Source organism: Gorilla gorilla, chromosome 9 (assembly GCF_029281585.2).
Source record: "Gorilla gorilla gorilla isolate KB3781 chromosome 9, NHGRI_mGorGor1-v2.1_pri, whole genome shotgun sequence".
NCBI lineage: Eukaryota > Metazoa > Chordata > Mammalia > Primates > Hominidae > Gorilla > Gorilla gorilla.
Window position 1 is genome coordinate 97,637,350 of NC_073233.2, and position 72,089 is coordinate 97,709,438.

Genomic DNA, 72,089 nt, shown 5'->3' on the forward strand with positions numbered 1-72,089 from the left:
TAAAAATAAAATAAAATAAAATAAAGGAAATATAAATAAACATTTTAGTGTGTATTCAGCATTTCCGGATACATCTTGCAGTTCAACGTGCTGTATACCTAAGCTTGAAGCAATAGGATGGGAACAGAAGTACTGAGGAAAACACCATGTCATTTCCTTACATTCAGGTCCTCTTGCTCAGGATGTTTTTTCAGCTTTCTCACTGAACAGGAGATGGCAACAGATTGCACTTTCTTGCACGTACAGAGGAAATCCAGTTGATGAAAGTGTCAATCTTCGTTTTGATTACCTCCTCAATTTGGATAAGTAGGTGAGAAAAACATAGCCTCCCATTTATTTAAAATTGGAATATTGCTGCTCAACATTACCAGAGCCTGCAATCTGTAGGATCAGTCGAATATGGGTATTCAGCATGATGTGTTGGAAGAAAATTGCTTCTCGCATGATTGAATGCCTAAGGAGTAACTTTATATATACCTCATATTTGAGTAAAGAAGAAATTGCTTTCTCAGATCCCACTCCTGATGGAAAACTGTTTGCAACAGAGTACTGTGGTACTGGTCAGTTTCTGGTGTATAATTTTATAAACTGACAGAATAGCATGTAAAACAAATTCTTGCCTACACAACTAGCAGACATCTATTGAAGAAAATAGATTGGTTGCTGACTTTAACCAGGAACTAGGGCCATTTTTGTTACAATGAACTCAAGACTAGCAACAACCATATATTTGTTCCATTTTCATAAAATTGGAAATAATGCAGTAATAGCTTATTGTTTTGTTTTTTAAAGAAGATATTTTATTATCTTTTACAGAAATTTATGATTGATGTATTTTATCTATAGTTATTTAGACATGTTTACATGCAGCAGATAATTGTTCATAGCGTACTGAAAACTAATGCAAGGACTATGCTCTCAGCAATGAGGATATTGTGGAGTTCTTAAAATGGAAATATACCAGTGTAGCTTGGTACTGTATTTTTTATATTGATCTGCTGATACCAGTTATAAGCTTAAAGATTGTATTTTCACAGAGTGGAAACGAGTTTTTTTAGTTATTGTTCAAGGAGGGTGCAACATTAAGTGTTTTGGAATTTGAAGCTAATTTTTTTTTTTTTTTTTTTGAGATGGAGTCTCATCGTGTCACCAGACTGGAGTGCAGTGGCACGATCTCAGCTCACTGCAGCCTCTGCCTCCCAGGTTCACACTTTTCTCCTGCCTCAGCCTCCTGAGTAGCTGGGACTCTAGGTTAACAATGAGAATTCACAATCCATGTGAATGGGAAGTATAAACACATTTTAAAGTAGACAGTCTGCTCATCTGTTTATTTTTCCCTGGATGATGCTGTTTGCTTTATTAAACAGCTACAGAATTCAATGTGGGTTAAACCCTTTTGGTTCCTGCTGAGACATTGCTAGCAACTTCTCAGAGAAGCAATAGGCTGTACCATTTAGCTTATATCTGTAGATGGATATTCTATCTAGGTTTTTATGTGTGTTCTAATGTTCACACAATGATAAAATCGCCTAGTAATGCATTTCTCAGAATGTGTTTTTTTGCCATAGGATGCACGACTGTTAAATTCCTATTCCGGCCCAAAGATTCAGTGAAAACTTCTGTGTAAAATAAATTTTTCCGCCTAAAGCAATGAGGTGTAGAATTTACTGTATTAATAGGAGAGAGCACTCACACTTACAAGTGCATTGTACAAAATCCTGTCTGTCCATGATGTGCAAATTTTGTTCCTGCATGGGATAATTAAGTGGGAATCACACACCCACATATTTCCAGAATTCCATCCAATAAATTCACAAACACTTGAAAATCACAATACATATTTTAGGTAATGGGCCATAAGAGATTATTTTAATTGTAAGAAAATGTACAAAAATGTTTTGCATTTTACATATCTTCTATTTAATAGCAATAAAATGAAGTGACACTAAAGTAGAAAAAAGCCTGAAAAGTATGATTTCTTTGTATCAACAGTGAAGGGCTGGCTCCCCTGTATATGGAGTTCCCGAACAGTCAGGTTTCTTAATCCTTGTCATCTGTGGCCAGTGTAAAAGAAAGACCTGACAGGAAAATTTAAGGAGCCAGCCGGGTAATTCCATATGAGGGAACTCTTGGTGACATTCAAAAAACTCACACTTCCACTTTCAAAATCAAGAAACACACCAACTCAGCCCAGAGGTTTCTCTACATAGTGAGGAAACATTGGGGAGGTGGTCAAGAGACTGAAATGATTATCCACCTTCACACATAAAAGAAGAAATATGTCCTTAGATTTAAACATTGTGCTATTCTTCCTTATCCAGGAGTCCTTACAGACTCCCAGAGCCCAGTCCCAAGAGTTGTCCACATCCAGCTCCCAGTAGTGTTTGCCAGAGGAGAAGACCCAGGCTCCCCATGGAGCAAAATAGTCAGATCTGTCAGAATTCAAAGATCCACGTCTAAACATCAAACTTCTCACATCCTCAAACAGCCCAATATTGTAATTGGTTCCTTCCCAAGTGAAGGAAATTTCCACTGTAGAAAAAAGAGAATGTTCCAGTGAAAAGCAGTTTATAAATTCTTATGTTCAGATAAGAAAGAGATTCTCACTAGAAAACACAGGTCAAGATTAGAAAGTAACTTCTGCCTGGAAAAATGTTGGAATCAAAGGGTGTTAGGATATCTGCACAAGTAAATGGCTCAACTTCAATGATCACAATTTCTATAAACTCAAAAATTATAAAGGGGAGGAAGGTCATGTCTATGTCTAGTTAGCGACCTTTCATAACAACTGAAAAACTGGAATCTCTTGCACTGCAGCCAAGTCCATAGCAATAAAATTAACCTCCATTGCCTCTTCTCTGTCAGGGCAGAGCAGGAGGCTGGGGACAGGAGATGAGGTGGGGAGCCATCCTTAGACCCAAATAAAAAAGTTATCGCTTTCCAGAAATATTATAATCTGCCACTTAAACTAGAAAATTCATACTTAAAGAGAAAATCTGAATCTGCCTTCTGAAAAGTGCAGATTCCTTGCCAGAATTATCTGACTTTCATGCCAGATTCAGGCACAGACATCTTTTATCTGCTGGATTTATCATGATCTATCCTGGAGTTCTATCTAAGGCCTCATCAACCACCAAATCACGTACCTATTGTTCACAGATTCTCAGTGTTTGCATTGTTATATAAGTTACTCATGTATGCTTTAGTTGATTAAAATGCACGTGATTAAAATTATAAATGCTATGAAACTTCACCTGAAATGTATTTAAAAAAACACTGTCACTCAAATCAGTCATTAACTGCACTGAATTTGAAATTGAAATGTCCTGAATTAATTCAGTTCTGTATACTTCATGTAATAATTGTATACATGAAATTGTATCACGGTTGAACCATACATGAATGGTCCTACATCCTAAAAAGCCCTTCTGCATGTTTTACTTTTCCAAGAAATGTGTTATATGGCTGATTCCACCATCTTTTATTTAGTTTTGTCTGTTCGATGATAGTGAAACTATAAATATAAATACCTATTCACAGACTATTCTCTTCTTCTAGATGAAAGATCATTACACTGGGAAGGCTGCCCATAGAAAACCATAACTGAAGGCATTGCATGTTGATCCCACCAAGAGGGCCACACTCACCTCGGAAGTGGTTGAGCCTGTCCACCGGTCCTGTGATGGGCCCTGTAGGGAACTCTGGATTCACAGGCTGGGGCATGTGCAGCAGCACGGACTCACTCCTACAAGGAAGTAGGTTGAGTTGGTTAAGTTTCTGATGTCTGTGTTTAAGAAATAGATTCCAACAGAAAATGCTTCATTCAAACCACTTCTGATATTGTAATGTACCTCCACAATCCTAGGATGGGTTTGTGGCTCTTAGGGAATCTTTCTAACTCTTCACTCCGTTTCTAACCTACTGCCACTGAAAGATAAATGCCTCTCTCCCTATCTGCCACCAAACAGTTGATCTCTAATTATGATTCTGAATCCTAAAAAGAGGCAATTGTATTCTAGCAACTTCTGCATTGAACGCTTCAAAACATAAACCCCTGAGTCACTTGGAAAAGTAAGAAAAGTTTAATGTCTGATAAGAGGCATAGGTAACATTCAACATACCACACAAACAACACACACAATCACATTGACACATTATGGTGTTAGTAAATTATGTTTTCCCTTTGTTGGAAACAACTTGATGTTTTTCACAGCATGCCTTGTGCTCCAGCTTGCACTGATGGCCATTAACATACCTTGCCACCATGTCTCCCAAATCCTGTAGAGAGAGAGAGAGAGAGAGAGAGAGAAAACGACTCCTTTAGAAAGTTGTTACTCTTGTTGGGTGAGGTGGCTCACACCTGTAATCCCACCACTTTGGGAGGCCAAGGTGGGTGGATCACCTGAGGTCAGGATTTCCAGACTAGCCTGGACAAAATGGCAAATCCCCATCCCTACTAAAAATACAAAAAAATTAGCCAGGTGTGGTGGTGTGTGCTTTTAGTCCCAGCTACTAGGGAGGCTGAGGCAGGAGAATAGCTTGAACTAAGGAGGCAGAAGTTGCAGTGAGCTGAGATTGGGCCACTGGACTTCAGCCTGGTTGACAGAAGACTCTGTCTCAAAACAAACAAACAAAGAATCAAAGAAACAAACAAGTTGTTATTCTGCCCATCTGCTCTTTAGGTTTTGAAAACTTTAGAATTACCACATACTATCACTGCAACACTTTTAAAATGTATTCTCATCTCTTACACTTATACCAGTAAGACCTATTGACAGAATCTATTTCTGACAAAGTAATGATGGCAGGGCTTCATCTGAATGCATTTATTCTACCGCTCATGGAGAGGAGTGTCATGCCATGTTAGACACATGAGAACATTCTCTGCCTAGTTACCAGTGGCTCTAGATCTTCCTGCAGTTATGGAAACCCATGCTACAGATTCTGGAGAAGCAACTCAGACCTCGTGCAGACAAGAGTTCTTCGAGAACCACCTTGGCTATGCAAAGACTCTCAGGCCCAGCAACAGTCTGAGCTGGATGAGAGATAGAGCAAAGGTCCCAGGAGCAGCAGAAGCTGTAAGGGAGGGAAAAGGGAAGAAGGAAACCCTAGATTTCAGGATATCCCCTTTACATCTGTGAGAATATCAGCACGCACAAGGCCACCATTCCTTTGTCTGGCTCCTCTTGGATCCAGGAGTTTTCCTGGGTTAAGCCATCCAGGGACAGGACACAAGATGCCATTTGGCTCTAGGAGCACAGGAGAGAGACTCAGCAGGAAGAGTGTCTCTATGGGAGGAAAATTCAGTTGAGCACGTTTGTAGGGTCACCGGGCTGGATATGGGTAGAGTCCAGTGTACATGTTTAGAAGCCACAGTTCCCCCAGATCTTCTGATTCTAACAAGTACACAGAGCCAATCAAATGAAGGAGGGGGTGGGTCAAGGGAGTTCAGGGACAAGGAGAATGAGGGATGATTAGTTGCAGGAGGATGCTGTCGAGGTCAATAGGCAGACATTCTCCCCTCCTCTGATACTGAGAAACAAGTAATGAAGCTTAAAAGTGTTGCTTGTCCTCTGTGCCAAAGGCAGCAGAGCACTTGTCTCTGGTCTCCATATACACTTGACATATTTACCTTCAGTATTCTGAGTAAGATTTTGATTCATTTCACACGGAATAACACTCACCTACCATGCTTAAATTACCGTACATATTATGAGACTTTATTGATCATAAATAAGTTACTCTCAACCTTGAGATCTGGCTTCAATTTTCTGTATTCTCATTCTTTCTCCTTTATATCAGAAGCTTCATAATAGACAGTGGGGGCAAATACGGTGTGGAGAAATAATCAGTTTATATTTAGATATTTTTAATGTAGTTATCGCTTCCTAAAAAGCTAGGAAAAAGCTGAAATACATGAAATAGCCACGCACCTTCATTTCTAGCCTCCTTTAGGTATCTGCCCAAATATATTCTATACTATGTCTTTTCTGACCATGGTATTAAAAATTCAATTTTGGGCCAGGCACGGTGGCTCACGCCTGTAATCCCAGCACTTTGGGAGGTCGAGGTGGGCTGATCACGAGGTCAGGAGATTGAGACCATCCTGGCTAACACGGTGAAACCCTGTCTCTACTAATAATACAAAAAAAAAAAATTAGCTGGGCGTGGTGGCGAGCGCCTGTAGTCCCAGCTACTTGGGAGGCTGTGGCAGGAGAATGGCGTGAACCCGGGAGGCGGAGCTTGCAGTGAGCCAAGATTGCGCCACTGCACTCCAGCCTGGGTGACAGAGCGAGACTCTGTCTCAAAAACAAAAACAAAAACAAAACAAAACAAAAATCAATTTTTGTCTATGATTCTTTATTTTCCTTTCCTGCTGTATTTTTCTCTAAAGCACTTATCACAATGCGTCACTCTATCAATTTTTTTTTTCTTTTCGAAACAGGGTCTTGTTCTGTCATCCAGGCTTAAGCGTGGTGCAATACCAGCTCAATGCAACCTTGACTTCCCAGGTTCAAGCAATCCTCTCACCTAAGCCAGTGTCTGAGAATACAGGGACATGCCACAACCCCAGCTAATTTTGTTTCTTTTCTTAGAGAAAAGAGCTCTCACTTTGTTGGTGAGGCTGGTCTTGAACTGCTAAGCACAAGTGATCCTCCTGCTTCAGAATCCTGAAGTGCTGGTATTACAGGCCACAGCCACTGTGCCAGCTTCACTTTTTCAATGTTGTATTTTGACTTGTTGTCTTGTGTTTCTCACCCTGCAACCTCATTAGCTCTTTAGGTGCAAGAAAATCCGTCTCATTTGTTCATTTCTGCATTGGCTTAGAATGTTTATTAAGACACAGTAGGCACTTGATATTTTGAAGAAAAAAGTATTGTAAGTACTATCCTTAAGGATATCATCTTTAAAGAATCAAAATGACTTATCAATAATTAAGCTCATGATACCTCTTCCTTTAACACAGAGCCAATTTCTTTCTTAGTGCTTAGGAGTGTCTTTAATATTATTTGTTTTACTTTTCCATCAGGAAATCTTTACTTCTTTCAGAATGTATATGTAATTTCATTTCATCTCTTCTCTTCATAGTATTCATTTTATGTTTGAATCAGTAAATGATCCATACAGATTCTTCAGCCATGCATGTCGGTCCCATCTTGAACTACCCTATGCTACCTTTTCTGCTACATCTCTAAGCACTGCCTCTCTCATTATATAAGTGTTAATCACATATGTGAATTATGTGGAAATCCAATAGTACAATGGTTTATCTAGTATATAGTTTCCAGCACCCCCGCCCCAATTTACCTGCCTGAAATTCCAAGAAATTTCCTATTAAATGTTTTTATGTAATGTAGTTTAATTTTATTTAGAAAATCAGAGAATATAGTTTTAAAGCTTTTGACCTATATTTACTGTTGACCCTTGAATAACACTGGTTGGAACTCTGTGAGTCACTTATAATTGGAGTTTCTTCTGCTTCTGACACCCCTGGGACAGCAAGACCAACCCCTCCTCTTTCTCCTCCTTCTCTGATTACTCAACATGAAAATGATGAGGATGAAAACCCTTATAATGATCCACTTCCACTAATTATATTTAGTTTTCCATTAATGAATATTAAATATATTTTCTTTTTATTTTCTTAATATTTTCTTTCCTTTAGCTAACTTTATTGTAAAAATACAGTATACATATAACATATAAAATATGCGTTAATCAACTGTGAATATTATCATTAAGGCTTCTAGTCAACAGTAGGCTATTGATAGCTAAGTTTTGAGAAAGACAAACATTATATGCTGATTTCTGACTACATGAGATCTTGACACCCCAACCACCATGGTGTTCAAGGGTCAACTCTAGGTTTATTAAATATTATTCAAATAATCTGAGAATCTCTTTGTGAACATTCAAAGACTTTATCTTTCTGTGAAACCCTGTGTTTATCTCATGCACTAATTATGGCATTCCATAGTGATAGTGTATTTTACCATGCTTATTGATATTTTATATCATTTCCCAGGAAATAAAATTTTTTTAGCTGAATATTTTGATATTAGCAAGAAATCCTAATAAGAAGTTTGCTTCCATGTTGAAATGATTAGATGGAACCCTTTTGCTATTGTTCTGCTGCTCACAGTAGCATAACAATTGACACCTTGGTTATGCCCATTGCTCTATCTGGTACACTGAAGCATACGCTCTCCATGGATTTCTGATAATATTGTGAATTATATTAATCTTTTTGAAAGTAATAGCTATATATTGCTAAAGTGTCCAAGAACTGTCACAAAGTTCTATATTTTGTCATAGTATTTTCATTTCTTCAATTATTTCTTAAGAAAAAGTCTCCAATTTGGAACAGAAAAACTGGTTTGAAAAAGACTTGAAGTCTAAAATGATAATAGCAGATCACCTGAGATCAGGAGTTCGAGTCCAGCCTGGCCAACTCAGTGAAACCTTATCTCTACTAAAAATACCAAAATTAGCCAGTCACGGTGGCAGACACCTGTAATCCCAGCTACTCGGGAGGCTGAGGCGGGAGAATCACTTGAACCTCGGAGGCAGAGGTTGCAGTGAGCTGAGATCATGCCATTGCACTCCAGCCTGGGTGACAGAGGGAGACTGCGTCTTAAAAAAAAGTAATAATAATAATTATTATTGTGTAAATAATTATTATATAATTTTAAAAATATGAATACATAACATTGTTATAGTTATGTACATATATATGTAAAGTATCACTTTTAAAATTATTCAAAAAGGTGGATGAATAAAAAATAGATGTTAGTTTCATACAAAACAATCATTAGGAAATAGTCATAAAATAGACTATAAGACATAAAATAGCCATAAAATAGACGATAAGAAAATCAGGCTGATACAACTAATTCTATCAACCATTATATATACAATTATGTGAAACACAATTGAGTTCCTTGCTATACTTTTTTAAACAACAGAGTTACACAGCACAGATGTTTTGGTAATCCCAATTAATGTTTTATCTTTGAACATATTCAGACAAATAACGGCTAGGCAGGTAAGCAACTACAATTTTAAAACAGAGTGAGAAACAAAATTTTAAAGTTAGCATGTGGCCCAGTGCAGTGGCTCACGCTTGTAATCCCAGCACTTTGGGAGGCCAAGGTGGGCAGATCACCTGAAGTCAGGAGTTCGAGACCAGCTTAAGCAACATGGTGAAACCCTGTCTCTAGTAAAAATACAAACTTAGCTGGGCTTAGTGGCAGGTGCCTGTAATCCCAGCTACTTGGGAGGCTGAGGCAGGAGAATCACTTGAACTGGAGAGGCAGAGGTTGCAGTGAGCTAAGACCAAGCCCTGGCACTCCAGCCTGGGCGACAGAGCGAGATACTGTCTCAAAAGAAAAAAAAAAGTTAGCAAGTGATAATATTTAATGAAATAATTGTTGTATTTAAAATATTTCTTTTTTTTTTTCTTTTGAGACAGAGTCTCGCTCTGTCACCCAGGCTGGAGTGCAGTGGTGCTATCTCGGCTCAGTGTAACCTCTGCCTCCCAGGTTCAAGTGATTCTCATGCCTCAGCCTCCCAAGTAGCTAGGACTACAAGTGCCTGCCACCGAACTCGGCTAATTTTTTGTATTTTTAGTACAGATGGAGTTTCACTATCTTGGCCAGGCTGGTCTTGAACTCCTGACCTCGTGATCCACCCTCCTGGGCCTCCCACAGTGCTGGGATTACAGGCATGAGCCACCCCGCCCAGCTACTTAAAATATTGCTTTGAATAAACTGTGTTAAGTCAACTTTCTTGCGTCTCATTCCAAACTTGTCTGTTGAGCTTTGAGCCCTCAAGTCTGGTTTTCAATACTTTATAAACCTAATCAGCCAATTTATCCCTTTCTATGCAATCCAATCCATCTCAGGAAGTGGGTGTGGTCTTCCCTGGGCCCATACACTTTAAAAGGATGCTTGTCCAGAGATTTCTCCCTCCTTCAGTGAGGACCCACTGGATTTGTGGCTGCTGGGCTTTGAAGAGCCAGGAGTGACTTCTAATCTGGATATCTACAGAGCTTCTAGACTGAGACCATTCATAGTAACCTTGTGAGTATAAAATTTGCAGTAAACCCATCATGCTCACTTTTTCTCTTCAAAATACCTTAAATTTACCTGGCAGCATGCTTGGGTCTTTTCTAAGCAAACAAGTAACTGTCTTAGTGATTTTACAGAAAATCAATATAAAGTATCTTCAATTTCTAAGGTATGGTTTGTGTTCCCTTGCTATTTGATTCCTTTTATGTGACTGTTTTCTGTATTGTTAGATTTTTCTTAAGTGTGAAAAGATATATTTCCATAGTTTCATGCAATGATAGAACCCATAAAATACCCAAAATGTTCACTAGAATGTGGGCATGTAGTAATGGTTGTAATGTACGCCAAAGGAAATGTTAAAAATGTTGAATTACTTTGAAAATTCTTGTTGCAAAGGTCTTATTTGCTGTCTCTTCAAAATTTGCAGTTTGCAGACTAGATTTGCAAGCTGTTGAAAATAGATTTAATCGGCTGGGCATGATGGCTCATGTTTGCAGCCTAGCACTTTGAGAGGCCAAGGCAGGCAGATCGCTTGAGGTCTAGAGTTAGACACCAGCCTGGCCAACATGGTGAAACCCGGTCTGTACTAAAAATCCAAACAAATCATCCTGGCGTGGTGGTGGGCACCTGTAATACCAGCTACTCGGGATGCTGCGGCAGGATAATTGCTTGAACCTGGGAAGTGGAGCTTGCAGTAAGCTGAGATCGCGCCACTGCACTCCAGCCTGCATAACAGAGTGAGACTGCATCTCAACAACAGCAACAAAAAAAAAAAAAAAGAAAAAAAGAAAAAGAAAGAAAGAAAATAGATCAATAGATCTAACCAACTGGCAAGGGCTCCCAAGAAGCTGCAACTTCCAAGTCACTAAGGGGAAAGGTGAATTGGCAGCCATGCTTCCATTAACGGCATTTCTGGATTTTCTAGTGTAGAGTGGAAAACCTAATACATATCTTCACTGTCTTTGTTATTTTAGAAGATAATTAGTTGTTGATTAATTCTTGTTAATTATAGTTGAAATATTGGCTATTTCAGAATGTGAAAGTGTTCTCTCTAATCATCAGAATTGACTATGGGAAAAAACTTTCCTAATTAAAAATAATAGATATTATTTACATTTAATGTATTGAAAGGAAGAGTTTTGATATTAAAGTTAAAAGGACAAATTTAATGATTGATAATTTTAGGAGTTGACAGTCCACTCTGATTACTCAATCTTAGATAAAAGCTACTTTATTTATAATTGTCTGAGCAAACTTCATAGGTGAGTTTGGAGGCAGGGAGTATAGAATAATACCATAGATACTAAGTGTCTTTCATATATTATCATCATGGAATTATTGAGAGAGATAGAATGACAGAGACAGGATGACATTCAGAATGTGCTTCTTCGTTAATTAGCTTACATAAGTGGCTCAGAAATCATCCCAGCTTTTACCCTCCACCCAGGCTTTAAGCTTGTCTAGGTAACTGGGAATGACTGAGAGCACGGCTTGTTTAACAAAAATGCCGTGAGGACTGTTGTCTCATTTTCTCATTTGTATCACGGTTGTTCATATCCATAAGTTTCATACCCGTGGATTCAACTAATCTCAAATAAAAAATATTTACCGGGAGAAAAAAGCAGCTGTACTGAACATGTACTTTTTTTTTTTTTTTTGAGACAGAGTCTCACTCCATTACCCATGCTGGAGTGCAGTGGTGCGATCTCGGCTCACTGCAACCTCCACCTCCTGGGTTCAAGTGATTCTCCTGCCTCAGCCTCCCGAATTGCTGGGACTACAGGCACGTGCCACCACGCCCTGCTAATTTTTTGTATTTTTAGTAGAAACAGGGTTTCACCGTGTTAGCCAGGATGGTCTCGATCTCCTGACCTCGTGATCTGCCCGCCTCGGCCTCCCGAAGTGCTGGGATTACAGGCATGAGTACCGCACCCTGCCAAACATGTACATATTTTTAATCTTCTTGCTGTTCCTAAACAGTATGGCATTACAAGTATTTATACAGCATTTACATTGTATTAGGCATTCAAAGTAATCTAGACATAAAGTATTCAGGAGGATAGGTTTAGGTTACATACAAATTCACACCATTTACTAATAAGAGACTTGAACATCTTAGGATCTTGGTTCTCAGGGAGTCCTTGACCGAATCTTCAATGGCTATTGAGGGAAAACTTTATAAATCCAGCATGTTTGAATTTACTATGTCTCAGTTTGTGCTGGAGCTAACTTATTAGACATACTGCACAGAGCTCAAGTTGACAAGGAAAATTGTCCACCGGCCTTTTTTTCCTTTTCATCGGGGCAAATAAAAATAAGAGAAAGAAATTCTCACTTTTTTTTTTTTTTAATTTCCAGAAACATGGATTCAGACGACCTGCAAGTCTTCCAGAATGAGCTCATTTGCTGCATTTGCGTGAACTACTTCATAGACCCAGTCACCATTGACTGTGGGCACAGTTTTTGCAGGCCCTGCCTCTGCCTCTGCTCAGAAGAAGGCAGAGCACCAATGCGCTGCCCTTCGTGCAGAAAAATCTCAGAGAAGCCCAACTTCAACACCAATGTGGTACTCAAAAAGCTGGCTTCCCTAGCCAGACAGACCAGACCTCAGAACATCAACAGCTCAGACAATATCTGTGTGCTCCATGAGGAGACTGAGGAGCTCTTCTGTGAGGCTGACAAGAGATTGCTCTGTGGGCCCTGCTCTGAGTCACCAGAGCACATGGCTCACAGCCACAGCCCAATAGGATGGGCTGCTGAGGAATGCAGGGTACGTGATGCCTCTAAGGCAGTTCGAATTATACAGAATCCCAAATAAGAATGATGAGGGCCTGTGATAATGATGGTGATGAGAATGCAGATGGTGGAGGTGGTGATTATTCCATGTCAATCATAACACATAAATGTGTCCTTTCAATGTTGCTGGCTAATTTGGCACTCTAATCACAGCTGTGTTGAGACTTCACTAAAGGAGGTATCCTTAGAAACATTGTTCAAACATATAGAATGGAGCTGTGGAGCTGGTGGCCAGCACCAAGAACACTTTTCAAAGTCAGGTTATGTAAAAGCCAGTTTCTCAGAAAATTGATGATATTATCTGAAGGGTCCCTTAAAACTCTCTATTATGTTTCTATCACTTTTCACATCCAAATTATTAGAATCATATTTGTTTAACTTGGAAAAATCTGACCACTTCACTCTAACTTAATTTATGTTTCTTTCAATTACAGCCTTTTTTTAATTGAAAAGGGGATGAAATCTACTGTCTTCATCATTGCTAAGCTTCTTGCTTCTTTTGCAGGAGAAACTTATAAAGGAAATGGACTATTTATGGAAAATCAATCAAGAGACACGAAACAATCTAAATCAGGAAACTAGCACATTTCATTCGTTAAAGGTAAGAATGAAAATGTTTTCTTTGTTTTCATGCAAATAAACACAATGTTAGCTTATTCTTTTTAGCTAAATTCAAACTACCCGTTAAAAGATAGTGATTTTATCCCAAGAAAATGTAGTGATTTCAATTGATATAATACGAGTTGCAAACAGAGAAGCCCACACAAGCTAGCCAAATGAATTCTAGTATATTGGATAAATGGCATGATGTGTATTCTAGTTCAAATTTGAAGGTTGGTATAAACCTTTTCAGACACTTTAGATGAGACAACATTTCACTAAGATTGGGTGTGAGGAAGACGAAAGAAATAGAATAGTATATAGAGTAAAAATATGGTAAAAGTAAAAAAAACTGCATAATATGGTGTATGGCTAAATGTTTTTTAACATGCAGGCGAAGCAGACATGGAAAAATCCTAAAAGAGAGATTAATAGAGGATACAATTGACTCAGTAACAACTGTGAAGAAGCATCACAGTGACAGAAACCAGGAGTCTTTATGTAGGTTTGATTTGAAGAGGGAGAGAGAATAGGAACATTGAAAAAGATGGACAGAAGAAGATAGCAAATATTCAAGACTCCTTGCAAGAGTGAGGCAGAAAGTTTATAAGTTGCTTGATTACACCCAGCATATAATTATTTGAAGTTTTCTATTGAGAGTGAGAACATGTAATCCTTTTAACCAAACGTCTCTGCAGGACTATGTGTCAGTAAGGAAGAGGATAATCACTATTCAATATCAAAAGATGCCTATATTTCTCGATGAGGAGGAACAACGGCATCTGCAGGCACTGGAAAGAGAAGCAGAAGAGCTTTTCCAACAACTACAAGACAGTCAAGTGAGAATGACCCAACATTTAGAAAGGATGAAAGACACGTACAGAGAGCTGTGGGAGACATGCCACATGCCTGACGTGGAGCTGCTCCAGGTGAGGAGGGAGGGTCCATCCTCAGAGACAGGAAGCCTTTGCTGGACAATGCTGCCAGGACATGCAAATATCACCTGCATATGTCACTGCTCTAAGCTAAGTGACACATGCTGTCTGACTTCCACCATTACATTTCTCCATTCATGTATTACTGCATACTTTGTTAATCTTTGGGAAATTTTTGCCATTTTAGCAGATAACATATAACAAAGTTCTCTTCAGTATAATTTGGAGTACTATCCACACAGAGAGATCATCTAAAATCGTTAGAACTCTAGGCCAGGGGAAGGTTAATAATACTCCATTTATATGCCCTAGTTCCTTCTCTCTCTGATGTCCCACACAGCAGTGATTTGCTGAAGACATTGAGGGGTTTCCCCTTGCCTGGGCAAGGTTTGTCAAAGCTGCTCATCAATGTCCATGTACTCTGTTTCTCATATGGTTCTCTGTTTTGTTTTAATCATTGTCATGTGTGGTCAGACCTTTCCTTGGAAGTAAGATTAGGAAATTAATGACACTGGAAACCTCGATATCTTTGCTTTACTCCACTGTCTCTTGCTGAGCTCCTTTCTTCTTAATGCCCACTGATGAAGCTTTTTATTGTTTAGTTGAGGTTCTGTTATTAATGTAGTCTTGAATGATTCCTTAGCAGGAAATAAAAAGATATACATTATTAAAACAGAAAGAAACAAGAGCATGAGAAAAGATGCAGAAGGAAAAATCTCTCATAATTAACATTATCTTTTTTTTTTGCAGGATGTGAGAAATGTATCAGCAAGGTGAGTTTACACTAAAAAAATGCTATTTCTGAAAAGTTTGTTCTCTTGTGAATGAAGGGGATGCATACATTTTGATTACTAACATCGTTATCGGTGGCTATTTCCAATTTTGTTTCAAAAGAGGGCCTGAGGTCTTCTTCTCTTTGGTCTGGAAGGTTTTCATCTTAAAATTTGTATGAATTAAAATATACATAAAAACAATTTGCCATTCGGAAGTTTGTTCTTCCCAATCCATCCATCCTGACCAACCATACCCCACAGATCTTTTTTTGTTTGTTTTTATTTTTGTGGGTTTTTTTGTTTTTTTTTGGTTTGTTTATTTATTTATTTATTTATTTATTTATTATACTTTAAGCTTTAGGGTACATGTGCACATTGTGCAGGTTAGTTACATATGTATACATGTGCCATGCTGGTGCGCTGCACCCACTAACTCGTCATCTAGCATTAGGTATATCTCCCAATGGTATCCCTCCCCCCTCCTCCCACCCCACCACAGTCCCCAGAGTGTGATATTCCCCTTCCTGTGTCCATGTGATCTCATTGTTCAATTCCCACCTATGAGTGAGAATATGCAGTGTTTGGTTTTTTGTTCTTGCGATAGTTTACTGAGAATGATGGTTTCCAATTTCATCCATGTCCCTACAAAGAAATGCAAATCAATACCCCACAGATCTTAATACAAAATTACTCTGAGGAATCATAGAGGCATCTTCTACTCTAGAGGGGTGGGAGGTTAAAAAAAAAAAGGAGAGAGAGGGAGGAGAGAGATTCCCTAAGGATGGGCTGAGGAGGGATGTTTTGTTCCTAAAAGCATCAATGACCCGGGCCTGCTCCATCACCACACACCCAGTTCTAGGAAAGACCTCAGGAAAATGGTTGCCTCGGGCCCCTCAGCAGCAGGGTTCTCAGGCTGGAATTAGACTCCTTTGTTTTGCACAAAAGATTAAAGCCTTTTGTCCCAGTGAACATTCTCTGTTAGACACTGACTAGCACTAGTGATAACTGCAGGCTGAGGTCCCAAAGGTTTTTGTCTGAGTTTTCTGCTCTCTGAAATATTTCCAGGATTTCTGCATACCCTCAAGGGGTGTGATGGGCAGAGGGAGGCAATGACTTTTAATGACTTTAGAAGTTGTATAATGTCTGAGAATAATGTATCTGGGGAAATTGGGTTTTTAAGGAAGTAAAGTTTAGAAAAAGTAACATCCTTATTGCCCCTAGAGTGTGGAATAAAATGTACACCCAGTTAACCAAAACTGGCAGAATTCTGAGGAAACATCTTATATGAAAATGTGATATCTTTGTATGACCGTGTGATTAGCTCTGGGCCTGGAAATATAACTGAGGCCATTTTTTTTGCAGAACTGATCTGGCACAGATGCAAAAGCCCCAGCCAGTGAACCCGGAGCTCACTTCATGGTGCATAACTGGAGTCCTAGTCATGCTCAACAACTTCAGAGGTAAGAGCCAGCTGCTTGGCAGTCCAGCCTCAAATTATTTCCTTATTGGGTCCCTTGGTTGAGGCTTTTCCCATTTAAGTTGTATTAGTTTTGACATGTAGGTAATACATAGTTTTCCAAAACATGTGCATCGTCTCTACCTTCATAGTAATATTACAATGATCAAAATTCAATTTCCTGACTTACAGTTTGATGAAAATGTAAAGCAAGATACATACTTTATCTGCAGAATAAGAGGACAAAATATTCAGATCATGTAGTTATGAAGACACTAGTTCTCATGGCGGCATCAGTATTTCATGTTTATTCAATTTAATTCAATTTTGAAGGCTTAGATTTGGCATAATGGTTTTTAATTATTTCTATTCTATGTGCATTTACATGCATTCTACAAGTAACCTTTATTATTTACAAAATCAGAACATTTTGATCAACAAAAGAAAATGGCTAAAATATCCATAATCAGGACAATTCTAATGCCATCAGATACACCTCGTAACAAGTGAAAGGTGAGGGATCTGTGAACATGGCTTAACCATGTTAGGCCCATTCTAGAGAGCAGGTCTAGGTAGCAGAGGGCAGGAACCCAGACTAGATTGAATCAGGAGCTAAACAGATAATGTAAAGCCAGAGTATTCTTTTCAGAAACTTATAAATTTTACATGTGTTAATTTCTACCAAATTTTTGATGTTTGAGACTGTAACAGGCATAACTTACATTCCAATAAATAATCACATCACAGCAAATTGATGTCTACCTGTTGATGATCTTAAAGACAAATAATACAAGAAGAGTTTTCTATTGAAGAAAAAAAAATTTTAGATATGTTCTGAAACAAACTATGCAGATGTAGACATTAAATCATTATTTCCCCAGTGATACGGTCACATTTTTTCTCTATTACTTAAGGAATAATACATAGTTGTATGTGCTGTAGAGGTGTAATAACATTTCATCTTCATGGATGCATGGGGCTGAACCCTCTTGGCTTCCTTTTTTCTGTATTTTCTTGCAAGAAGAGCAAATGAAGTGAATAATTGGGCCACAGAGCCTCTGTCCCTCATAACACTCACTAATATAATATTTTTTCCTTGTCAGTGGATAATGCTCTGAGCACGGAAATGATTCCTTGTTATATAAGCCTTTCTGAGGATGTGAGATATGTGATATTTGGAGATGACCATCTCAGTGCTCCCACGGATCCCCAGGGAGTGGACAGCTTTGCTGTGTGGGGAGCGCAAGCATTCACCTCCGGCAAGCATTACTGGGAGGTGGATGTGACCCTCTCCTCCAACTGGATTCTGGGAGTCTGTCGAGATTCCAGGACTGCAGATGCCGATTTCGTTATTGATTCTGATGAAAGATTTTTTTTAATTTCCTCAAAAACGAGCAATCACTATAGTCTCTCCACCAACTCTCCACCTTTAATTCAGTATGTGCAAAGGCCTCTGGGTCGGGTTGGGGTGTTTCTGGATTATGATAATGGATCTGTGAGTTTTTTTGATGTTTCTAAAGGTTCTCTTATCTATGGTTTTCCTCCTTCCTCCTTCTCGTCCCCTCTGAGGCCTTTCTTTTGCTTTGGTTGTACATGAAAAGTTGGTTTCATGATGATTTATTGTGACCTCCCACATATAACGCAAATGCTGTCCTAAGACACTATGTGTGAGAGCCTGTGAGCTCATTGTAACTTCATGGAATGTAATTACTATATGGTTATAAATGGGATAACCACCTTGAATGTGTACTTTTGTTAATTAAACTATTTTAATTAATAAGTTGTTGTGGAATCTTTACTAGAACTTCAATAATGGGTTTTTTTGTACTAGTTTTGTTGAGATTCATTCATTTACTGTGAAAGTCATGTTCTAATGTATTTAATTCAGAGATTGTTAGTATATCACACTTGAGCAGCCATCAGAGCTCTCTACTGCCTGTGCGCTTTTATCACTTCCAGAAGAATCCCAATACACATTAACATTAATTCTCCTTTCACCCTCCCCCATTCCTTCAGAACACTTAATCTACTTTTTATGTTTTTGCATTCAGTTAAATAAAATCATACAATGTAAGTTCTTTTTTTAATCTGATTTCTTTTTCAGAGAGTATGTTTTCAGTTTGTACACACTGTAAATCATTTGTCTTAGTTGTATATTTGAACCGGGCTGGGGTAGAATAATGAAGTGGTGGATATCTTATCTTACAAAGAATAAAAAGAGTGCTTATTTTCTTTTTAAGTCTGAGCAAGTTAAGTCGACCTCACAGACTTTATTATTTCTCAACATTCTAGTTATTAATCACATTTCAGTTCATACAACAGTTTTTCAGTGCTGGGTTGCTCTGCTATTACATCTTCTCTGAATATATTATATCAGGTTATAATACTGAGAAAACTCTTATACTTATTACTACCAGATTGAAAATTCCAAGGGGGCAATGGCAGTATTTGTCTTCTTTGCTAATATATTACAATTATTCAATGCAATTTTTATAATGGATTACACAGTAAATAAGATGAGTAAATGGACAAGTAGAGGAGTTAATACGTATAAATACTATTCTAACATTAAGAAACTTTTCCAAAATATAAGTAACAAAATAGGACAGAACATACTAATGAATATCTATCAAAAGATAAGAAATAAATTGATTTTCAGATTCATATCAAAGATAACACTATTATGTTAGGGTTTAAAATAATTGTAGCATAATTTTTACAGGGTTGATTTCAATTGTCTTAGGTTTTTTCATATAAACTATCGAAAGAGGAAGGTTCCTATATAAGATGATGGGGAACAGGAACAGGACTTAGAATAATGGAGGCTGTCCTTATTTAAACTGACATATAAATTTAATTACTTGCTAAGCATAAAGTGGTATAAACCTTCTTATGCAGTAGAAAGAACAAACTTTGGTTACATTTTAAATAAGAATCCAGATGATAGAGAATGGAAAATTCTATAATAGAATGTAATAGCTACATCTCCTAGGGCACCGGCTTATGTGCTCTAACAAAGACCATGAATTTGAAATGATTCAGAAGGTGCATTTCTCTCACATGTCTGTACCAATATAGGAGTTGGTCAAGAAGAAGACTGACATCTTCAACAAGTGAATTTTACCTCTGTGTGCAGGAAACTCCCATTTATTGCCATGTCCCATGCAGCAGGAAAGCCAGAAGAAAAGTAGGAGGGACAAGAGTATTTGGCTTTAAGGAAAGCACCTGGTGTTCCTCACAATGCTTTTATTCCCGTCCTATAGCTACAAAATTAGGCAGATGGGACACCAAGTTGTAATGTATCTGGGAATGCTGTTTACACTCTAAACCATATTTATTCTTATCATTTGATTCAGAAAACAAATTAAATGACTGGCACAACTGAAAATAACCCAAGAGATTTGTTCAATGAAACAAAGCTGAACCTCAACCAAATAGATAAGCTGCTGCCTAAGGTTAGCACCAGTTCTTAGTTATTCAAGAGTGAGTAAACCCTGCTTTTTACCACTGTCGAGGTGTCCAGTGTTGTCCTTTTTAGAGCCTGGCTAGCTGGGGGTTATGTGGCAAGAAACATCTTATTTGTATTTTAGTCCCTTAAATGAATGATTTGGATAGGAATGATTCTCCAAATTTTGAAAATACTTATCAGAAATATTCTCTTATTCCTTCACTCTATACCATGTAGACTATAATAAACTGTCTCTCTTCTGCCTCCACATATTTCATGCAGAACATTAGGGGTTAGCAGACAGAAGGCTTATCACCAGCTTCTTTTGGACTCGCTGCTTTTTTCCAAGTGATCTGAGATGATAAAATTACTCACCTTAGGGCTCCAACCCAGCACTCCTTTTTGATTTTCACCTATGTTTTGTGAGCTTTTCTGTTGATGCTAAAACTCTATGCAACAGTCAAAGCCTCATAATTTATTACATTATTTGTTGCTAGATTTCAAGGAAAAATTATTCCTGACATTCTTCTAATTTAGCTCAGATTCACTTTGGCAGAAAGACAGAATTAGCTACTTTACGATCACTTAGTATTTGACTCTGATTTTGGAAGATGAAACAGTTTTTGTGTCTATTTATCATATTTTCTTAGCCATTTAACCAAGATAATCTTATTGTATTGATTCTCCTAGAGATACTTACTTTATTTATTCTCTTCACCTGTCAGAATTTATGTTAGAATATCACCAAGAATTACTTACAATTGAAATAAATCAAAGAGAGACCACTAAGAACATCGTCAATCATTAATACATAAATCTTGAACTTCCTGAGATTTTTATCCCTAAAGGAAGTTATTTATCAATAGTCTGGTTACAGTTTTTTTTTAATACAAGAATGTTCACTCTTCTATAATACAAAAAGTAAAAATTGATAAAGAGGATAACTTGGAAAAAAATTAATCTAACGAAACGGAGACACATTCTTGACTAGCACTTTATTTCTGTACTAAATTTAGGAGACATGTAAATGGGAGGTTTCCTAAGTGAAATAAGACAGACACACAGAGAAAAATACTTCACGGTCCCATTCATATTTGAAATCTATTTTTATAAGTTTAATACATTAAAAAAGGTGGTTACATTGGTGGGAAGAAAATAGGTAAATGAAGGGCAAAAGTTGTAAAGGTGCAGTAATGTAGAATAAATGAATCTGATGTACAACCTGTAGGTATAATAGATAATCTTGTATTGTTTTTGGGAAATATTCTGAGGGACTAGATTTTTGATGTTCTTATCATAAAAAAGAAGCAGAGCTAAGTGATATGATCAATTTGTTAATTTTCTTCATTATAGTAATCATTTCCTTATGCACATGTATCTCAAAACAACATATTGTGCACCTTGAAAATATAAAATAAAACAAACTGAAAAATAAAGGTAATTTTGTTCCTGCATGTAAGCTGAAAATAAGTGAAGACTGGGTCAGTAATTACATTGCTTTGCTGAATTAAGAGAATTCTAATAAAATATTTTTAATTGGGAAGCTATCTGTATTAAATAAAATTGATCTAAAGCTGGTTACAGTGGCCATACTTACAATCCCAGTGCTTTGGCAAGCCAAGGCAGAAAAATCACTGGAGGCCAGGAGTTTGAGATCAGCCTGGGCAATATAGTAAGACCTTATCTCTACCAAAAAATAAACAGAAAATTAGCCTTGAGTGGTGGTGTGCACCTGTTGTCCCAGCTTCTCAGGGGCTGAGTTGGGAGGATTGCTTGAGTCCAGGACTATAAAAAACTGCAGTGAGTTCTGATTGTGCCATTGCACTCCAGCCTGGGTGACAGAGTGAGAACTTGTCTCAAAAACAGCAACTAATTATTTTTTGTAGCCATTTTACCTGAAAGGTATAATTCTTTCTTCTACAGTTAATGAATCTGCATATGTCTAGGCCAGCTATATCAGGTAGAGCTTGTCCTCTAGTGCTTACATCTATAAAACAAGTAAGACAATTATAAGGAGGCTCTAAGCAAAACAATTTTTCTCATTCTGGACTTTGAGGTCTTAATTCTTTAGACTAATTTTCTGTCTCAATAGTGGATATCACCCTGAAACTTAATTTGTCCAAACACCTCACATAACCTGAGATTTTACAAAACATACAGTTCATAGGATCAGTACGTTCTTATGCCTTAAAAGTCTCCAGGCATTCAAGGATACCACTATGTGGAAACTCAGGCCTTCTACTGCATTATTGAAGGAGCACATTTGAGACTCACAGCTCTGGTTCCAGGAGTCTGTTAACAGGTCTGGACAATGAGTAATGTCAGTCCAGATAATTCTGAGGAAGGCTTTCTGCCTTGTTATGAGGAAGATAATCAATGGAGACTCTAGACAAGTTCCCAGTCATCATTCCAGCATGTAGTTGCTGTTTTTGTAATCCCAGCATTTTGGGAGGCCTAGGCAGGTGGCTCACTTGAGGTCAAGAGTTCAAGACTGGCCTGTTCAACACGGTAAAACTTTGTCTGTACTTAAAATACAAAATTAGCAGGGGGCGGGGTGTGGGGAATATGCATTAGAAGGGAAGGAGAACATACTTAACATGCCATTGGAAGGTGAAATTCCTAATACTTGAGAATATTTTTGAGAACTATGTTTAATTCTCACTATAGAAAGATGTACCCTTTGAATGACATTAAAAATTCGCTAGAAGAGTGAAGAATAATAGTTAAAATGTCACATAAGTAACAAGAGTCTCAAAACATAAAGTGTTCTAAAAGTTTAAAGTACGTATTTGAGATAGAGGAGAGAATAAATAATAGTTAATTACTTAGACTTTATTATGTGAAAAGACTTTCCTAAAATTCTTCCCTAATAATTGAAGATATAAATTACAATAATTAAAATATACAAAAAATAAAAGTATTAAAATAGTGAAAATTTTTAAAAAGGGTAAACTTGAAAATTATTTAATTTTTAATCTCAAAAATCTGAAAGTGATTTTATCAATGTCCTAAAAAATTGAAATAAAAACAAACTTAATAATGTAAAAGAAGGGAGGTTTCCACCGGGCTGGGGGCGGGAGCTAGGGATTCCCTGGGGACGCAGAAGCAAGAAGCAGGGACCTTGGCACGCACCAGGCTTTCCGGGACAGAGCCTAGGCCTCCCGCCCACGCCTCCGGCCGCCGGCGTGGTGCTGCTGGCTGGGACCCAGCCGCAGGGTGGCGGGGCGCGCTGCATGACCCCGCCACCGCCGTCCCCACTCCTAGGCACACAGGTCGAGGAGGACCGCGCTGACTACAAAGAGTTCCAGGACTTCTCCAGTCTGCCCGACACCCGCAGCATCGCCTGGGACGACTCTTTCTACCCTTTCCAGGAGGAGGAGGAGCACGGCGTCGAGGGCGTGGAGAGCGTCCTGGAGGAGGTTCGTCCTGGAGGAGGGCGTCCTGGAGGAGGGCGTCCTGGAGGAGGGCGTCGAGGGCGTGGAGAGCCTCCTGGAGGAGGGCGTCCTGGAGGAGGGTGTCCTGGAGGCATGGGGCTGCTGCAGAGGTTGGTGCGGCGGGGGGTGAGCGTTGAGAAGGCGCAGGGGACTGACCACAATGGCTAGACAGGCCTTAATGTCGCCTGCTACCACGGCTTTGTGGATATACCGTGGTGGCCTTAGCTGAGTGCCCCCACATTGAAGTCAACTGGCAGGACAGGGAGGGGAACGCAACCCTAATCATAGCTGCACAGGCAGGAGCTGCCCCTGGCCCCATGGGCACAGTTGCCTTAGACACTGGCTCTCAGCCTTGCGCTTCCTGCGTCAGCATCACCTGGGCCGGTTCATTTGAGCTTTAACACAGATCTGGTGGAAACACAGGCTGCCAAGCCCTGCCCTGGAGTCTTTCTTTGAATAGGCCTGGGGTGGGGCCCAAGAATGAGCAGAAGAACAGGTTTCCTGGTGAGGCTGATGCCGCTGGCCCAGGGATCCCACGTTGAGGAAGGAGGGCTTTGAGGTTTTCATGCCTGATGATGGCCAGGAACCCTTCTCAGTAGGCATTGAAGACCAGCAGAGTCCCAGACCCCAGGAGAGATGTCGTCAGACGGACACAGAGGCATCACGGAATTAAAGTGAAAATGAAGAAAGGAGCTGAGCATCTGTTTCATGACTTTCCTGCGCTGTTTTACTAAAGAGGCTGTTCTGGCCCAGTCAGGGCACGCTATCATCACCAACTACTTGCTGAACTATGTCCTGGGTCTTGGCCTTGAAGGATGGACGCGTTCGGGTTGAAAGCCGCCATGCAGGGTCGAACCAATCGCATCCGAGCCCTGAGCTAGCAGGGGCGGGTGTCCACGCGAGGGCCCCCGCCGTTGGATGTCGCCAGAGGAGTGGCCACTTACACGTCCGTCTCACGCAGAGGCTCCTGGAGCGCCCCTGCCAGGAGCGGCTGGGGAAAAAGTACCAGCTTGAGCTGCCTCCGCTCCACGAGAGGGTGCGGAAGCCCGAGGGCTCCAAGGACTGCCTGCAGAGGCTCAGGGACTGCGAGCTGTCCACGCTGACGCCGCGCTCCGTGCGTGGCCCGGAGGACCGGGGCGCCCTGGACCACATGGTCAGGATGACCACCAGCCTCTAACAGCCCCGCCGTGGCCCTCGCGTGCCAGACCGTGTGCCCCCAGAGCTCCCTGTGCGTGGGGAAGAGGCGGCTGGCGGTGCAGAAAATCCTGGCGGCTCAGGAAATTCTGGCGGCGCGGCTGGGGGTGGGGAGGCAGGCGCAGGAGGCGGGCGAAGGGGAGAGCGCAGAGCAGCACAAGCTGCCCTGCCCAGAGGCCGCGGGCTCCCGGGAGGGCTCCCTAAGAGCCGGCCTCCCACCTGCCCCGCTGCCAGGGTCCTGGGGCTCTGGCGACCCCGCCCCGCGGAAGGCCAGCCTCCTGCCCCTGAAGCGCCTGCAGTGGAGCAGCTTGCCGCCCGGCGTGGTGGTGCCCCGGGTCCGCCTCAGCAAGGCGCCCGCCCCCACCTTCCAGCCCCAGTGGCCGGCTGTTCAAATATTTTCCCAATTTTATATTGGGTTCATTTTCTTTTATTACATTCATTAATCACATGTATTGTATTTTATTGCATATATGTTGGGATAAATATTTTTCTCCACTCTTGGTTTGCATTTTAATTCTTGGATGGTGTATTTTGAAACACAGAAGTCATCATTTTTGATACAAACTAACTAAATTTTTCTTCTTAATTGTTACTTTTTTGTCCTGGTTAGGAAATCTTTCTGTGTGAGAATATTTTATTGTGTTCCCTTCACCTTCAGAACATGAATCCATGTGGAAATGCACTGTGTATGGTTTGAGGTAGGGGTCAGTATTCAGTTATGTCTATTTGAATATTTAATTGATCCAGCATTGTCCTGATCCCCTTGTAAATTTCACTGTAGAACAGCACTCTAATAATGCATGAGCATTTTGTATATAAGATGAGATTTACAAAGATAAGCACAGCATAGGAGGTCAAATAAGATTACCTCAAAGTATAGGTTCATAAATAAAACACATGGATAAGTATAATATTGTTAGATGAAGAGAAAGAAAATATTTCCAGGTTACCGTTGAGTCTTTTTACTCCAAGTTTTTTCATGAAGCCCAAGATCTCTACTTTCTTCCATTGATTTTAACTTCATTTAGACAACTCTGTCATCTATTATTTCACTTTGTGACATTCAGAAGTAATTAAAAACCAGAGAATATATTCTATGCCATACATCATGGGTAATGATTTTCCAAAAATGATTTAAAAAGGAACCAATACACATGGTTTTAGTGTTTTCACCATATTTAATAGAAACACTATAAATGAGTTTTGATGACATTAGAATGCAACTAAAGACATTAAATGTAACTTATTTGTCCTGTTTGATGAGGTGCGAAAAAGAGGGCTTTCTGGGATAAACAGGTTCCCAGAGCATATAGACACATTTCTGACTTTTCTCTGGTCAGAAGTGACTACAGCAAAAGATAGGCCTGAGAGGAGGTGAGAAGGAGCAATTAGGAATGGTGTATATCAGGGAACTTTGATCAACATCAGCAAAGCTCATGGTTCTACCTTCACAATCCAGGAATAATCCCACTGTGCTGGTAGGTCTTGGAACATATTGCACCACAAGTGGGGAGGTGGTAAAGAGACTGCAGTGAGTGTCCTCCTTAACACATCCAAGAAGAAAGAGTCCCTCCTCTCCATCTATCTTCTCATTCTGTCTCTTCTCTTTCCAATAATTGTTACAGACACCAAAAGCCAAATTCCAAGAGTCCCCCACGTGAACCTCCCAATAATATTTGCCAGATGTGAATGCCGGAGCCCCCCATACAAGAAAACATTCAGATTTTGCAGTGATATCGGGATCATCTTGAGGGTCACATCCAACATTCATGCTTCTCAAATCTCCATACAGGAAGATATGACTATTGGTTCTTTCAGGCTGCAGAGTAAAATCAACTGCAAAAATAATTTTTAAAAAATATAGATACATGTAATTAATAGAAATTAGAATTCTTGAGGGAAAAGTTGTTCTACCAAGAGTTTACTTTACCAAGAAATTTGAAGTTACAAGGACAGGAGAATTGTGACTACAACATTTAATAAAGTATAAGGATGATTAATATTCTCTATAGGAAGAACAAAACCCTAAAAACAGACATTGAAAATTTATTGAAAACTTAAAAATTGAGAGTCGAATATAAGACCAGCCTGTTTTAATCCAATCTCCAATGTAAAAGTGAAATATTTTATGCCCTGAATGCCCTTTAGCTATCAAGGTCATTATTATTAAAATATTTCTTGTTCTTAAATACTAGTGATATAATTTTGGCAAGAATGGGAAGATTTTAGCTTCCTCAAGCACCGCCCTAGATAACTGGATAAAAGTCCATATGTTCAAATTATAAGTGGTAATTTAAGGCAGATTTTTGCAAAATCTTTTACCAGTCACTTTGTGGACATCCCTGCCAGCTCTAGACTGAAACCGAATTTTAGATTTTACACGTAGCTCTTCATGTTGTAACTAAACTGAAATTATCATTTCCATTTTTACTTCCTATTTATGTAATAATTTCTTCTTTCTTTTTACATGTTAAATCAAAATTTTACATTATATCAATAATATATATTTATTGTAAGAAAGTACAAATACTCCAACAAACTGCAGTGAACTCTATTCTCCAATGAAATGTGTTTAACAATTCAAATGAAATACAGTAAAGAAATGTAAAATTTTTATGTAACCTTGGATTATTACGCTTCCTTCTGAGCATTGTTCCATTTATTCAATTTTTTATTTCTTATGTCATTCCATTTACCCAATATATAACTCTATACATGTGAGCCCAGAACATATTTGTTTTTCACTATGTTTTACTCTTCATGTTATAAATTGCACTATAAATAGAAACACAGATATAAAAGGGTTGCATAGTCATATGGTTCACTTCCTGCTGAAATGAAATAAAGATTTGATGAAGGGTAAAATATTACCCCCATGATTCTAACAAGAAGTAATACACTGTGGGAATTCTGCCAATGGGCTGACGCTCACCTCTGAATCCACTGAGCCTGTCCAGCAGTCCAGTGATGGGCCCTGCACTGAGCTCTGGATTCACAGGCTCAGACACTTGCAGCAGCAGGGACTCATACCTGCAAGGAGAAAGATACAGTTACCACATCTACAGCCAAAAAAAAAAAAAAAAAATACATAAAAATCACCACTTTTATTTAAAAGACATTTCATGAGAATCCCTTTAACCCACACATTTGCTAATTCCAAAATTATCATTTTCTTTTTCAAATTCATTCTTATTCACAGTTCCTGATTTTCAAGCACGATGGAAAAGTCTATCTGACTGAGAATTCATTTGGATCTTTCTTCGTATTGCTCCAAATTAGTAAGGATCATTAGTCTTAAGACTGGGAGAATATTGAAAAATGAAATTCTGGGTTCCAGACCTCACCAGAAATTCCTGAAATCACTGTCTGGAAAAGTGGGGTTATTTTTAAGACTGCTGCATCTGTTGCTTCCTTCTCAAGGCCAGGGTGTTGAAACTTGCTCCAGGCAGGGAGATCTGCCTTTTATAGTTGAGGTTCTCTGGAGGCCTACACGGTTCAAACATTCCAAATAGTTTGTTTCATCCATTTTTCAGAATTATATATTTAAATATAAACTAGAAATCATCAACACTTTTCACTGCTAAAATACTTTCCCCTTTTCTCTCTGGCTTCCCCTGGTTGACTTTGTAGCCATGTAGTAAATGTAATATTTTCTCTTTCAAATATGAAGGCTTTTGAGCAATAAAAAGGAAATTAGGAATAGAGATGCTCACTTCCTTCATTTTTATTTCATTTATTTATTTTTTGTCTTATTTATTTATTTATTTTTTGGTTTTGCAGAACTTAATAAAGTCACTGAGTATGGCAACAACATAGATGACTACATGGGGTGGGGGATGGAGAAAGTACAACCAGCACAAGGCAGTATCACTGTCTGAATCCATTATACCTTCAATATCAAAGTTCCTGCTTGATATTTGTGGAAACTGAAAGCATCTGCTAAAATCTTGGTATGCACTCACCTGTGTAATATGTCTCCAAAAGCCTGTAAAAAAAAAAAAAAAATAGAAAGGCTTAGTGCTTTCCACAAGATGCATCTTCCACTAAGTTCAGTGTGAGATTTGGAGACAGTTTCTGAAGATATTTTCCTACAATGTTCCCTCCTGGAAAGCATTTTCTGTTTCTTTTCTCATGAAAATCCCAGTCTATCATATGTCATGAATTAATGTCCTGATAAAGTCTAAGTCTTGAAGACATTCTCTTTACAAGTGAAGGGAGAGGAGGGAGGCCCACAGAGTCTATGCTCTGTGGTAACCATAAAGAAGCTACTCAGTCATCTTCCCTAAGCCCTGTTACCAAAATGAGTGGACCCCAAAATAATATTAGTGTGATCCTAGATTCCCCAACTTCTCCATCATGCCATGTCTCCAAATTAGCCTAAATGCCAATGAATCACCTCTCATTTTATCCACTTTCAAAAATCCTAAATAAATCACTGACTTTTGATGGGAAATATTTCTTGGGGCTGTCTGTTACCTTAGCCATTCTACAAAGTTTTGTTGCTGGTGGATAAAGTAGGAGGGACCTTCGGTCTAGTAGAATCACTAGGAGAGGCTATACCTTCCCAACCAAGTAGCATTAGTTATCGAATCGTGTTTTTGGAAACAAATAATGGAAGTGAAGGGGGAGACGGATTTCAGGAGAGAGGAAAAACACCCATGTATGTGAATGTTCAACATCATGATACCCCATGATCAGTCCGCACCTGGAGTAGCTCCACATCTGCTTTATGGTACATTTGCTTCAGATCCTCATACATTCCTCTTAAAAGCTCCCTGGAATGTTCCATTCTGGCTTTGCTTTTATTGAGTTGCTGAAAAATGTCCTCGCCCTCCTTTCGCAGCCTCTACAAGTGATGTTGCTCTTCATGGAGAAATGCAGGCATCTTCTGATATTCAGCTCTGATTGCTTCTATCCTTAAACTCACATAATCCTGCAGTGACAATTAGTCAAAATAGAAATATTTTATCCATCTTCTCTTGAATTTCACTGATTCCTCTTAGCATTCTGAACACCCAATATTTTAATCCTCAATCTTGTCAATTCTCAGATTCCACAAAATTTTATTCCTTTCCTTTTTTTCTGTACTAATAAACATAGTTGTTTCTGCCCAGTTACATTTACTTGATTAGTGATAAAATGTTTTCTAAGATAGTTATATAAAAATGGATTTCTCTCTTCCACACCACATTTATAGAAAGAAAACACAGTTCTGGCTTAAGAATCAAACTATCGAGTTATATTGACTAGGTAAGAAACCATTATTTCTATTTTGGAGAACTGGGGCAAGTTATGTAAAACCATTATATGACAAATGATGACATGACCCAGACTAGCATTGTCAACTCAATGCATTTCACCCAGCATAACATATTCTAATAAGGTTTCATTTATTCTCTTCCAAACTCACACTAATCGGCAACATGGACTTCTTTGTGGTTCCTCAAACCCCCAAATAAATGCAAATTAAATATTACTGCACATGCTGTTTTTTATACCTAGAATTATTTTCATATATATATATATATTTCTCATATATGTACTCATATATATATTTCTCAAATATAGGTATATATGGATATATGAGGAATATATAGGTGTATCTGTGTGTGTATATATATATTCCTCAAATCTATCTATCTATATATATATATACCAACACCCAGATACACATATATATTCATATATTTATGAGGAAGAGGAAGGCAAACAGGAGGATATGTATATTTCCTCCTGATCAAGATTTTGTTTCAGTGTGAATTTTTCCATGAGCCTTTTTTCTGACCACCCTATTTAAAACTCAAACCCTCAGCCCCAGTCCCTGGCCTCTGTGCTCCTTTTCTACTTTCCTGCTGGATTATTCTCCAAAGACACTACTACACTCTAACACATCATGTACTTCACATGTCTGCATGGTGACCATTTGCTTTTCTCATTTCCATTGCAAGATTTGTGTGTTTTCTTTCTTCTTTACTCCTTAATTTTCTAAGTTGATATTTGACATAGACTAGGTACTCATAAAATATCTTTCAATGAATTAATATTAGAATAAATTAATGAATTAATATTAGATATCATACCCTCAATATAAACATCCACAAAGAGAAAATCATTTCTAGAATTCTTCTCAAGTCCTTAGAGTTCTCCTTATATTAAATACTAGTTCCCATATTTCTCACATATTTATGTCTTCATCAAGACACAAGTCTACATTTCTTGCCACTTTTCCCATTATGTGTTATGACTTATTCAATATTAATTAGCGCTGATATTTAATTTCATGCTTTCCCTAAGGTTGCGCTCTTGCTCCTTCTGTCTGAAATTTAGCTCACATTTCAATATACTTGCCCACCAGGATTCAAATTCATACTGACTCAGCCTTAGAAGGGTCGCCTGAAATTTCCATGACTGACAAATAACACTTGTATCCAGAATTTATCCAGGCAGCCCATTGGGAACAGTGTGAAATGGCCCAGTTTCTTGTATTTGTTGGGGTATTGCTATAGGTTTGTATGGAAACAGATGAACATGCTTGGGTAACATCTGTGATCTGATTAGAAATCCTACCAAAGAGTCACACTAACTTATATAAAAAATTAGGGTGTTTTTTCCTCAAGTGTTTTTTCCTTGTTTATTGAATTCCAGAAACATTATGGGTTGAGATCAAGTTCCTATTTTAAGAGTCACCCATTTGTTCACTATAAGTTCCTGGAGAAGGTAGAGTAATACGGTACTAACCTTCCAGCATCTGGTTCTGGTGGTTTCCATGTACAGGTTTCTGAGATTTTCACAAGCTTTTTGCCATAAAGACTGCATTTTTTTTAGGAGCTCCTCCTGCAAAAGAGCCATGAATTGAAGCACAAGTGAGGACAATAAAGTATCACTCACACTCTGATATACGAAGGACCCAAAATGAGAGACCAATTAGCCCACAGAAAATAGAGTTTGCTTTGTTTCTCCTCATGTTTGTCAAATCTGAGAGGTGTGAAGTCAAGGAAGCTCATAACAGACATGCTTAAGGGGACACAGAGATAGCATCATCCAATCTCCAAGGAAACAGACTTACAAGAATTTCATGTGTCCTGTATAGAAATAGATCTTCAGAGGCATCACTTACCTGGCGTTCCTCAGCAGCCCACTCAATGGGACAGTGTCTGTGATTCCAGTGCTCCTGAGAGTTGGAGCACAGCCAACAGAGCAGGCTCTTGTCCACTTCACAGAACATCTTCTTTGTCTCTCTGTGCATCCCACATATTTGCTCCTCAGAGCTAAGGAATTGCCGGAGGCTGGCTTTTCTGGCAGTGGAAGTCATGTTCTTCAAACCAATGTCAGTTTTGAGGTTTCTCTGCCGTATTGTCTTCTTGCATTTAGAGCACTGAGCAAGAACTGCCATGTCTTGCCAGCTGAGGTAGAAACAGGGCCGGCAAAAGCTGTGCCCACAGTCTATGGTGACTGGGTCTATGAAGTAGTTCACGCAGATGGGACAGGTGAGTGCCCTCTGGAAGACTTGCAAGATTCCAGAATTCATGTTTCTGAAGAAGAAAGAGCAGCATGTCATTTTGGGGTCTGGGTTGGTGAAAATCTGTGAACATGTGGTGATATGTGGTAGCTATATTTTCTTCTTGACAGGGCTCATTAAAGCGGAACAAACTATTTCCTCTGTAAGAAAAATGAAAAATTCATACACAAAGAGAGTCCTTAGGCTTTTTAGCAGACACTGCTGACTAGATGACTCGCAACCTCTTCTACTCCTAGTTCCTGCCCATAACATAATGCAAATCTGTTCAAAAACCTATTCCCTGGATGTCGATATGAAACTCGGGTTTTAATCTTAAGTGGTCTAGAATAAAACATGCTTGTCCCTATTTCTCTTTCAAATAACTACTGAATGACTGTGGGAGAGGAGTAGAAAACCTACACTGGGTAACAAAACATGAGAAGATGGTCAGAGGGCGCTATGACATATTTTTAGAGAGAGGGACCCAGAAGCCGGCTCTTTAAAACAAAAACAACCCCAGAACAAACCAACCGACCAGATAAACCAAAAGACAGCAATTCAACCAGTCTAGGATCACTAGGAGATAAAATAAATAATGAAAAATATTGGGTTTATTTTTCTTATGGCTTAAATTAACTTCTTCTTTGGGCTACTCCAACTATGAACTGACATATAGTCACTTTTTAAAAACTGAAATATATATAATTATATTACTATGGTATTATGGTTAATTTTAGGTGTTGACTTGACTGGATTAAATAATGTGTGGAGAATTGCTAAAGCATTATTTCTGGGTGAGTCTGTGAAGGTGTTTCCAGAGAGACATGTAAGTTGGTGAGCTGAGTGGGGAACAGCAGCCCTCAATGTGGGTGGACACTATCCAATCAGCTGGTAGCTCAGACTGAAGATAAAGGGCAGAGAGAAGGCAGTTTCCTCTCTTTCTCCTGAAGCTTATTCTAACTCAGCCAGGATATTGGTATCTCCAGGATACTACCTTAATGACAGCCTATGTTCAACTTCTCAGACTCCATAATCAAGGGAACAAATTCCCCTAGTGGACTTCCTCTCCTGTACAGTGTCATGTGTAGAGTGGGGACAGATATATCATCTGAGGGACGCATTAGACAGTCTCCTTATTGTTTGAACATCATAGGGTACACTTACACAAACCTGGATGGTATAGCCTACTACACACCTATGGCATACAGTATAGCATATTGTTCCTAGGCTACAAACCTGTATGGTATACGATAGGCAATTGTACCACAATTGTAAGTATTTTTGGTATATATATATATATATATATATATATATATATATATATATATGTATATAGTTATGTACACATCCTATGGTTCTGTCTCTCTGGAGAACCCTGACCAATACAAACTGTAATCTTTGCCTTGGCAGTTTGAAGTCCTTTACCTTACTCTCTTTTACTAAACACTGCTGAATTTAAGTGCCAACAGTGAAAATTTAAGAATTGCAAATATTTTTCAGAGGTCACCTGAGCCATTTCAAGGAATTTTTCATAGTTTCATCTGAGGTAAGCCTCAATTAAAATGACAACTAGTATCAAGTATCAAATCATTCCTTATACAGTTATCTGCTAAACAATTGTGTTTTGATTTCTAAGCTAGGGCATTTTGGAGAGCATTCTTATTTCCTTTAGTATCACCATTTTTAACTCATCACTGCCTCAGTAACTTACAATCATGTCTAAAAGCTTAAGGTTATGAAAGCACAACATTTGCAGTATTCAATAATTATCCTTTTTTACTTAATTAAGTGTACCAATATTAGTACATGCAGTACACATATATATGTTTTAATGTGAATTCCATATATTCATGATGCATACAAATCTATTGCAGCAAACCCTAGATATCTAAAATTTTTCAAAAATATATTAAACACTTTTGGAACACACAAAATGACAACAATTAATAACCTCGTGTCATAAAATGAATAGCAATACTATGAGTTACAAATAAGATCATTAAGTAAGTTTAGTCAGTTAGATATTTTTATCACTGTAATTTACTATTTTAAAGGAAGAGAGAAATAATTTTCTCCACATAAGTTGCACTCACCCCAAGGTTCTATGAATGTTTCCTGCAGTAATTCTTCCAAGAAAAAATTCTTTTAAGTACTCCCCAAGATGAGGAGCTCATTCCTTGCAGAGTTGACTTTCAGAGGTCACCTGAATGCAGTTAACTCTAAGTGCTGTCCTCCTCTGGAGAAATATGAGCTTGTCTCTTCTACTTCCTGTTATGTGAATCTTTGAAGACCACACCCACCTCTTTGGTGATATTTAGGGTATTAAGAAAGGTGGAGACAGCAGAGATGATTAGGTTTATGCAATATTTAGTACAGGCCTTTTCATCACTGATTAAATTAGCATCACACTATCATTGTAAAAACCACTGCCTGAATGAGGCATATCTATCATCAATCTTATCAGAGTAAATATGCTAGAAATTAACTAAAATTGATTAATACTGTTTCTTGAGTTTCTTCCCAAGGCACAAGCATTCCTCTAAGTGCACATTTATTTATTTATACCAAAGAAAGTTTCACCCTCTGGAGTGCGGTGGCACAATCTTAGCTCACCACAGCCTTGAATTCCAGGGCTCAAGTAATCCTCCCACTTCAGCTTTCAAAGTAAAAAAGACTAGAGGTTTATGCCATTGCACCTAGCTAATTTTTCATTTATTCATCAAAAATATTTTTTAAATTATTAGGTGATTACATGTGTTACGGTGACCAGCTGGATTAGAATTAGATTAGGTTTAAAGCGATGAAAGAATCTGGGAGAGGGGGCAGAGCGTTGGTTGTTAATTAGCACATGGATCAAAGGAGATTACTGATGTGTTTAGAAGCCACAACATTGACAGGATAAAAGCCAGAACTAACAATCCAATTGTAAATCTCTTTACTGTGGTATTTACTGCCATTTCTGCTGCATAAGACACACCTTAACCACTTTGTCATGGTATCTGCAGTATTCTATTTTAGTCTACATAGCATTTTCTCTCAAATGCATTCTATTTCTCTCTCCTTCATCTTCCCTCCCTTATTCCTTCCAGCTGTATTTTTTCACTAGAGAACACTAGTATAATGTTCTCCCAAATTTCAGATTTCAGATACGCATCTGTAAAATAATCTTATGGAGACACATTTTAGTTGCTACTGAATACTTGGTTGTTTTCATAAGTTCCCAGCATTACTACTGTCCTCCAAAAAATGGTTTCCCATTTCCACAGCTAATCTCATCATTGACTCTGCCATCCAAGTTTATTCTATGCCACTCTGGAAGAATCTGGAAAAATACTTAAAATACATTTTAAGTATTCATCATGCACATGTACTGTATTTTATTTTATATATGTTCGGGTGAATATCTTTCTCCACTAATTGTTTGCATTTCAATTCTTGTATCATGTTTTTTGAAACACAGAAGTAGTCATTAGTATAAACCAACTAATTATTTTAATTGTTAATTTTTGTCCTGGTTAAGAAATCCTTATGAGAATATTGTATCATGTTCCCCTTACCTTCAGGACTTGAATCTATTTGGAAATGACTGTGTGTGTTTTGAGGTAGGAGTCAATAATTAGTTATTTTTTAAAATTCAATTAATCCAGCATTGTTCTGACCACCTTGTGTATTTCAATGTAGAAGAGCACACTAATAATGCAGGATTATTTATCTATGTGGTGAGAAATCCAAAATGAAGCCCAGCATGGAAGGCCAAATAATATTAACTCAAAGGATAGATTAGTAAAATGAAATGTGATGGATAAGTGCAATATAGTTAGGTAAAGAGAAAGAAAAACATTTCCCAGCTATCATTAAGACGTCACTCCAAGCTTTTGCATGAAGCAAAAGATCCCAACTCTCTTCCACTGATTTTAACTCCATTCAGACATGTCTGTCATCTATTATTTCACTCAGTGGCAGTCAGAAATAAAGAAAAAAAAACAATATATTTTATGCCGTGATCATGAATAATGATTTTTCAAAAATTAATAAAGAACCAATACATATACTTTTAGTGTTTTTACCATTTTTAATAGTAACACAATAAATGAGTTTTAATAACATTAGGAGGCAATTCAAGACATAAAACAGAATCTATTTGTCCTGTTTGATAAGGCACAAGGAAGAGGGCTTCCTGGAATAAAGGGATTCTCACAGCAGATGAACACATTTCTGATTTATCTCTGGTCAGAGGTGAATACACCGAAAGATAGGCCTGAGAGGAGGTGAGAAGGAGCAATTAGGGATGGTGTATATAAGGCAGCTTTGGTTAACATCAACGAAGCTCACAGTTCTAGCTTCACAATCCAGGAATAATCCTATGTGGCTGGTAGTTCTTGGGATATATTGCAGTGTAAGTGGGGAGGTGGTAAAGAGACTGCACTGAATGTCATTCTTGACACATCCAAGACTAAAGAGTCCCTCCTCTCCATATATATTGTCATTCTGATTCTTCCCTTTCCAATACTTATTACAGACACCAAAAGCCCAATTCCAAGAGTCCCCCACATGGACCTCCCAGTAATATTTGCCAGAGGTGAAAGTCTGAGCACCCCATGCAAGAAAACTTGTAGGTGTTGCAGTGATATGGGGCGCATTTTGACCGTCACATCCAATACACATGCTTCTCAAATCTCCACATCGGAAGATATGACTGTTGGCTTCATTATGATGCAGAGTAATATCCACTGAAAAATAAATAAATAAAAGAGAAAGAAACAAAACATGCATAGACATGTGTCAATAAGCAAAAATTGTTCTATCAAGAAGTTAATTTACCAGGAAATGTAAAGTCACAAGGACAATTTTGCTTGTAACTTCTAATAAAGCATAGAGATGATTAATTTTAACTACAAGACAAACAAAACACTAACCACAGGTATTAAAAATGTTTTGAAAACTTACATACTGAGAGCCAAATGTAAGACCAACTTCTTTCAATCCAATTTTCAAAGCAAAATTTGCACATTATATGCCCTAAATGCTATGGTGTTATCAAGATCATTATTTAGAAATGTTTCTTATTCTTAAAAACTAGTGCTATCATTTTGGAAAGAATGTGAAGATTTTCAGTTACTCAAGAACTGCTCTTGATGACTGGATAAAAATCCGTAAGTGCATGTCATAAGTGACAATTTAAAGCAGATTTCTGTAAAATCTTTTACCAGTCTCTCTGTGGTCCTCCATGCTAGCTTGGGGCTGAAGCTGGATTTTAAACTTAACATGTAGCTCTTCATATTGCAATTAAACTGAAGTTCTTTTTGTTTGTAATTTTACTTGTATTCACAAAATGATTTCTTCTTTTTATGTTTACCCATTAACTAATTTTTTTTTGCAATACATGATACATATCCATTTAAAAATTAAAAACCCCCAGCAATCCCCAGTAAACCATAATCCCAAAAGAACAGTTCTTAGCTGTTCAAATGAATACACTAAGGAAATGTAAAATTTTGTATTTAACATTAAATAACTCACCTTCATTCTGAGCATTGTTCCATTTGCTCCTTTTTTAAATTTGCTACACTACTCCTTTTTCCCATTACATTACTCAGTACATATGAGGCCAAAATGTATTTGTTTTTCACTATCTTTCAAACTTAATGCTATAAATCTGACTCTACAGACACAGATACAAAAGGGTTGCATGGTTATGTTGTTCACCTATGTCTATAAAGAAGTAAAATATTTGATAAAGGGTGAAATATTACCCATGTGGTCCTAACAATAATAATATTTAGATAGTGGGAGTGCTGCCTGTGGGTGGAGACTTACCTCAGAATTGGATGAGCATGTCCCTCAGTCCAGTGATGGGCCCTGCACTGAGCTCTAGATTCAGAGGCTGGGGCAGGTGCAGCAGCACGGACTCACTCCTGCAAGGAAAAACCTGCAGTTACAACATCTACAGCCATAAAATAAATAAAAACCACTATTTTTATTTAAAAGACAGTTCATGAGAATCCTTTGAATCCACAAATTTGATTACTCAAAAATTACTACTTCCTTTTTGGAATTAATTTCTATTTACAGTTTCCGAATTTTAAAGCATAGTGGGAGAGTCTGAGTCAGAATTCAGTCTGATCTTTCTTTTTTTTCTGCCCCACATGTGTAAGGTTCCTTAGCCTTATGGCCTTGAGAATATTTGGAAATGAAATTCTGAGTTCCACTTCTTGGCAGACTCCCCTGACATCTTTGTCTGAAATAGCGGGGTTCTGGGGAGACTGCTGCATCTGCTGCTTCCTTTTCAAGATAAAGAATGTGGAACTTGTTCTAGGCAGCTAGATCTGCCTTTTAGAAACAAGCTTCCCTAGAGACTTATACAGTTCTAACACTCCGCAGCTTTTTCAACCTATTTTTCAGGACTGTTAACTGATATGTATGTAGGTATGAACAACAAATCATCAACTTTTTCACTGCTAAAATACTTCCCCCACTTCTCTCCTGCTTCCTCTGGTGACTTTCTCACCATCCACAAAACAAAACTTTATCTTTCACCTATGCAGGCTTTTAAGCAATAAAACAAAATCAGGAATAAATTTTTTTATTTCACTATTTATTTATTTATTTATTTATTTATTTAGTGTTCTTGTCTTTTCTGGTGTGAGAGTGAAAGCAGATGCAAAAAAAAGGTAGTATCAATATCTTAATCATTTATGCCATGACTTTGGTAGAGCCTGCTTTGATATTCATGGAAACTGAAAGAATATATGCTAAAATCTAGGTAAACACTCACCTGTGTAATATGTCTCCAAAACCCTGTAAAAAAAATAGAGATATGTAGGACATTTCACAAGATGCATCTTTCACTAAGTTCAGTGTGAAATTTGGAGTCAGTTTCTAAAGATATTATTTCCCTACCATCTGGAAAGCATTTTCTATTTCTTCTGTAATGAAAAACCCAGTTAGTCGTTTTGTCATTAATTAATGTCCTGGTAAAGTCTGAGTCTTGAAGACATTCTCTCCAGAAGTGAAGGGAGAAGAGGCCCAGAGAGTCTATGCTCTGTGGTAACTTCAAATAACCTACTCAGTCATCTTTCCCAGAACCTATTACCCAAATGAGTGGACCTCAAAATAATATTAATGTGAGCCTAGATTCCCAAAACTTCTGATCTTGCCATGTCCTCAAATTAACCTAAATGTAAATGAATCACTCACTATTTTATATATGCTAAACAACCCAAAATATATTATTGACTTAGATGGGGAATAGTTATTGGGGCTGTCACCTTGACCATTCCACAAAGTTTTGTGGCTGGTGGATAAAGTAGGAGGGACCTTTGGTCTTGTAGAATCTCTTGGCGGGGCTATACTCTCCCAACAAAGTAGCATTAGTTATGCGAATGTGTTTTTGGAAACACATCATGGAAATAAAGGTAGGGAGATGGATTTCAGCCATGAGGAGTATACTTACACGTGTGAATATTCAAAAACCTGAAACCGCATTGTGAGTTTGTACCTGAAGTAGCTCCACATCTGGTTTATGGCACATTTTCATCAGCTCCTCATAGGTTCCTCTTAAAATCTCCCTCCTATGAGCCATTTTGGCTTTACTTAAATGAAGTTGATGAAAAATATCTTTCCCCTTCTTTTTCAGCATCTCCAAATTATGTTTTTCTTCTTCATGGTGAAATGCAGCCGTCTTCTGATACTCAGCTCTAATAGCTTCTAGCCTTAAATTCACATAATCCTGCAGTGATAATGGGTTAGTCAAAAGAGAAATGTATTTAACCATCTCCTATTAAATCTCACTGACTCTGTTTGTCACTCGAACATCCAATAATTTAAACCTCAGTCTTGCTAGTTCTTAGAATCCACAAAATTTTGTTCGTTTCCTTTCTTTCTGTATAAAAATCAACATAGATGTATCTGACCAATTACATTAAATTTATTCAAGATAATGTGTTTTCTAAGATAGCTGGAAATAAAAAAACACAATTTGAATTTCGCTATTCCAGCCAATATTTATGGAAAAGTAAGAAGAGTTCATGCTTAAGAGTTGGAGTATAGAGCTATAGTTACTAGAAACGAAATAATTATTTCTATTTCTGAGATATGTAACAAGTTGCTTAAACTCATTATATGTGAAATGACCTTAGACTAGCACGTCCAGCTAAATGCATTTCACCCAGCAAAACCTATCTTAATAAGGCTGCATTTATGATTTGGCCATCTTTGTCTCTCTGAATTCATTTCCTTCCATTCTTTTTCTAAGTTATCCCATTCTGAAACATAGACTTCTTTGTGGTTCCTCAGGCCTCCAAATATACACAAACTCAAAATTACTGCATATGCTGTTCTCTCCAACTGGAATTTTACACACACACACACACACACACACACATACACATATATACACATTCATAGTCCACATATATGTATATACATACACACATTCGTGTTCCCTCTCCTCTTCAAAATTTCGTTCAAATTGAATTTTTCAGTGAGGCTTTTTTCCGACCACCCTACTTAAAAATCAGACACTAATCTCCAGTTTCTGGCCTCTATTGTCCTTTTCTACTTCCCTGCTTGATTATTCTCCAACAAAGAACCTACCACACTCGAACACATCATGTATTGCACATATTTGTATGTTGACCATTTTTGCCTCTCTCATTTGGATTGTACGATTTGTGAGGACAAAGATGCTTTCTTTCTTCTATACTGGCAAATTTTCTAATTTAATATTCAACGTAGACTAGGTTCTTATGAAATACTTTTCAAAACACTAATATTAGCTATCATACCCTCAAAGTATACATCCACAAAGAGAAAATCATTTTTAATATTTTTCTGAATTCCTCAGAGTTCTCCTTATATTTAGATACTAGTTCCCATATTTTGAGCATGTTTACATGTCTCCCTCAAGACACAAATCCATATTTCTCACCACTTTTCTCATCATATGTTATGTAGTATTCAATATTAATTAGTTGAGATTCTTAATTTCATGGTTGCCCTAGATTTCCCCTGTCACTCTTTCTGCCTCAAATTTTCCATACAATTCCAAATACTACTTGTCCACCAGCATTCAGATTAATGCTGACCCAGGCTCAGAAGGTTCACCTGAGCTTTCCATGACTGCCAAATGAATCTTGTGCCCAGCATTTATCCAACCAGTACATATAGAATGCTGTGAGATGGCCCAGTTTCTTGTATCTGTTGGTGTATAGCTACAGGTTTGTATGAAAACAAACCAGCATGCTTTGGGTGACTTCAGTAGTTTTCTTAGAAATCCTATTTAACAGTCATTCTATTCTATATAAGAAATAAGGTCATTTTTCTCAGTGTTTTTTTTTTTATTGACTCCCAGAAACATTAGAGTTTGATAACAAGTTCCTATTTTAAGAGTCACCCATTTGCCCACCATAAGTTCCTGGAGAAGGTAGAAGGTAGAGTAGTACAGAACTAACCTTCCAGTGGCTGATTCTGGTGGTTTCCACGTTCAGGTTTCTCTGATTTTCACAAGCTTTTTCCCATAAAGACTGCATTTGCTTTAAAAGCTTCTCCTGCAAAAGAGCCATAAATTGAGCACCAGTGAAAACAATAAAGTAACCTGCAGACAGTTTCATAGGGAGGGGGCCCAGAATGAGAGACAAATAAGTCCCTAGGAAATGGCATTTCTTCTATTTCCCTTCTTCTTCGTCAAATCTCAGAGGTTTGAAGCTAAGAAAGCCCAAAAGTGAGCTGCTTAAAGGGACTCAGAGTTGGCTTTACCCAATCTCCAAGAAAATAGACCCACAGGAATTTCACATGTCATTTATAGAAATAGATCTTCAGAGGCATCACTTACCCGGTGTTCCTCAGCAGCCCACTCAATGGAACAGTGTCTGTGATACCGGTGCTCCTGAGAGCTGGAGCACAGCAAACAGAGCAGGCTCTTGTCCACTTCACAGAACATCTTCTTTGTCTCCCTGTGAGTGCCACACATTTGCTCCTCAGAGCTCAGGAATAGCCAGAGACTGACTTTTCTGCCAAGGGAAGCCATCTTCTTCAAATGAATGTTAGTTTTGAGGTTTCTCTGCCATGTTGTCTTCATGCATTCAAAGCACTGAGTCAGAAATGGGATGTCTTGCCAGTTGAAGTAGAAACAGGGCCTGCAAAAGCTGTGCCCACAGTCTATGGTGACCGGGTCTATGAAGTAGTTCAGGCAGATGGGGCAGGTAATTTCCATCTGGAAGACTTGCAAGATTCCAGAATTCATGTTTCTGAGGAAGAAAGAGCAACATGTCACTTTGGGGTCTGGGTTGATGAAAAGTTTCAGAACATGTGGAGATACCTGATAGCCCTATTTTCTTCTCTTGACAGTATTCATTAAAACACAGCACACTGTTTATTCTGTAACAAAAATAAAAATCTCACACAGAGAGAGTCTCTCGGCTTTATAGTAGATATTACTGACTAGATGACTCTCAACCCTTTATACTCTTATTTCCTGTATGTAACATAACACCAATCTATTTAATTTCCCGTTTTCTGAATGTTGATCTGGAAATGGGGTTTGATTCTGAGTGGCCTAGAATAAATTGTAGTTGTTCCTATTCTTTCATGTAACTGCTGAGTATGAAAGACTGGGAAAAACTACCTTGGCCAAGGAAATATGAGAAGATGGCTAGAGGGTCCTATGACATATTTTTAGAGACACAACAGTGGGGCAGCAAACCACCATGGCACGTGTTTACCTGTGTAACAAGCCTGCACGTCCTGCACATTTATCTCAGGACTTAAAATAATATAAAATTAAAGTAAAATAAAAAACCAAAACAAAACAAAATGGAAAAACCAATCAACCAACCAAAAAAACAGCAATTAAACCAATTTTGGTTTAATAGAAGAGAAAAACATAATTAAAGATATTGGGCCTTTTTATTTTCTCGTGGATTAAATTAACTTCTCCTAGGGATACCCAAACTCTGAACTAACATATAGTAGGATTTTTGGCCCATGCCATCTTTTCCTCTCATTCTTCCCTATAAAGCAATGAATTCTATAAAATAAACAAAGAAAATGGGAATAACCCAAGAGATTTGTTCAATGAAACAAAGCTGAACCTCAACCAAATAGATAAGCTGCTGCCTAAGGTTAGCACCATTTCTTAGTATTCAAGAGTGGGTAAACCCTGCTTTTTACCACTGTCGAGGTGTCCAGTGTTGTCCTTTTTAGAGCCTGGCTAGCTGAGGGTTATGTGGCAAGAAACATCATACTTGTATTTTAGTCCCTTAAATGAATGATTTAGATAGGAATGATTCTCCAAACTTTGAAAACACTTATCAGAAATGTTCTCTTATTCCTTCACTCTATACCATGTAGAATATAATAAACTGTCTCTCTTCTGCCTCCACATATTTCATGCAGAACATTAGGGGTTAGCAGAGAGAAAGCTTATCACCGGCTTCTTTTGGACTCACTGCTTTTTTCCAAGCGATCTGAGATGATAAAATTATTCACCTTAGGGCTCCAACCCAGCACTCCTTTTTTTGATTTTCTCCTATGTTTTGTGAGCTTTTCTGTTGATGCTAGAACTCTATGCAGCAGTCAATGCCTCATAATTTAATTACATTATTTGTTCCTAGTTTTCAAGGAAAAATTTATTCCTGACATTCTTTTAATTTAGCTCAGATTCACTTTGCAGAAAGACAGTATTAGCTACTTTATGATCATTTAGTATTTGACTCTGATTTTGGAAGATGAAGAAGTTTTTGTGTCTATTTACCATGTTTTCTCAACCATTTAACCAAGATAATCTTATTGTATTGATTCTCCTAGAGATACTTAATTCATTTATTCTCTTCACCTGTCAGAATTTATGTTAGAATATCACCAAGAATTACTTACAATTGAAATAAATCAGAGAGACCACTAAGAACATTGTCAATCATTAATCCAGAAATCTTGAACTTTCTGAGTTTTTTATCCCTAAAAGAAGTTATTTATCAATAGCCTGGTTACAGATTTTTTTATGGAGGCTGAGGCAGGATAATCACTTGAACCAAGGAGGCAAAGATAGCAATGAATGGAGATCATGCCACTGCACTCTAGCCTCGGTGACAGACTGAGTGAGACTCTGCCTCAGTGAATAAATAAATAAATACATAAATAAATAAATAAATAAAATCACCTCTTGAATGGAGGGTGAAAAAGGAGTATAACACGAGGACTTGGGGGAAAAATATGCATTAGAAGGGAAGGAGAACATACTTAACAAGCCAATGGAAGATGAAATTCTAAATATCTGAGAATATTTTTGAGAACTATGTTTAATTCTCACTATAGAAAGATGTACCCTTTGAATGACATTAAAAATTCACTAGAAGAGTCAAGAATAATAGTTAAAATGTCACATAAGTAACAAGAGTCTCAAAACATAAAGTGTTCTAAAAGTTTAAAGTCCGTATTTGAGATAGAGGAGAGAATAAATAATAGTTCATTAATTAGACTTTATTATGTGAAAAGACTTTTCTAAAATTCTTCCATAATAATTGAAGATATAAATTACAATAATTAAAATTTACAAAAGAATAAAAGCATTAAAATAAAGTGACAATTTTAAAAAAGACTAAAGTTGAAAATTATTTAATTTTTAATCCCAATAATCCGAAAGTGATTTTATCAATGTCCTAAGAAAATTAAAATAAAAACAAACTTAATAATGTAAAAGAAGGGAGGTTTCCGCCGGGCTTGGGGCGGGAGCTAGGGCTTCTCTGGGATCTCAGTAGTGAGAAGCAGGGACCTTGGCGGGCACTAGGCTTTCCCGGACGGTGCCGCGATCCCCCGCCCACGCCTCCGGCATGGTGCTGCTGGCTGGGACTCGGCCGCAGGGTGGCGGGGCGCGCTGCATGATCCCGCCACCGCCATCCCCACTCCTAGGCGCACAGGTCGAGGAGGACCGCACTGAATTCAAAGAGTTCCAGGACTTCTCCAGTCTGCCCGACACTCGCAGCGTCGCCTCTGACAACTCTTTGTACCCTTTCCAGGACGAGGAGGAGCACGGCGTCGAGGGCGTGGAGAGCGTACCGGAGGAGGGCGTCCTGGAGGCGTGGGGCAGCTGCGGACGCTGGTGCGGTGTGGGGTGAGCTTTAAGAAGGCGCAGGAGACTGACCACAATGGCTGGACCGGCCTTAATGTCGCCTGATACCACGACTTTGTGGATATACCGTGGTGGCCTTAGCTGAGTACCCCCACATTGATGTCAACTGGCAGGACAGGGAGGGGAACGCAGCCCTAATCATAGCTGCACAGGCAGGAACTGCCCCTGGCCCCATGGGCACTGTTGCCTTAGACACTGGCTCTCAGCCTTGCCCTTCCTGCGTCAGCATCACCTGGGCTGGTTCATTTGAGCTCTAACACAGATCTGGTGGAAACAGGCTGCCAGGCCCTGCCCCTGGAGTCTTTCTTTGAATAGGCCTGGGGTGGGGCCCGAGAATGAGCAGAAGAACAGGTTTCCTGGTGAGGCTGATGCCGCTGGCCCAGGGATCCCACGTTGAGGACAGAGGGCTTTGAGGTTTTCATGCCTGATAATGGCCAGGAACCCTTCTCAGTAGGCATTGAAGACCAGCAGAGTCCCAGACCCCAGGAGAGATGTCGTCAGACGGACACAGAGGCATCACGGAATTAAAGTGAAAATGAAGAAAGGAGCTGAGCATCTGTTTCATGACTTCCCTGCGTTGTTTTACTAAAGAGGCTGTTCTGGCCCAGTCAGGGCACGCTATCATCACCAACTACTTGTTGAACTATGTCCTGGGTCTTGACCTTGAAGGAGGGATGCGTTTGGGTTGAAAGCCGCCATGCAGGGTCGAACCGATCACATCGGAGCCCTGAGCTAGTAGGGGCGGGTGTCCACACGAGGGTCCCTGCCGTGGGATGTCGCCAGAGGAGTGGCCACTTACACGTCCGCCTCATGCAGAGGCTCCTGGAGCGCCCCTGCCAGGAGCGGTTGGGGGAAAAGTACCAGCTTGAGCTGCCTCCGCTCCACGAGAGGGCGCAGAAGCCCGAGGGCTCCAAAAACTGCCTGCGGAGGGTCAGGCACCGCGAGCTGTCCGCGCTGACGCCGGGCGCCGTGCGTGGCCCAGAGGACCGGGGCGCCCTGGACCACATAGTCAGGATGACCACGAGCCTCTAACAGCCCCGCCGTGGCCTTCGCGTGCCAGACCGTGTGCCCCGAGAGGACCCTGTGCGTGGGGAAGAGGCGGCTGGCGGTGCAGGAAATCCTGGCGACTCAGGAAATTCTGGCGGCGTGGCGTGGGGTCGGTGGGGGCGGCAGGCGCAGGTGGCGGGCGAAACGGAGGGCGCAGAGCAGCACAAGCGGCCTGGCCTAGAGGCGGCGGGCTCCCGTGAGGAATCCCCAAGAGCCGGCCTCCCACCTGCCCCGCTGCCGGGGTCCTGGGGCTCTGCCGACCCCTCCCCGCGGAAGGCCAGCCTCCTGCCCCTGCAGCGCCTGCGGCGGAGCAGCTTGTGGCCAGGCATGGTGGTGCCCTGGGTCCGCCTCAGCAAGGCACCCGCGCCCACCTTCCAGCCCAAGAGGCCAGCGCGGAAGGGCAGCACCAAGGACAGCGGCCACCTGCGGATACCCAAGTGGCATAACAAGGTGGCCAAGGAGGAGAAACCCGAGGCGGAGGAGGCCGAGAAGAAGCGCCAGGCCAAGGTGCAGGAGAAGCGCCCGCTGCCCTGGAAGAAGAGGACGTGAGAGTCCGCGGGTGCTTGACACGGGGTTTGAGGGCAGGGCAAGGCCGCGGGGCTGGGCACCGTGGCAGCTCCCGGGACCACCGGGCCGCGTGTATTTCCGCGCTGTCTCTCTAGGATGCTCCCAGGAAGGGGCTGGGGGAGCCACATCGATTCGCCTGACACCAGCCACCCTAGCAATCAGTACACCTAGCGGGCATGTTGCCTAAAAGGCTCCCTTTAGAGAACCTCCGTTAAGATGTTTTTAAAGATCAATTTATTAGGCCGGGCGCGGTGGCTCATGCCTGTAATCCCAGCACTTTGGGAGGCCAAGGCAGGCGGATCTCCTGAGGTTGGGAGTTTGAGACTAGCGTGACCAACATGGAGAAACCCCGTCTCTACTAAAAATACAAAATCAGCCGAGCATGGTGGCACAACTACTCGGGAGGCTGAGGCAGGAGAATCGCTTGAACCCTGGAGGCAGAGGCGGCAGGCAGCCAAGATCGCACCGTTGCACTCCGGCCTGGGCAACGAGAGCCAAACTCTGTCTCAATTTTAAAAAATCAATTTATTAAAGGGTATTTTCTGTGTAATTTTGTATTTTTAATCGTTATCCAATTTGCCAATTTTTACAAGTTACAGGACCCCTTGTATCCAAGGCAGTTTTAATACAATTGCCTGAAGACCTTTTATTTAAAATACTGTTCCTAGCAATAAATATTTATGATATCTGTAGGAGTTTACACAGAAATCATGGGATTCTCTCCTTTTGGACTGTTTGCTTTGTCTTTTCTTCTCATCATGGGTGCACGTGCACACTGGATGTTTTTATTAATTAGATTAAGTGATGCTGCATATTTCTATTTGTTGGAGGGATTGACTCGTTCAGCCACATGATCAAGTGAGACAGAGAGATCAGATTTTATTGTATCTTTTTTAAAAGTGTTATCCATACAGTCATATATTGGGGAAAAACTTTTATTGTCAAATTATAAAACAATGCAAAGATAAGCATGTATGTATTGCTAGAATTAAACTCATTTTAAGCAAGGAGTTTTAGATAAACTGGATACAAAATCTTTAACATATTAAAAAAAGATATGAGACAAACGTGTCATTTGATAAAATGGGGGAATATAATAAACGATTAACATAAATACAAAATTAAGCCATATATGCACTCAAGTAAATCAAATCCAGGCATCCTTAAAATGTAATAAAGGATGCAACAAGAGTAAGGAGCCCAGAATGATGCAAAATAAAGGAATGGGGAGGAGGTGATGTTTACAACAAGCAAAGAGAATGCAGTGGGAAGCAAACTTGTTTTAGGCAAATTCTCCTGGAGTGGACCAGGCAGCCCTCTCTTCCAGACTCAGTTCCAAAGAGTCCCTTATGTGGGTATTTATTTTATTTTTCCTTTGAGGACTGCACTTGGTGTTTAGTTCAACCTCATGTGGACCTCATGGAATTTCCAAAACATGGGGCCTTGGCATTGTGGCACCTTCCTGCTACACGTACCTAATTCACAGCATTACCAAGTCACCATGAGCCCTACCCTCACCTCTGTCAGCTGAGGACCCAGCCAGGCAGTGCCACATGGTCTCCCAGGCACACTTCTCCAAGCTGGCTATCCCTGCTGCGAAAATTCTCAAGGCACTGGTCCAGGGAGATGAGCTCTGGGCCTGTCCTAAAGCTCCATTGGTGACTGCACTGCAGCCCACATGGAGAGCTGCAGCTCTAACACAGGGATTTTGAGAGGCCTCGGTCACCTTTAAGTGGTCACTTTGTGGAGCTCCCACAAAGGGCTCCACCTTCCCAAGAACGCCTAATTGTCGTTGGAATAGCCAGGGTTAGGCAGCTTCTGCTCGGGTTGATGTGGCATCTGACCCTTGTTGGGTTGCCAGGCATTCCTTCCTGTTTCCGCCATGGGAAGTTAAAAATCATTTAAAAATCAAACTTGGGTTCCAAGGTGGCCGAATAGGAACAGCTCCAGTCTACAGCTCCCAGCATGAGTGATGCAGAAGATGGGTGATTACTACATTTCCAACAGAGGTACTGGATTCATCTCACTGGGGCTTGTCAGACAGTGGGTGCAGGACAGTGGGTGCAGCCCACCCAGCATGAGCTGAAGGAGGATGAGGCATCGCCTCACCCAGGAAGTTCGAGGGGTCAGGGAATTCCCTTTCCTAGCCAAGGGAAGCTGTGAAAGATGGCACCTGGAAAATCGGGTCACTCCCACCCTAATACTGCGCTTTTCCAATGGTCTTAGCAAACGGCACACCAGGAGATTATATCCTGCGTCTGGTTCAGAGGGTCCCACGCCAACAGAGCGTCACTCATTGCTAGCACAGCAGTCTGAGATCAAACTGCAAGGCAGCAGTGAGGCTGGGGGAGGGGCACCTGCCATTTCTGAGGCTTGAGTATGTAAACAAAGCGGCCTGGAAGCTTAAACTGGGTGGAGCCCACTGCAGCTCAAGGAGGCCTGCCTGCCTCTGTAGACTCCACCTGTGGGGGCAGGGCATAGCTGAACAAAAGGCAGCAGAAACCTCTGCAGACTTAAATGTCCCTGTCTGACAGCTTTGAAGAGAGTAGTGGTTCTCCCAGCACAGAGTTTGAGATCTGAGAATGGACAGACTGCCTCCTCAAGTTGGTCCCTGAGTAGCCTAACCAGGAGGCACCCCCCAGTAGGGGCAGACTGACACCTCACACGGCCACTTACCCCTCTGAGACGAAGCTTCTAGAGGAACGATCAGGCAGCAACATTTGCTGTTCAGCAATATTCACTGTTCTGCAGCCTCTGCTGCTGATACCCAGGCAAACAGCGTCTGGAGTGGACCTCCAGCAAACTCCAACAGACCTGCAGCTGAGGGTCCTGACTGTTAGAAGGAAAACTAACAAACAGAAAGGACATCCACACCAAAACCCCATCTGTACGTCACCAGCATCAAAGCCCAAAGGTAGATAAAACCACAAAGATGGGGAAAAAACAGAGCAGAAAAACTGAAAATTCTAAAAATCAGAGCACCTCTCCCCCTCCAAAGGAATGCAGATCCTCACCAGCAATGGAACAAAGCTGGATGGAGAATGATTTTGACAAGTTGAGAGAAGAAGTCTTCAGACGATCAAACTTCTCCAAGCTAAAGGAGGAAGTTCGAATCCATTGCAAAGAAGCTGAAAACCTTGAAAAAAGATTAGATGAATGGCTAACTAGAATAACCAATGTAGAGAAGTCCTTAAATGACCTGATGGAGGTAAAAACCATGGCAGGAGAACTACGTGATGAATGCACAATCTTCAGTAGCCGATTCGATCAACTGGAAGAAAGGGTATCAGTGATTGAAGAACAAATGAATGAAATGAAGTGAGAAGAGAAGTTTAGAGAGAAAAGAGTAAAAAGAAGTGAACAAAGCCTCCAAGAAATATGGGACAATGTGAAAAGACCAAATCTGTGTCTGATTGGTGATGAAAGTGATGGGGAGTATGGAACCGAGTTGGAAAACACTCTGCAGGATATTATCCAGGAGAACTTCCCCAACCTAGCAAGGCAGGCCAACATTCAAATTCAGGAAATACAGAGAATACCACAAAGATACTCCTCAAGAAGAGCAACTCCCAAACACATAATTGTCAGATTCACCAAAGTTGAAATGAAGGAAAAAATGTTACAGGCAACCAGACAGAAAGGTCAGGTTACCCACAAAGGGAAGCCCATCAGACTAACAGCAGAGCTCTCGGCAGAAACTCTACAAGCCAGAAGTGAGTGGGGGCCAATATTCAACATTCTTAAAGAAAAGAATTTTCAACCCAGAATATCATATCCAGCCAAACTAAGCTTCATAAGTGAAGGAGAAATAAAATCCTGTATAGACAAGCAAATGCTGAGAGATTTTGTCACCACCAGGCCTGCCCTACAAGAGCTCCTAAAAGAAGCACTAAACATGGAAAGGAAGAACCAGTACCAGCCACTGCAAAAACATGCCAAATTGTAAAGACCATCGATGCTAGGAAGAAACTGCATCAACTAATGAGCAAAATAACCAGCTAACATCATAATGACAGGATCAAATTCACACATAACAATATTAACCTTAAATGTAAATGGGCTAAATGCTCCAATTAAAAGACACAGACTGGCAAATTGGATAAAGAGTCAAGACCCATCAGTGTGCTGTATTCAGGAAACCCATCTCACGTGCAGAGACACACATAGGCTCAAAATAAAAGGATGGAGGAAGATCTACCAAGCAAATGGAAAACAAAAAAAGGCAGGGGTTGCAATCCTAGTCTCTGATAAAACAGACTTTAAACCAACAAAGATCAAAAGAGACAAAGAAGGCCATTACATAACGGTAAAGGGATCAATTCAAAAAGAGGAGCTAACTATCTTAAATATATATGCACCCAATACAGGAGCACCCAGATTCATAAAGCAAGTCCTGAGTGACCTACAAAGAGACTTAGACTCCCACACAATAATAATGGGAGACTTTAACACCCCAGTGTTAACATTAGACCGATCAATGAGACAGAAAATTAACAAGGATATCCAGGAATTGAACTCAGCTCTGCACCAAGCAGACCTAATAGACATCTACAGAACTCTCCACCCCAAATCAACAGAATATACATTCTTCTCAGCACCACATCACACTTATTCCAAAATTGACCACATAGTTGGAAGTAAAGCACTCCTCAGCAAATGTGAAAGAACAGAAATTATAACAAACTGTCTCTCAGACCACAGTGCAATCAAACTAGAACTCAGGATTAAGAAACTCACTCAAAACCACTCAACTACATGGAAACTGAACAACCTGCTCCTGAATGACTACCGGGTACATAACGAAATGAAGGCAGAAATAAAGATGTTCTTTGAAACCAACGAGAACAAAGACACAACATACTGGAATCTCTGGGACACATTTAAAGCAGTGTGTAGAGGGAAATTTATAGCACTAAATGCCCACAAGAGAAAGCAGGAAAGATCTAAAATTGACACCCTAACATCACAACTAAAAGAACTAGAGAAGCAAGAGCAAACACATTCAAAAGCTAGCAGAAGGCAAGAAATAACTAAAATCAGAGCAGAACTGAAGGAGATAGAGACACAATGAAACCTTCAAAAAATCAGTGAATCCAGGAGCTGGTTTTCTGAAAAGATCAACAAAATTGATAGACTGCTAGCAAGACTAATAAAGAAGAAAAGAGAGAAGAATCAAATAGATGCAATAAAAAATGATAAAGGGGATATCACCACCGATCCCACAGAAATACAAACTACCATCAGTGAATACTATAAACACCTCTACGCAAATAAACTAGAAAATCTAGAAGAAATGGATAAATTCCTCGACACATACACTCTCCCAAGACTAAACCAGGAAGAAGTCGAATCCCTGAATAGACCAATAACAGGCTCTGAAATTAAGGCAATAATTATGAGCCTACAAACCAAATAAAGTCTGGGTCCAGACGGATTCACAGCTGACTTCTACTAGGGGTACAAGGAGGAGCTGGTACCATTCCTTCTGAAACTATTCCAATCAATAGAAAAAGAGGGAATCCTCCGTAACTCATTTTATGAGGCCAGCATCATCCTGATACCAAAGCTAGGCAGAGACACAACAAAAAAAGAGAATTTTAGACCAATATCCCTGATGAACATCGATGCAAAAATTCTCAATAAAATACTGACAAACAGAATCCAGCCGCACATCAAAAAGCTTATCCGCCAAGAGCAAGTGGGCTTCATCCCTGGGATCCAAGGCTGGTTCAACATATGCAAATCAATAAATGTAATCCAGCACATAAACAGAACCAAAGACAAAAACCACTTGATTATCTCAATAGATGCAGAAAAGGCCTTTGACAAAATTCAACAGCCCTTTATGCTAAAACCTCTCAATAAATTGGGTACTGATGGGACGTATCTCAAAACAATAAGAGCTATTTATGACAATCCCACAGCCAATAAATATCATACTGAGTGGGCAAAAACTGGAAGCATGCCCTTAGAAAACTGGTGCAAGACAGGGATGCTCTTTCTCACCGCTCCTATCCAACACAGTATTGGAAGTTCTGGCCAGGGCAATCAGGCAAGAGAAAGAAATAAAGGGTATTCAATTAGGAAAAGAGGAAGTCAAATTGTCCCTGTCTGCAGATGACACGATTGTATGTTTAGAAAACCCCATCGTCTCAGCCCAAAATCTCCTTAAGCTGATAAGCAACTTCAGCAAAGTCACAGGGTACAAAATCAATGTGCAAAAATCACAAGCATTCTTATACACCAGTAACAGAGAAACAGAGAGCCAAATCATGAGTGAACTTCCATTCGCAAATGCTTCAAAGAGAATAAAATACCTAGGAATCCAACTTAAAGAGACGTGAAGGACCTCTTCAAGGAGAACTACAAACCACTGCTCAATGAAATAAAAGAGGATACAAACAAATGGAAGAACACACCATGCTCAGGGATAGGAAGAATCAATACCATGAAAATGGCTATACTGCCCAAGGTAATTTATAGATTCAATGCCATCCCCATCAAGCTACTGATGACTTTCTTCACAGAATTGGAAAAAACTACTTTAAAGTTCATATGGAACCAAAAAAGAGCCCTCACGGCCAAGTCAATCCTAAGCCAAAAGAACAAAGCTGGAGGCATCACACTACTTGACTTCAAACTATACTACAAGGCTACAGTAACCAAAACAGCATCGGACTGGTACCGAAACAGAGACATAGACCAATGGAATAGAACAGAACCCTCAGAAATAATGCCACATATCTACAACCATCTGATCTTTGACAAATCTGACAAAAACAAGAAATGGGGAAAGGATTCCCTATTTAATAAATGGTGCTGGGAAAACTGGCTAGCCATATGTGGAAAGCTGAAACTGGATCCCTTCCTTACATCTTATACAAAAATTAATTCCAGATGGATCAAAGACTTAAATGTTAGACATAAAACCATAAAAACCCTAGAATTAAACCTAGGCAATACCATTGAGGACACAGGCATGGGCAAGAACTTCATGTCTAAAACACCAAAAGCAATGGCAATAAAAACCAAAATTGACCAATGGGATCTAATTAAACTAAAGAGCTCCTGCACAGCAAAAGCAACTATCATCAGAGTGAACAGGCAACCTACAGAATGGGAGAAAATTTTTGCAATCTACTCATCTGACAAAGGGCTAATATCCAGAATCTACAAAGAACTCGAACAAATTTACAAGAAAAAACAAACAACCCCATCAAAAAGTGGGTGAAGGAGATGAAAAGACACTTCTCAAAAGATGACATTTATGCAGCCAAAAGACACATGAAAAAATGTTCTTCAACACTGGCCATCAGAGAAATGCAAATCAAAACCACAATGAGATACCATCTCACACCAGTTAGAGTGGCGATCATTAAAAAGTCAGGAAACAACAGGTGCTGGAGAGGATGTGGAGAAGTAGGAACACTTTTACACTGTTGGTGGGACTGTAAACTAGTTCAACCATTGTAGAAGACAGTGTGGCGATTCCTCAAGGATCTAGAACTAGAAATACCATTTGATCCAGCCATCTCATTACTGGGTATATACCCAAAGGATTATGAATCATGCTGCTATAAAAACACATGCACACGTATGTTTATTGTGGCACTATTCACAATAGCAAAGACTTGGAAGCAACCGAAATGTCCAAAAATAAGAGACTGGATTAAGAAAATGTGGCACATATACAACATGGAATACTATGCAGCTATAAAAAAGGATGAGCTCGTGTCCTTTGTAGGGACATGGATGAAGCCGGAAACCATCATTCTCAGCAAACTATCACAAGGACGAAAAAACGAACAGTGCATATTCTCACTCATAGGTGGGAATTGAACAGTGAGATCACTTGGACACAGGAAGGGGAACATCACACATAGGGGTCTGTTATGGGGTGGGGGGAGGGGGAGGGATAGCCCTGTTAGATATACCTAATGTAAATGAGGAGTTAATGGGTGCAGCACACCAACATGGCACATGTATACATATGTAACAAACCTGCACGTTGTGCACATGTACCCTAGAACTTAAAGTATAATAAAAAAAAAAAAAATCAAACTTTCCAGAGAAGACATCTCCAGAGAAGACACACTGAATATGCATCTGCTAGGCTTCAGGCACCCAATAATTACTGCTTACCTAGATATCCGCAAATCCTCTAGACATGAGACTATTCATAGCAGATTCTGGTGTGTATCACATTGGTAATAAAGCACTTCATCCTCACTTACTCTAATAAAAATACTTTAAACTTACTTCCCAAGGCACTTTTGTCTGGTCTAAGCAAACATGTAGCTATCCCAGCTTTCTCAGTTATTTTAAATAAATCAATATTTAAAATACCTATAATTAGTGCATTTATAATATATTGGTTTGTGTTATATCAAGTAATTATAGTTTGTTTTATTATGAGACAGACTGTCATTCTGTCACAGGCTGGACTGCAGGGCACCACCATGGCTCACTGCAGCCTGGACCTTCTGGGCACGAGCCATCCTGCTGCATCAGCCCCCTGAGTAGCTGGGACTATAGCATGTGCCATCATGCCAGGCTGATTTCTAAAGGAATGTTTAGTAGACATGAGGTCTCACTATGTTGCCTCCACTGGTCTGGAACTCCTGGCCACAAGCCATTCTCACACCTTGGTCTCCCCAAGTGGTGGGATTGGAGGTGTGTGCCACCATGCCTGGGCTCCTATTTTATTCTGCTACCTTATGCATTATTTGACATTTTGGGTCTTAAAAGTTATAATTCCACAGCGTTCATGTAATTATGGAACCCATAAAGAGCTTACAATTACCAATATATTATATACATGGAAAAGTCTTTTCTTAACTTCAATTTTATCGTTTAAATTGGCATATGTTTATTAACTTGTTTCTGAGATTCATCAGCTTTGTTGCATTCAGTGAGTTATTTATTGTTTTATAGGATTATTTTGCATAAATACACCAAATTTATTTAGCTATTCTACAGTTGAAGAATATTTTGGGTCTAATTTGGAGCTACTATAAAAATTGATGCAGTGAACAATATTGTGTATGTTGAAGTATATGTAGGCAATCAGTTGACTATATTTTAGAATTAGAATATCTAGCCCATAAGAAATGCTAATAGTCAGTTTCCCAAAAGGGATTTCCATTTACATCTCTCCAGCCATGAATAAATTTCATTTATTCTGTATCTTTGACAACACACAATATTGTGTGTCTTTAAATTTTAGTATTTTTTTATGAGGGCCTGTGGTACAACTGGTGGATTAATTCTTACTTTTGTAAGACTAATGAAAGTGAGCACTTTTTTATGTTTGGCTAGTTATTTATGTATCCAATTCTGTAAAGTGTCTGTTCAGATATTTTAGCCAATCTTCTGTTGAGTTCACTGTCTTTTATTTATTACAATTTAAGTATTCATCACATACATGTATTATATTTTACTTTATGTATGTTGGGGTGAATATCTTTCTCCACTACTAGTTTGCATAATGTTTTTTGAAACACAGAAGTCATCATTATCAATATAAATGAACTAATTGTTTTAATTATTAATTTGTGCCCTGGTTAAGAAATCCTTATGAGAATATTGTATCAGGTTCCCCTTCCTTTCAGGACTTCAATCTATCTGGAAGTGACTGTGTATGGTTTGAGGTAGGAGTCAATATTTAGTTACTTTTTAAAAAAAAATTCAATTAATCCAGCATTGGTCTGATCACATTGTGTATTTCAATGTAGACGAGCACCCTAATAATGAAGGATTATTTATATCTGTGGTGAGAATTGCAAAATAAAGCCCAGCATAGAAGGTCAAATAATATTACCTCAAAGGATAGATTAATACAATGAAACCTGATGGATAAGTGTAATATAGTTAGATAAAGAGGAAGAAAAACATTTCCCAGTTATCATTGAGACTTCACTCCAAGTTTTTTGCATGAAGCAAAAGATCCCGACTGTCTTCCATTGATTTTTACTTCATTCAGACATGTCTGTCATCTATTACTTCACTCAGTGACAGTCAGAAATAAAGAAAAAAAAGAGAATATACGGTATGCCATGATCATGAATAATGATTTTTCAAAAATTATTTAATAAAGAACCAATACGTATACTTTTCGCGTTTTCAGCATATTTAATAGTAACACAATAAATGAGTTTTGATAACATTAGAAGGCAATTCAAGACATAAAATAGAGCCTATTTTTGCTGTATGTTAAGGCACAAGGAAGAGGACTTCCTGGGATAAAGGGGTTCCCACAGCATGTGAACACATTTCTGATTTGTCTCTGGTCAGAAGTGAATACAGCAAAAGATAGGCCTGAGAGGAGGTGAGAAAGAGCAATTAGGGATGGTGTATATTAGGGAGCTTTGATTAACATCAACAAAGCTCACAGTCTTAGCCTCACAATCCAGGAATAATCCTACTCGGGTGGTAGGTTTTGGGATATATTGCAGCATAAGTGGGGAGGTGGTAAAGAGACTGGATTGAATGTCATTCTTAATACACCCAAGAAGAAAGAGTCCCTCCTCTCCATCTATCTTCTCATTCTGATTCTTCTCTTTCCAATACATATTACAGACACCAAAAGCCCAATTCCAGGAGTCCCCTACATGGACCTCCCAGTAATATTTGCCGGAGGTGAAAGTCTGAACACCCCATGCAAGAAAACTTCTAGGTGTTGCAGTGAAATGGGGTACATCTTGATGGTCACATCCAATACACATGCTTCTCAAAATTTCATATAGAAAGATATCACTGTTGGCTTCTTCATGATGCAGAGTAATATGCACTGCAAAAAAAAAAGAAAAAGAAAACATGCATAGACATGTGTAAATAAGAAAAAAATAATTGTTCTATCAAGAAGTTACTTTACTAGCAAATGTAAAGTCATAAAAAGTTTTGCTTGTAACTTCTAGTAAAGTATAGAGATGGTTAATATTATATACAAGACAAACAAAACCCTAACCACAGATATTATGGTTTTTTTTGAAAACTTACATATTGAGAGCCAAATGTGAGACCAACTTCTTTCAATCCAATTTTCAAAGTAAAATTTACACATTGTATGCCCTAAATGCAATGCTGTTATCAAGATCATTATTTAGAAATGTTTCTTATTCTTAAAAACTAGTGCTATCATTTTGGAAAGAACGTGAATGTGAAGATTTTCACTTAAGAACTGCTCTAGATATCTGGATAAAAATCCATATTTACACGTTATAAGTGATAATTTAAAGCAGATCTCTGCAAAATCTTTGACCAGTCTCTCTGCGGTCCTCCATTCTAGCTCTGGGCTGAAGCTGGATTTTAGACTTAACATGTAGCTCTTCATATTGCAATTAAACTGAACTTATTTTCATTTGTCATTTTACTTATATTCACAAAATGATTTCTTCCTTTTAGCTTTACCTATTAATTCAAATGTTTGCAATATATGAATAATATATACACATTAAAAAAATACAAAACCCCCAAGAATCTCCAGAAAACTATACTCCCCCAAAGCACAGTTCTTAGCAGTTCAAATGAATACACTAAAGAAATGTACAATTTTGTATTTAACATTAAATAACTCACCTTCATTCTGAGCATTGTTCCAGTTGCTCCTCTTTTAAATTTTCTACACTACTCCTTTTTCCCATTATATAACTCAGTACATAATATGCCAGAAAGTATTTCTTTTTCACTATCTTTCAAACTGAATGCTATAAATCTGACTGTAAATACAGACACGGATACCAAAGGGTTGCATGGTTATATTGTTCACTTATGTCTTAAAAGAAGTAAAATATTTGATAAAATATGAAATATTACCTATGTGATCCTAACAGTAATAATATTTAGATAGTGGGAGTGCTGCCTGTGGGTGGAGACTTACCTCGGAATTGGTTGAGCCTGTCCCTCAGTCCAGTGATGGGCCCTGCACTGAGCTCTGGATTCAGAGGCTGGGGCATGTGCAGCAGCACGGACTCACTCCTGCAAGGAAAAACCTGCAGTTACAACATCTACAGCCATAAAATAAATAAAAATCACTATTTGTATATAAAAGACATTCCATGAGAATCCTTTGAATCTACACATTTGATAATTCAAAAATTATTCCTTCCTTTTGCAAATTAATTCTTTACAGTTTCTAAATGTTAAAGCATGATGGAAGAATCGAAGCCAGAATTCAATCTGATCCTTCTTTTTTTTTTGCTCCGAATGTGTAAGGTTCCTTAGCTTTATGGCCTTGAGAATATTTAGAAACGGAATTCTGAGTTCCACTTCTTGGCAGACTCCCCTGACATCTTTGTCTGAAATAGCGGGGTTCTGGGGAGACTGATGCATCCACTGCTTCCTTCTCAAGATAAAGAATGGAAACTTGTTCTCTCCCCTTTTAGCAAAGAACTTCCCTAGAGACTTATACAGTTCTAACACTCCACAGTTTTTTTCAATCTATTTTTCAGAACTGTTAACTGATATGTATATATGTATAAAAAACAAAACATCAACACTTTTTCACTGCTAAAATACTTCCTCCTCTTCTCTCCTGCTTCCTCTGGTGACTTTCTCACCATCCACAAAACAAAACTCTTATCTTTCTCCTGTGCAGGCTTTCAAGCAATAAAACAAAATCAGGGGCCGGGCGCGGTGGTTCACGCCTGTAATCCCAGCACTTTGGGAGGCCGAGGCGGGCGGATCACGGGGTCAGGAGATAGAGACCATCCTGGCTAACATGGTGAAACCCAGTCTCTACTAAAAATACAAAAAATTAGCCGGGTGTGGTGGCAGGCGCCTGTAGTCCCGGGTACTCGGGAGGTTGAGGCAGGGGAATGGTGTGAACCCGGGAGGCGGAGCTTGCAGTGAGCCGAGATCGCGCCATTGCACTCCAGCCTGGGTGACAGAGCTAGACAACGTCTCCAAAAAAAAAAAAAAAAACCAGGAATCAAATTGTTTGTTTTAGTTCACTCTTCTTTTATTCACTTATTTACTTCGTGGCCTTGTCTTTTAAGGTGTGGGAACGAAAGTAGATGCAAAAAAAAGTGCTATCAATATCTTAATTATTTATGCCATGACTTTAATAGAGCCTGCTTTGATAGTCGTGGAATCTTAAAGAACATATAAAATCTAGGTACACACTCACCTGTGTAATATGTCTCCAAAAGCCTGAAAAAAAAAAAGAAGAAAGATTTAGTGCATTTCACAAGATGCATCTTTCCCTAAGTTCAGTGTGAGATTTGTACTCAGTTTCTGAAGATATTATTTCTCTACCATCTTCTCTTCTGGAAAGTATTTTCTATTTCTTCTGTAATGAAAAACCCAGTCAGTTGTATTGTTATTAATTAACGTCCTGGGAAAGTCTGAGTCTTGAAGACATTCTCTCCAGAAGTGAAGGGAGAAGAGGCCCAGAAGGTCTATGCTCTGTGGTAATCATGAAAAACCTACTCAGTCATCTTTAACTGAACCTGTTACCCGAATGAGTGGACCCCAAAATAATGTTAATGCAAACCTAGATTCCCAAAACTTCTGATCTTGCCATGTTTACAAATTAACCTAAACGTAAATGAATCACTCACTATTCTGTACATGTTTAACAACCCAAAGTATATTATTGAATTAGATGGAGAATATTTCTTGGGGCTGTTACCTTGACCATTCCACAAAGTTTTGTGGCTGGTGGATAAAGTAGGAGGGACCTTTGGCCTGGTAGAATCCCTTAGTGGGTCTATACTCTCCCAACAAAGTAGCATTAGTTATGTGAATGTGTTTTTGGAAACACATCATGGAAATAAAAGTAGAGAGATGGATTTCAGCCATGAGGAAAATACTTATACATGTGAATATTCAAAAACTTGAAACCACATGGCGAGTTTGTACCTGAAGTAGCTCCACATCTGGTTTATGGCACATTTCGTTCAGCTCCTCATACATTCCTCTTAAAATCTCCATCCTATGAGCCATTTTGGCTTTACTTAAATGAAGTCGATGAAAGATTTCTTTCCCCTTCTTTTTCAGCATCTCCAAATTATGTTTTTCTTCTTCATGATGAAATGCAGGCATCTTCTGATACTCAGCTCTAATTGCTTCTAGCCTTAAATTCACATAATCCTGCAGTGATAATGGGTTAGTCAAAAGAGAAATGTATATATCCATCTCCTATTAAATCTCACTGATTCCTTTTGTCTCTCGAACGTCCAATAGTTCAAACTTCTGTCCTGCCAGTTCTTAGAATCTACAAATTTTGTTCCTTTCCTTTTTTCTGCATAAAGATCAACATAGCTGTATCTGACCAATTACATTAAATTTGTTCAAGATAATGTGTTTTATAAGATATTTAAAAATAAAGAAACACAATTTGAATTTCTCTATTCCAACCCATATTTATGGCAAAGTAAGAACAGTTCATGCTTGAGAGTTGGAGTATAGGGCTATAGTTACTAGAAAGGAAACAATTATTTCTATTTCTGAGATATGCAACAAGTTGCTTAAACTCATTATATGAAAATGACCTTAGACTAGCATGTCCAGCTAAGTGCATTTCGCCCAGCAAAACCTATCCTTATAAGGCTGCATTTATGATTTGGCCATCTTTGTCTCCCTGAATTCATTTCCTTCTATTCTTTTTCTAAGTCATCCCAGTCTGAAACATAGACTTCTTTGTGGTTCCTCCGGCCTCCAAATATACACAAACTCAAAATTACTGCATCTGCTATTCTCTCCAACTAGAATTACATATATATGTATACAAACACACACACATACATACATACATACATATATATACGCACAACCACACACACATACATACATATACACACTCATGGTCCACATATATATCCACACACACATTTGTGTTCCCCCTCCTCTTCAAAACTTTGTTTCAATTTGAATTTTTCAGTGAGTCTTTTTTCTGACCACCCTATTTAAAACTCAAACACTAATCTCTAGTTTCTGGCCTCTATCGTCCTTTTCTACTTCCCTGCTTGATTATTCTCCAACAAAAACCTACCACACTCAAATACATCATGTATTGCATATATTTGTGTATTGACCATTTGACTCTCTTATTTGGATTGTATGATTTGTGAGGACAAAGGTGCTTCCTTTCTTCTTTACTAGTATATTTTCTAATTTAATATTCAACATAGACTAGGTTCTCATGAAATACTTTTCAACAAACTAATATTAGCTATCATACCCTCAAAATATACATTCACAAAGAGAAAATTATTTTAATGTTTTTCTGAAGTCCTCAGAGTTCTCCTTATATTTAGATACTAGTTCCCATCTTTCGGGCATGTTTACATGTCTCCCTCAAGACACAAATCCATATTTCTCACCACTTTTCTCATCATATGTTATGTAGTATTCAATATTAATTAGTTGAGATTCTTAATTTCATGGTTGCCCTAGATTTTCCCTGTCACTTTTTCTGCCTCAAATTTTCCATACAATTCCAAATACTACTTGCACACTAGCATTCAGATTAATGCTGACCGACACTCAGAAGTTTCAGTTGAGCATTCCATGACTGCCAAATAACCCTTTTGCCTAGCATTTATCCAACCAGCAAATATAGAATGCTTTGAGATGGCCCAGTTTCTTGGATCTGTTGGTGTGTAACTATAGGTTTGTATGAAACAAACCAGCATGCTTTGGGTGACATCAGTAGTTTTCTTAGAAATCCTACCTAACAGGCATACTAGTCTATATAAAAATGAGGCCACTTTTTCTCAATGTTTTCTCTCGCCTTTTTTTTTTTTTTTTTTTTACTGAATCCCAGAAACATTACAGTTTGATATCAAGTTCCTATTTTAAGAGTCACCCATTTGCCCACCATAAGTTCCTGGAGAAGGTAGAGTAGTACAGGACTAACCTTCCAGCATCTGGTTCTGGTGGTTTCCACATTCAGGTTTCTGTGATTTTCACAAGCTTTTTCCCACAAAGACTGCATTTTCTGTAAAAGCTTCTCCTGCAAAAGAGCCATACATTGAAGCACCAGTGCAGACCATGACATAGGGAGGGGGCCCAGAATGAGAGACAAATAAGCCCCTAGTAAATGGCATTTCCTTTGTTTCCCTTCATGTTTGTCAAAGCCCAGAGGTTGGAAGCTAAGAAAGCCCAAACAGAGCTGCTTAAAGGGACTCAGAGTTGGCTTTATCCAATCTCCAAGAAAATAGACCCACAGGAATGTTATGCTTCCTTTACAGAAATCGATCTTCAGAGCCATCACTTACCCGGTGTTCCTCAGCAGCCCACTCAATGGGACGGTGTCTGTGATACCGGTGCTCCTGAGAGCTGGAGCACAGCAAACAGAGCAGGCTCCTGTCCACTTCACAGAACATCTTCTTTGTCTCCCTGTGAGTGCCACACATTTGCTCCTCAGAGCTCAGGAATAGCCAGAGACTGACTTTTCTGGCAAGAGAAGCCATCTTCTTCAAATGAATGTCGGTTTGGAGGTTTATCTGCTCTGTTGACTTTGTGCATTCAGAGCACTGGACAAGAAATGGAATGTCTTGCCAGTTGAGGTAGAAACAAGGCCTGCAAAAGCTGTGCCCACAGTCTGTGGTGACCGGGTCTACGAAGTAGTTCATGCACATGGGGCAGATGAGTTCCCTCTGAAAGACCTGTAAGATTCCAGAATTCATGTTTCTGAGGAACAAAGAGAAACATGTCATTTTGGGGCCTGGGTTGATGAAAAGCTTCTAAACATGTGGAGATATGTGATAGTTATATTTTCTTCTCTTGACAGTGCTCATTAAAGTACAACAAACTATTTCTTCTGTTACAAACTTAAAAGTTTACACTTAGAGGGAGTCTCCTGGCTTTATAACAGATATTACTAACTAGAGGACTCACAGTCCCTTCTACCCCTAGTTCCTGTCTGTAGCATAATACAAACCTATTCAACTACCCATTTTCTGAACATAGATCTGGAAATTGGGTTTTGATTCTAAGCGGTCAGAATAAATCATAGTTGTCCCTACTCTTCTTTCAATAACTGATGAATGACTGTGAAAGAGTGGGAGGGAAAAAACTACCCGGGCCAAAGAAATATGAGAAGATGGTTCTATGACATATTTTTATAGAGGGTCACAAAAGCCGGGCAGCAAACCACCATGGCACAAGTTTACCTACGTGACAAGCCTGCAAGTCCTGCAGTTATCCCAGGACTTAAATTTAAATTAAATTAAAAACAAAGACCCAAATCAAAACAAAATTTAAAAAAAAAAAGCCAACCAACCAAATAAACAAAGAAAAAGACTGCAATTAAACCAATCAAGTTTCACTAGTAGGGAAAAGAAAAATTATTAAAGATATTGGGTCTTTGTATTTTCTTGTGGATTAAATTAACTTCCCCTAGGGCTGTGCAAGCTCTGAACTAATATATAGGAGGTTTTTGTTAAACTCAGAGAGGTGCAATTATATTTCCATAGTGTGATGGTGAATTTTAGGTATCAGTCTGACTGGATTAGCCAACTCCTAGGGAACTAGTGAAGCATTGTTTGTGGGTGAGTCTGTGAAGGTGTTTCTAGAGGAGAGAGACATGTGAGTTGGTGAGCTGAGTGGGAGCCTCATCTCTCAATGTGTGTGGGCACCATCCAATCAGCTGACACCTCAGATATAAAGAAAAAGGCAGCAAAAAGGCAACTTCCTCCGTCTCTCTCCTGAAACTTGTTCTGAAGCTTTCAGACTTGAGCTTAGCCAGGGTATCGGTATTCTCAGGACACCAGCTTAGAGACAGCCTATATTGGAACTCTCTAGACTCCATAATCAAGCAAATTAATTTTCCTGATGAATTCTGTCCCATGTAGAATCATGTATAGCTTGTGGACAGATGTATGTTCTGAGAAATGTGTCAGGTGTTTTTAGTTTTTTTTTTTTTTTTTTTTTTTTTTGAGACAGAGTATCCTTCTGTCACGCAGGCTGAAATGCAGTGGCGTGATCTCGGCTCACTGTAACCTCCGCCTCCAGGTTCAGAGCGATTCTCCTGCATCAGGTTCCCAAGTACCTGGGATTACAGGAACGTGACACTAGGCCTGGCTAATTTTTGTATTTTTTTAGTAGAGATGGGGTTTTGCCATCTTGGCCAGGCTGCACTTGAACTTCTGGCCTCAAGTGATCTGCCTGCCTTGGCTTTGCAAAGTGCTGGGATTATAGGCACGCGCCACAGTGCCCAGCCAGGTGGTTTCATTGTTTTAATATGATAGAATATACCACACAAATCTAGATGGTATAGCCTACTACACCTATGGTATACACTATAGCCTATTGTTCCTACAATAGGCTACAAACCTGTACAGTATGTTCTGTACTGCATACTGTAGGCAACTGTAACACAATGATAACTATTTGTGTATCTAAACATAATTGAATACAGAAAAGGTACAGTAAACATATTGGTATTATAATCTTATGGGACCACCATATGTGGTTTGTGGCTGACTCAAATGGCCCATGAATGTATCTGCACACATATATGTATACATCCTATGGTTCTGTCTGGAGAACCCTGACTAATATAAAAACTATAATCTTTGTTTTGGCAATTTTAAATCCTTTAGCATAAAGCAGCATAAAGCTGCTAGTTTTATATCACTTCTGAATTTAAGTGAAAGCAGTGAAAAATCTTAGAATTGCAAATATTTTCCAGAACTCATCTAAGACATTTTAAGAAATTTTTCACAGTTTAATAAGATTGAGACTCAAGTGAGATGACAATCACAATCACATACCAAATTGGGTCTTATAAATTTACTTGTTCGAAAAATTGTGTTTTGATTTCTAAAGTAGGATATTTTGGGGAGCTTTCTCATTGTTTTAGTTTTCACTATTTTGCATCGCTCATCATTACCTTACTAATTTAAAGTCATGTCTAAAACCTGAATGTTATGAAAGCAAATAACTTCATCATTCATTAATGTCTTCTCAATTCAATTTGACAATATTAATACACTCATTACATACATATACACACACACCTATGTGTACATATATGTATCAACTCCATATATTCATTATGAATACATATCTGTTGCAGCAAACACTAGATATTTTAAGTTTTTCAGAACTATATTAAACAATCATAGAAAGCACAAAATAACAACAATTAGTATCCTTATAATTCATATAATCTATAGTAAGAACATGAGTTACAAATGGTATCATTGTGTAGATTTAAGATAATGAGATATTTTTAACACTCTAATTTATTATTTTGTAAAGGAAAGAAGATATAATTTTATCAATATAAGTTTCACTCACCGCTGGGTTCTTTGAAGCGTTCCCACAATGATTCTTCGAGAAATAATTCTGTTAAGTACTCCTCAAGGTCAGGAGCTCAATCGCCGCAGTACTGAGTTTCAGAGGTCATCAAAACACAGCTCCCTCTAAGTGCGCTCCTTCTCCTTTGGAGAAAACTGAGCTTGTCTCTTCTATGTCCTTTTATAAGAATCTGTGAAGACCACACCCACCTCTTTAAGTGGGTGGAGTATTGAGAAAGGTTGAGACTAAGATGATTAGGTTTATGCAGTATTTAGATCACACCTTTGCACCGCTGATTAAATTATCATCACTCCTTAAAAAACCAGACATCTATACACAGCAGCTCTCCTGTGACTGACATTCTTGGTTATTTTCTTGCCCGATGCAATTTTCTCCCTTGAGTCAATTGATTGACTCCTGGAAAGTGGTGTAAAAATTGGTTCCTAATAAAATTTGCAATTTGAAAATATTCTATCTTGAAGCAGACCAATGGTTAACAACTTTGCAAAACCAATATTTATACCCTTGATAAAATATTTGATTGCTAATGTGTTGGCTGCTGGATTTCTCCCAACAGAGAAACATCTTCAGAGTTATTCTTCTCTGCTAAGAGAACATTTCTCATTTGTCTCCTGATCTCTGTATGTCTGAGGAACCCTTTTCTATGTCATCTGGTAACTTCTCATTTTATTTTTTCCTTGTATAATTTTGGACCAGCCCACGCCATCTTTTCCTCTCATTCTTCCCTATAAAGCAATGAATTCTGTAAAATAAACAAAGAAAATGGGAAGAAGAGAGGAAGAGGATATCAGTGAAGAGGATGTCATGCTGGACACTGTGTTGTTCTTGGCACACACTGCATGGAATCCTCACTGCCATCAGCAGGGTTGCTTTTATTCTCACATTTTTTTTTGATCTATCTAATAATGGGAGGGGAGAGTAACACTATCAGTGTCCCTCACCCAGTAAAATGCAGATTTTTATTAAGAGGCTGTGCCTTGCTCTGTTGCCCAGGCTGGAGTGTAGTGGTGCAATCATAGTTCACTGTAACCTCGAACTTCTGGGCTCAAGCGATCCTCCGATCTCTGCCTCCCAAACATTGAAATTATTTGCTTAGCTCTTACTGGATCTGACTACCAAGTCTACCGTTACATATACGATATTATTTCCATAGCTCCACTTATACATTTAGTTAAATAGTTTTCAAAATAATAACATTTTAAAGCTAAATGAAGTCAATATGATTTTCAGTCACAAAGCAACACGAAATAAAAAATAAACATATCCAAATAAAAATTAAACAGAAACAATAAAATATCTTTAAAAGAACAGTATTTCTATAATTTTCCTTCTTAATTTTTAAACAACAGAGTAAAACAGATCAACTTCCTCTCTTCTTCCCATTTTCTTTGTTTATTTTACAGAATTCATTGCTTTATAGGGAAGAATGAGAGGAAAAGATGGCGTGGGCTGGTCCAAAATTATACAAGGAAAAAATAAAATGAGAAGTTACCAGATGACATAGAAAAGGGTTCCTCAGACATACAGAGACCAGGAGACAAAAGAGAAATGTTCTCTTAGCAGAGAAGAATAACTCTGAAGATGTTTCTCTGTTGGGAGAAATCCAGCAGCCAACACATTAGCAATCAAATATTTTATCAAGGGTATAAATATTGGTTTTGCAAAGTTGTTAACCATTGGTCTGCTTCAAGATAGAATATTTTCAAATTGCAAATTTTATTAGGAACCAATTTTTACACCACTTTCCAGGAGTCAATCAATTGACTCAAGGGAGAAAATTGCATCGGGCAAGAAAATAACCAAGAATGTCAGTCACAGGAGAGCTGCTGTGTATAGATGTCTGGTTTTTTAAGGAGTGATGATAATTTAATCAGCGGTGCAAAGGTGTGATCTAAATACTGCATAAACCTAATCATCTTAGTCTCAACCTTTCTCAATACTCCACCCACTTAAAGAGGTGGGTGTGGTCTTCACAGATTCTTATAAAAGGACATAGAAGAGACAAGCTCAGTTTTCTCCAAAGGAGAAGGAGCGCACTTAGAGGGAGCTGTGTTTTGGTGACCTCTGAAACTCAGTACTGCGGCGATTGAGCTCCTGACCTTGAGGAGTACTTAACAGAATTATTTCTCGAAGAATCATTGTGGGAACCATTCAAAGAACCCAGCAGTGAGTGAAACTTATATTGATAAAATTATATCTTCTTTCCTTTACAAAATAATAAATTAGAGTGTTAAAAATATCTCATTATCTTAAATCTACACAATGATACCATTTGTAATTCATATTCTTACTATAGATTTTATGAATTATGAGGATACTAATTGTTGTTATTTTGCGTTTTCTATCATTCTTCAATATAGTCTTGAAAAAATGGAAATATCTAGTGTTTGCTGCAACAGATATGTATGCATAATGAATATATGGAGTTGATATTTATACATGTATGTACACATAGGTGTGTGTAAATATATGTGTAATGAGTGTATTAATATTATACAATTGAATTGAGAAGACGTTAATGAATGTTAATCCATTCATTCAGCATTTACACATAGCTTTAAATTAGTAAGGTAATGATGAGAGATGCAAAATAGTGAAACTGAAAAAAATGAGAAAGCTCCCCAAAACATCCTAGTTTGGAAATCAAAACACAATTTTTTGACCAAATACATATATAAGATATAATTTGATACATGATGGTGGTTGCCATCTCACTTGAGTCTTAATCTTATTAAACTATGAAAAATTCCTTAAAATGACTTAGATGACCTCTGGAGAATATTTACAATTCTAAGATTTTTCATTTCTTTCACTAAAATTCAGCAGTGTTATCAAATAAAGGAGAGTAAAGAAAAGGACTTAAAATTGCTAAAGACCATGGTTTATATATTAGTCAGGGCTCTCCAGAATGATACCTCCAGAATGATACCTCCAGAATGATAGGGTGTATATGTATACATGTAGAGATACATTCATGAGCCATTTCAGTCAACCATAAACCACACATGGTGGTCACATAAGAATATAATACCAGTGTGTTTACTGTACCTTTTCTGTATTTAAATATGTTTACATACTAAATAATTACCACTGTGTTACAATTGCCTAGAGTATACAGTGCAGAACATGCTGTACAGTTTTGTAGTCTAGGAGCAACAGGCTGTACTGTATACCATAGGTGTGTAGCAGGCTATACCATCTAGGTTTGTATAAGTATATTCTATCATGTCAAAACAATACAACCGCCCAGCTAGGCACAGTGGCTCACGCCTGTAATCCCAGCACTTTTGGAGGCCGTGGCAGGCAGATCACTTGAGGCCAGGAGTTCAAGTCCAGCCTGGCCAACATGGCGAAACCTCATCTCTACTGGAAAAAAAAAAAAAAAAATGAGAAAATTTGCCGGGTGTAGTGGCATATTCCTATAATCCTAGGTACTCAGGAGGCTAAGGCAGGAGACTCGCTTTGACCCAGGAGGCAGAGGTTGCAGTGAGCCGAGATTTCACCACTGCACTCCAGCCTGGGTGACACAGTGAGTCTCCATCTGAAAAAGTAAATAAATAAAACCTCCTTACACATTTCTCAGAACATATATCTGTCCTCAAGCTACACATGATTCTACACGAGAGGGAATTCATCAGGAAAATTCGTTTGCTTGATTATGGAGTCTGAGCAGTTCTAATGTAGGCTGTCTTTAAGCTGATGTCCTGAGGATACCGGTATCTTGACTGAGCTCAAGGCTGAAAGCCTCAGAACCAGCTTCAGGAGAAAGAAAGAGGAAATTGCCTTTCTTCTGGCCTTTTCCTTTTATCTGAGCTACCAGCTGATTGAATGGTGCCCACTCACATTGAGGGATGATGGTCCCACTTAGCTCACCAACTCACATGTCTCTCTCCTCTGGAAACACCTTCACAGACTCACCCAGAAACAATGCTGCACCAGTTCCCTAGGTGTTGGTTAATCCAGTCAGACTGGTACCTAAAATTCACCATCACACCATAGAAATATAATTACACCTCTTTAAGTTTAACAAAAATCCTACTATATGTTAGTTCAGAGCCTGGGTATCCCTAGGAGAAGTTAATTTAATCCACAAGAAAATAAAAAGCCCAATATCTTTAATGATTTTTTCTCTTCTAGTCAACCTAAATTGGTTTAATTGCTGTTTTTTATTTGTTTATTTGGTTGGTTGATTGGTTTTTCTATTTCATTTTGGTTTTGGTTTTTTTATTTTACTTTAATTTTATATTATTTTAAGTCCTGAGATAAATGTGCAGGACGTGCAGGCTTGTTACACAGGTAAACATGTGCCATGGTGGTTTGCTGCCCCACTGTTGTGTCTCTCTCTCAAAATATATCATAGGACCCTCTAGCCATCTCCTCGTGTTTCTTTGGCCAAGGCAGTTTTTCCCACTCTTTCATACTCATTCGGCAGTTATATGAAAGAAGAATAGGAACAACTACAATTTATTCTAGGCCACTTAGAATCAAACCCAATTTCCAGATCCACATTCAGAAAAATGGGAAATTGAATAGATTGGTATTGTGTTACAGACAGGCACTAGGAGTAGAAGGGGTTGTGAGTCATCTAGTCAGTAATATCTACTATAAAGCCGGGAGACTCTCTGTGTGAGATTTTTATTTTTGTTACAGAAGAAATAGTTTGCTGTGCTTTAATGAACACTGTCAAGAGAAGAAACTATAGCTATCACTTATCTCCACATGTTCAGAAGCTTTTCATCAACCCAGACCCCAAAATGACATGTTGCTCTTTCTTCCTCAGAAACATGAATTCTGGAATCTCGCAAGTCTTCCAGAGGGAACTCACCTGCCCCATCTGCCTGAACTACTTCATAGACCCGGTCACCATAGACTGTGGGCACAGCTTTTGCAGGCCCTGTTTCTACCTCAACTGGCAAGACATCCCAATTCTTACTCAGTGCTTTGAATGCCTGAAGACAACACAGCAGAGAAACCTCAAAACTAACATTCGATTGAAGAAGATGGCTTCCCATGCCAGAAAAGCCAGTCTCTGGCTATTCCTGAGCTCTGAGGAGCAAATGTGTGGCACTCACAGGGAGGCAAAGAAGATATTCTGTGAAGTGGACAGGAGCCTGCTCTGTTTGCTGTGCTCCAGCTCTCAGGAGCACCGGTATCACAGACACTGTCCCGCTGAGTGGGCTGCTGAGGAACACCGGGTAAGTGATGCCTCTGAAGATCTATTTCTATAAATGACATGTGAAATTCCTGTGGGCCTATTTTCTCGGAGATTGGGTAAAGCCAACTCTGAGTCCCTTTAAGCAACTCTCTTTTGGGCTTTCTTAGCTTCAAACCTCTGAGATTTGATGAAGCAGAAGGGAAACAGAAGAAATGCCATTTACTGGGGACTTATTTGTCTCTCATTCTGGGCCCCCTCCTTATGAAACGGTCTGCATGTTACTTTATTGTCTTCACTGGTGCTTCAATTTATGGCTCTTTTGCAGGAGAAGCTTTTAAAGAAAATGCAGTCTTTATGGGAAAAAGCTTGTGAAAATCAGAGAAACCTGAATGTGGAAACCACCAGAATCAGCCACTGGAAGGTTAGTCCTGTACTAGTCTACCTTCTCCAGGAACTTATGGTGGGCAAATGGGTGACTCTTAAAATAGGAACTTGATATCAAACCGTAATGTTTCTGGGAGCCAAAAAAAAAAAAAAAAAAAAGAAAAGAAAACATTGAGAAAAAGTGGCCTCATTTCCTATGTAGAATAGTGTGACGGTTAGATGGGATTTCTAAGAAAACTACTGAAGTCACCCAAAGCATGCTGGTTTGTTTTCATACAAACCTGTAGCTATACACCAACAGATACAAGATACTGGGCCATCTCACAGCATTCTATAT

The 72,089-nt window shown here is 39.0% G+C and overlaps 4 protein-coding genes and 3 pseudogenes across 5 annotated transcripts in view; 4 read left to right on the top strand and 3 right to left on the bottom strand.

Annotated features, from left to right (window-relative positions):
• Window positions 1-9,968: 9,968 nt before the first annotated feature.
• On the top strand, window positions 9,969-18,410 carry LOC115932712 (putative tripartite motif-containing protein 64B). Its single transcript, XM_055355380.1, has 7 exons — window positions 9,969-10,082; window positions 12,429-12,840; window positions 13,372-13,467; window positions 14,165-14,395; window positions 15,152-15,174; window positions 16,537-16,634; window positions 17,734-18,410. The coding sequence occupies exons 2-7, from the start codon at window positions 12,433-12,435 to the stop codon at window positions 18,225-18,227; spliced, it is 1,350 nt and encodes a 449-aa protein (XP_055211355.1). The 5' UTR covers window positions 9,969-10,082; window positions 12,429-12,432; the 3' UTR covers window positions 18,228-18,410.
• Window positions 18,411-19,998: 1,588 nt separating this feature from the next.
• LOC101152460 (ankyrin repeat domain-containing protein 33B-like) lies at window positions 19,999-25,403 on the top strand (annotated as a pseudogene).
• Window positions 25,404-25,966: 563 nt separating this feature from the next.
• Window positions 25,967-32,234, bottom strand: LOC115932791 (tripartite motif-containing protein 51-like). The gene is given in 6 exon segments (XM_055355379.1): window positions 25,967-26,542; window positions 27,639-27,736; window positions 28,669-28,691; window positions 29,412-29,639; window positions 31,445-31,540; window positions 31,824-32,234. Coding segments are annotated over 6 exon segments (1,356 nt in total). The 3' UTR covers window positions 25,967-26,042.
• A 4,200-nt stretch (window positions 32,235-36,434) lies between these two features.
• Window positions 36,435-42,447, bottom strand: LOC101152824 (tripartite motif-containing protein 49D-like; annotated as a pseudogene).
• A 2,584-nt stretch (window positions 42,448-45,031) lies between these two features.
• Window positions 45,032-47,840, top strand: LOC115932792 (ankyrin repeat domain-containing protein 33B-like; annotated as a pseudogene).
• A 9,393-nt stretch (window positions 47,841-57,233) lies between these two features.
• LOC115932790 (tripartite motif-containing protein 49C) lies at window positions 57,234-63,575 on the bottom strand. Its single transcript, XM_055355381.2, has 6 exons — window positions 63,165-63,575; window positions 62,804-62,899; window positions 60,805-61,035; window positions 60,071-60,093; window positions 58,823-58,920; window positions 57,234-57,733 (listed from the first exon to the last, which is right to left on the bottom strand). Exons 1-6 carry the CDS (start codon window positions 63,573-63,575, stop codon window positions 57,234-57,236), a joined length of 1,359 nt encoding a protein of 452 aa, XP_055211356.1.
• Window positions 63,576-70,993: 7,418 nt separating this feature from the next.
• LOC101149329 (tripartite motif-containing protein 49D) overlaps window positions 70,994-72,089 on the top strand; it is a 6,122-nt gene continuing 5,026 nt past the window's right edge. The window contains exons 1-2 of one of the 2 annotated variants that reach the window (XM_055355382.2): window positions 70,994-71,408; window positions 71,694-71,789. In XM_055355382.2, the coding sequence (XP_055211357.1) occupies window positions 70,998-71,408; window positions 71,694-71,789 (507 nt within the window). In that variant the 5' untranslated portion in view covers window positions 70,994-70,997. The remainder of the gene's footprint in view (window positions 71,409-71,693; window positions 71,790-72,089) is intronic. The other variant, XM_031006355.3, reaches the window with a different exon arrangement.

What these genes read in the sequence shown, in the direction of transcription:
- LOC115932712 (XM_055355380.1), top strand. Translation starts at nt 12,433, where the DNA reads ATGGATTCAGACGACCTGCAAGTCTTCCAGAATGAGCTCATTTGCTGC. An exon ending in GGGCTGCTGAGGAATGCAGG is followed by an intron (nt 12,841 to 13,371) that starts GTACGTGATGCC and finishes CTTCTTTTGCAG; the next exon opens with GAGAAACTTATAAAGGAAAT. An exon ending in CATGCTCAACAACTTCAGAG is followed by an intron (nt 16,635 to 17,733) that starts GTAAGAGCCAGC and finishes TTTCCTTGTCAG; the next exon opens with TGGATAATGCTCTGAGCACG.
- LOC115932790 (XM_055355381.2), bottom strand. Translation starts at nt 63,575, where the DNA reads ATGAATTCTGGAATCTTACAGGTCTTTCAGAGGGAACTCATCTGCCCC. An exon ending in TTTGGAGACATATTACACAG is followed by an intron (nt 58,921 to 60,070) that starts GTGAGTGTGTAC and finishes TTTTCCTTGCAG; the next exon opens with GAGTGAGTCCGTGCTGCTGC. An exon ending in CAGGCTCAACCAATTCCGAG is followed by an intron (nt 57,734 to 58,822) that starts GTAAGTCTCCAC and finishes TTTTTTTTGCAG; the next exon opens with TGCATATTACTCTGCATCAT.